The sequence below is a fragment of the Lygodium microphyllum genome, chromosome 22 (assembly GCF_053477565.2).
Source record: "Lygodium microphyllum isolate KBCC chromosome 22, Lygodium_microphyllum_v1.1.10, whole genome shotgun sequence".
NCBI classification, from domain to species: domain Eukaryota; kingdom Viridiplantae; phylum Streptophyta; class Polypodiopsida; order Schizaeales; family Lygodiaceae; genus Lygodium; species Lygodium microphyllum.
Genome location: NC_141156.1, coordinates 80,300,834 through 80,372,922, shown reverse-complemented (window position 1 = coordinate 80,372,922; position 72,089 = coordinate 80,300,834). Strand labels below are relative to the sequence as shown.

General features: G+C 40.5%; 1 protein-coding gene across 2 annotated transcripts; it reads left to right on the top strand.

The window, feature by feature from the left end:
• The first annotated feature begins 24,484 nt into the window (after positions 1 to 24,484).
• LOC148017335 (Transport protein particle (TRAPP) component) lies at positions 24,485 to 65,279 on the top strand. Of its 2 annotated transcripts, XR_015687902.1 has the most exons (9): positions 24,575 to 24,640; positions 31,043 to 31,131; positions 31,339 to 31,402; positions 31,498 to 31,575; positions 31,676 to 31,752; positions 32,904 to 32,970; positions 33,109 to 33,216; positions 51,559 to 51,709; positions 64,515 to 65,279. XR_015687902.1 is itself a non-coding variant. In XM_087663224.1 (8 exons), exons 1-8 carry the CDS (start codon positions 24,575 to 24,577, stop codon positions 64,545 to 64,547), a joined length of 582 nt encoding a protein of 193 aa, XP_087519350.1. In that variant the 5' UTR covers positions 24,485 to 24,574; the 3' UTR covers positions 64,548 to 65,234. The 2 variants fall into 2 exon arrangements, 1 of the variants encoding a protein (XP_087519350.1); XM_087663224.1 differs by lacking the exon at positions 51,559 to 51,709 and having other exon boundaries at positions 24,485 to 24,640; positions 64,515 to 65,234.
• Positions 65,280 to 72,089: the final 6,810 nt, after the last annotated feature.

Sequence of the window (72,089 nt, the reverse complement as noted above, 5' to 3'; positions counted from 1 at the left end):
TGTCTAATTTTCCAAATTCTAATGACAAAATATTCTACAATAGATTTCATATCTGAGACAACATGTATTTGTATGCTTATGGCTTATGTGATGCTTCTACTGATGTCTATTGATACCAGATCACTTGTGGATGTTATGCCTCTTATGTGAGATGAATTTGGAGCTGATTTAGCTCAGCCATTGACTATTTTGAATAGTCCCAGATCTGGCCAAAACAGAGCAACACTTATCTCTTGAAGTCTATGCTTATCGGGATTACTTGATGCATATTGATGTCTAGATGATGTCTACATGTATGGAGATGCTATGTTAATGAATTGCCATCATTTTGGTACTGATTTGAGGCCTAAAATACTCAATTTGAAGCAATGAATGTTTGCTATAAACAGTTGGGCTGAAGCTATTCTACTCATGTATGCTTATGCTATGCTATTTGGGTCATGTCTTGGAGATGTACATTGATGTATTGACCATCGAGGATTGGAAAATAGTTCGACATTGCTTCTTAATCATTGGTTGAGCTTGAGCTCTACTTTCCATAGCATTTGGATATTTATCTTGGATGTATCTTGGCACTTATCAGTCTATGCTTGACCGCTTTGGACATGCACTTATGCTCATGTCACCTACCTATGTCTGTTATATCGTTTGAGCTTGGATGCTATTGGAGCTTTACTTGGGCTTGACATTCGATTGTAAGGAGCATATTTTGGAGAATTATTGGCTTGCTAGAGTTTATTTTGGGATATACTTGATGTCTATGGATGTCACACAGTCTCCATGTCCGGGATATCTCATTGATGCTTGATCTTGGATACTTGTCACTAATGCTTGTATATGCTTTGTTCGAGCTTTATTGCTTGATATTTACGGCCTTTGTGCCAGTGGGAGAGTCTTTGGATGCTTGATAGACATTGAGCAGATGGTTTATGCTATTTGAGCTTTTGAGACTATTTGGGATTTCTTACCCTTTGGGATGATGCATGGTTCATAAGTCTTGGGTCCCTTTTCTTATGAGCTGACACCTACTTGTGTCAAGTCTTAGTAGTGGCAGGCACACTTTGCTCCATTGACTGGGGGTGTGCCTACTCACTGGCAGATATTTCATGACATGTTTGGGTGTTGGATTCATGCTTGTCGACTATCATATTCCTATGTTATGCCCACATGATGCTAGTTATGGTCTTGGCAGTATATGATTGACTTGGGATCTGCTTCTGGCACATTTAGCTCTCATTTATTGAAATCTGTCATTTATTACAACAAATTGAAATTTGTAGGTTTTGAGCACTTCTCTGAGAGTAATGCTTACTATTTGATGTTATCTTGGTCATATTTGGTGGACAGGTGCTTCTCTTGGTAAAATTTACTCTTTTAGCCAGTTTAGCAATGGTTTTGCTGCATTTTTTGCTAATTACAACAACTTGCAATTTTGGATTCACGTGGTTGTAGTAAGTCCCGTGGACGAAAGTCTGATCTTACATGTCATTATTGTGGGAAAGCAGGGCATATTAGGCCGTAGTGCCATAAAATGGGCGATGATAAGTGCAAGGAAAAGGGAAAAGATAAAGTGCAGGAAAAGACTTCTGAGTGCATCATAGTACCTACAAAGTCTAGTGTGAAGATAGAAGAGGTTAATGTCACGCAGGCCAATGATTCAGATGATGATTACATACTTGTAGTTTCTTCATGCAATGTCTTATAGACTTTTGAGATACATTCTATGTATGCGCAGTGCTGGCTCTTGGATTCGAATGCATCCTTTCATGTGACACACTTTCGAGATTGGTTTCATACCTATCGTACCATGTCTGGTTCTATGCGTCTTGGTGATGATAGGTCTCTTGACGTTGTGGGTATTGGAGATGTTAGGCTGCAGTTTCCTTCTAGCAACTCTTTTGTTTTGCATGATGTATGACATGTACCTGCATTGACTCGCAGCCTTATGTCAACTGTGGATAGCTTGATGATGCATGGTATTTTGTGTCTTTTGGAGACTCTGCATGGAAGATTACTTGTCGCATACTTGTACTTGCAAGAGATGCCAAGTCTGGCAGCCTCTATCCCTTGTATCAGGAGCTACATTGGATCATGTTTTGTCTATGGGTTCTATTCTCCATGTATCCCTTTGGCATGCTCGTTTGGGGTATATGTCTCTTAAAGGAATGAAAATGCTGTGTGCTTTGCAGTATCTTCTGCCTTTTGGCTCTTCGCATTTTGACTCTTATGATCATTGTTTGTATGGCAGGCAGACTAGAAATATGCATAAAAAGTCTAGTAAGAAACGCATGGGTGAGCCCTTGGCTCTTGCGCACTCAGATGTATGTGGGCCCATGCCCTGTACATCACGTGGTGGGGCAAACTACTTTGTTACTTTCATAGATGATTATCATGTAAGGTTTGGACTTATCCCATAAAGAGAAAATACAATGCCTTAGATACATTTTAGCATTGGCTTGCATTGGCAAAAAACCAGTCTGGAAAAATGCTAAAATGCCAAAGATCATATAATGGGGGTGAGTATGTATCACATGCTTTTGAGCAGTTTGCGATGAGCGGGGTATTAAGCGTCAGTTGACCACCCCTTACACCCCACCCTAAAATGGTATGGCTGAACGCATGACTAGGAACATTCAAGAAAGGGTCCATATCATGCTTAGCCAGGCTGGCTTACCGCAACACTTTTGGGCTGAGGCAGTTACTACTGCAGTGCATCTCATTAACAGGGGCGCCTAGCAGTGGCATTGACTTTTAGGTTGCAGAGCAGGTATGGTCAGGCAAACCCCCCTCTTATGATCATTTGCGTGTCTTTGGCTGTGTAAGGCATTCTGCCATGTGCCCAAGGACAAATGCAATAAGCTGGATCCTAAAAGTGTCAAATGCATTTTCATTGGCTATGGAGATGCAGGAGAGATGGGTTACTAACTATGGGATCTGTAGGCACAAAAAGTGATCCGTAGCCATGATGTCATCTTTCATGAGAATAAAATGCATATGTAGCCTGAAAAAATGGTTGAGGTACGCAGAGTTATCTTTTAGGAGGAGCCACCTGCTCTCGTTCAGCCCGCTCCACGGCCATCTAGACAACGTGCAACATCACCTTAAACTCATGGCCCAAATGTTAGACATGCTGATGTTAGACAGAATATCGGTCAAGCAGTAAAGCCTAGGTTGAGGTGTTCTACTAGTGATAGACGACCTCCTGATCGTTTTGTGCCCTAGTTACAAATGCAGAAGAGCCTCTTACTTATGATGAGGCTATGCGCAAGGGTGATTGTCACTCTTGGGAGAGGGCTATGCAGTCCGAGCTTGACTCATTACATAAGTGTTAGGGGCCCTTGGGCCTACCCGTGTATAGTGACCGCCCATATTCTTTGTTCATATATATATGAAAGTACAATAAGGCTGTCATAACATTGTTAACAGCACCTACATTGTGTGCGCTCTTCTCTCCTGCGTCTCCTGCATCCCTTTCAACAACTGGTATCAGAGCCACTCCTTCACAAGTGCTTCCCGACCTTCCCCGGCATCTACACGAGGTATGAGAGTTTTCTTCTCACTTAGTTCCCAGCCATTCTTTGATATGAACAGCAGGGTTTCATGAAGAGGCAGCCATAACTTCCATCATTGAAGCTTGTTCTCTTCACCTCTTGCTTGGACTTGTCCTAGGCTTGTATAGGCCTATTGTAGGCCTTCATTGGGCTCTTACTTATCCCCTACCCACCCTAATTTGGCCCCTCAAGTACAGCAGCATGCTCATGTTTTATTTGCGCATGTTTGTAAAAATGGCTCAAAAATCACTATTTTTGTCATATCTCGGGCATTCGGAACCCGATTTAGGCAAGGTAAGAGTCTAAGTTGGGGCTTTTGCACAATTTGAACGCAATGGTGATGTTGAATTTGCCAAATTCTGATGGCAAAATATTCTACAATATATTTTAAGTATGAGACAACATGTATTTATATGCCTATGGCTTATGTAATACTTCTACTGATGTCTATTGATACCACTTGTGGATGTTATGCCTCTTATGTGAGATGCATTTGGAGCTGATTTAGCTCAGCCATTGATTGTTTTGAACAATCCCAGATCCGGTCAAAACAGGGCAACCACCTGTTACTTCAATTTTATGCATACATGTCTTGGCATTTGATGCCCGATTATACCTCGTTGGTGCCTATACATACGAGAATGCATGCCTATGGTTTGCCTATGTATTTGAGCTTGGATTGAGCACTGATTTGCTTAGTTTATAGAGGTTATATGCTACTGGAAACTTTAGGGCTAAAGCTATTTAATGATTTGCCAAGTTATACCTATTGCGTACAAGGTACTCCTCGCTACTTGGGTTGATGTATTCACACATTTGGATGATTCCACATGGTTCTTCTATGCTCCGAAATTGTTTTGAGCTAAGATAAGAGCTCAATTTTATGGTTCACTATCACTTCCTTGCAGTAGACATTTCACTGTCATGACATGGTTTATGCCTAGGCTACCCAGTGCGGGTTATGATGTCTTGGTGAATGCTTTTGGTTGGTTGTGGATGGCACTTGTTTGAGCCTCATCTAGACACTCATTTGAGTATCCCCTTGAGTAGTTGGACATTGACTCGACTTTTTCCATTACGACTTGGCTTTTTCCACTACCACCTTGGATGCTATATGGGATTTAATGCTCCGATTATGGATCTTGGCTATTACTTGGATGCACTTACAGGTATTGAGCAGTGACTGCTCCCTTGTTTTGGCAATTACCTATTGAGCTGTGATTGCTCGTTTGCATTTGATATGCGGGACACTTACTGATCAGTGGACTTGGATAATGCTTGGGATTTACAGTTATGGCCGTCCTGCTTCTTTCTGTATGGCATCTATGCTATTTGGGTTGCTATTGCCCGTGTATATCAAGGAGCAGTTGATCTTTATGGCCACCCGTGTATGCACTTGGTCTGCTACTATGTATTTTACAGAGCCTCTTACCTAGATGCTTTTACACAGATATTTGGGCTTTTATTGGAGCTTGATTCTTGCAGGTTTATTTGCCACTTGTCGTTCTTGGCTGGACATGTATGTCAGTACATGGTATGAGACACTGCAAAGCTATGTATACTCCTATGTTTCGGGGATGCTTATGCATTTATGGCTCCGAGGCATGCTTATGCTTTTATGGCTCTACGAGCTACAATGGTTGGATATGTCATGCTTTTGTCTACTAGACTTGTCCGTGTGGGAGCTTTTGCATCCGTGCTTGATACCTTTGTGTTCTTCCCTTCTAGTTTGGATGAGTCCCCTTTGCAGTATGCTATGATGACTTCCAGCTCTTCTAGTCATGCAGACAGTCCTCTTGATGAGCCTGTTCTCTCTTATGAGAGTTCCCCTGATTCTTTGAGCTTCTTAGATGTATTGGACAACCCTACTAATGCTATTATAGAGTAGTTGTCCTCTTCTACAGGTTTTACAGGTTCTCTTTGCTTTCATTGTGGAAAGACAGGGCATGTGAAGTGTAAATGCTTCAAGTGGATTAGAGAGAAGAAAAGATTGCATCGCACTAGACATGAGAGCAGAGTCAGTGACACAGTAGGTGAGATCACTGTTGATAGTGGTATGGTGCATGTAGTTACCCATGATGATGCAACTGAGCCTAGACTCTTGGCATCATGTTACCCTGCAGATTGCTTGCTCAATGATGCGACCTATACCTTTGATTGGCTTTTAGATAGTATGGAATCTTGTCATGTTACTCCGCATAGAGCTTGGTTCTCTTCTTACAGGGAGGTTGACGGATATAGGAGAGAACAAGAAAAAAGTGACAAAGTACAAATGTACATAGAATATAGTAGGATGAGAAAAGACATAATCTCATTCCACACCCATCATCTTCCTTAGAAAGGCAAAATGTTTTGTTGAGAGACTTTTAATGAGAAAATTTGCATGATTTTGATCAATTGAGATCTTGACTCAATGGACTTGTTCTCAGTGACCTCTTTGATAAAGTGGTAATGCACCTCAATTTGCTTTGTCTTTACATGGAAGACTAAATGCTTTGGCCAACTAAAATAGCACTCATAGAATCCAAATGTAGTATAGGAACCACATCAGGAATACCAAGATTTGCCACCAAAGAGCCTCCTTACAAGCCTTAATGGCATGCAACATACTTTGCCTCAATAGCGAATAGGGCCATGCATTTCTGCACCTAAGGCATCCTAGAAATAATACTTTTAGCAAAGGTGAAGACATAGCCAGAGGTGGACTTCCTATTGTTTGCATGTCCTATATAATCAGAGTCAATATATCCCACAACTCTTATATCCTAGCCACCATATCATATGTACATATTTGCAATGCCCTTAAGGTACCATATGATATCCTTCATAACATCCCAATGTTGCTTGCCATGTGTAGCCACATAGCATGCCATAACTCCCACTACAAATGCCATAACTCCCACTACAAATGCCATGTCATGATGAGTGGCTATCATGGTATACATCAAAATGTCCACCACTATAGATGTATAAGGGATATTGGCCATATCGACCTTCTACTCGTCAGATTGCAGACAATCAACCTCTATGATAAAGCGATAATGCATCTCAATGTGTTTTATCTCCGCATGGAAGCACAGATACTCAACCAACTGAATAGCACTCATAAAATCCAAATGCAATGCAGGGACCACATCAAGGATACCACCTCAATGTGAGTTGTCTTCTCACAGAAGATCAAATGCTTGGCCAACTAAATAGCACTCATAGAATCTGAATGCAGTGTAGGGACCATATCACAAATACCAAGGTTTTCCACCAAAGAGCCTCATTTCAAGTCTTAGTAGCTATAACATACTCTATCTCTATAGTAGATAGGGCCATGTATTTCTATATCCTAGACATCCTAAAAGTAGCACCTCCAATAAAGGTGAAGACATAGCCATAGGTGGACTTCCTACTATCTATATGTCTTGCATAATTAGAGTTAGTATACCCCATAACTCTTATACCCTGGCCACTATAACATATGCGCATATTTGCAGTGCACTTAAGGTAATCTCATGATACCCTTCACAGCATCTCAATGCTACCTGCTAGGTGTAGTTATATAGCATGCAACAAAACTTCCACTGTAAAATACTATGCCAAGATAAGTGGCTATCATGGCAAGCATCAAACTGTCTAGTATGGATACATAAGGGATCTTGGCCATCTCAACCTTCTACTCATCAAACTATGAACAATTGCCTTGACTAACCTTCACATGAGAAAAGGTAAAGGAGAGCTAATATGCTCAATATCTTGCATATGAAACTACTTAAGGACCTACTAGATGTACTCCTTTTGTGACAAGCAAATGAGTCCCTTAGAGCAATCATGTGTGATGTGTATCCCAGGATTATGTGAGGAATGTTACATGTCCTTCATCTCAAATCTCTTCTAGAGCTAACTTTTCAAGGCATCTAGCTCATCATGAGCACTCCTAGTAATCAACATATCATCCACATGGAGTACCAAAATCATAAGGTTACCATCATAGGCCTTTTTTGTGTATAAAAACAGATCCATATCACTATGGATATATTCATATGAATGCATAAAAGCATCAAACTTGTGGTACCATTCCCTAAGTACTTGCTTAAGGTCATAAATGCTATTTCTCAACTTGCACACTAGTTGTTCCATACATTTTTCCTAAAAGCCCTTAAGTTGTTGCAAATAAATCTTATCATGCAAGTTTCCATGTAAGAAAGCCGTCTTTACATCTATTTGATAAAGGTCTAGATCTAATTGTGCAACCAAGGCCAAAACCAATCACAAGGTAGTCATCTTGACTACAAGAGAGAAGACTTTATCAAAGTTGACACCATGATTCTACTTAAGACCCTTAGCAACCAATTTAGCCTTATATACTAGCTTGGGACATCTAGGGGTCCCTTTCAACTTGTATACCCACTTGTGTGGCAAAGCACACTTTCCATTAGGCAAAGGAACCAAATCCCAAGTATGTTTTTTTTTTTTCAATGAGCCATGCTTTGAATGCATGGCTCTCTCCCAAGAGTGTCTATCATCTTTGCATGGCCTCATCAAAGTAATAGCCTCATCAACATCTATCACCATAACATAATCCACAGAGGGTGCAAACCAATCAAATTGACATCTATCTCTAGTAGATCTGCAAAACTAGTTGTGAGGCTTGTACATCATGTCTAACATCATGATCATGGGTCAATGGAGCATCAATTGTTGTAGGCTATCTAGCTAGATGTATAGTAACAAGAGGCTCCTTCTGCAATATCACCATGTGTACCTCAACTAAATGCTCATGATGTTTATGCATTTTCTCTTCATGGATAACAACATCATGGCTACGATGAATGACCTTCCGAGCTTGGGATCCCATAGGTGATAGTCTATCTTACTTGTATCTCCATAATTAAGAAAGATGAATTTCAAACAATGAGTTAAAATCTAGCTTATTACGCTTGTTCTTAGGAACATAGCAGAAAGCCTCACAACCAAATATATGCAAATGAGTATATGATGGAGATTTTTCAAACCATACCTTCTACAACCTAATAATAGTCAAGAGCAGTGCATGGGGATCAATTAATCAAATGTGTTGTAGTAGTAATTGCCTCAACCTAAAAGTGTTGTGATAAGCTTGTCTAGCTAAGCATACTATGAATTCTCTCTTAAATTGTCTTGTTCATACACTCAACCATACCATTCCGGGGTGAGGTGTATGAGACGATCAACCGATGCTTGTAATACTCTTCTCATCACAAAATTTCTCAAAGGCTTTAGATACGTAAATGTCCCCATTGTCAAGTTATAGGTATCTCAACCTATATCTAAATTGGTTGTAGATGCGAGCTCATGCTCAACCACTAAGACCCACAGACCGCTTATTGTTCAAGTGTTTCAAGCCAAGCACTAATGGCTACCTCTCACATAGCCGATGCACTATCTCTCTACAAGTGTAGTGAGCTTACCTCCATACTGATTAAGTTGCCTCCTCTCCCGAGAACTCTGGTAGCTCTACGATCCAAGTGCAAGCTTCAAGCAAACTCAATCATCAAGCTCCATTACCACAAGCAAGAGAAGAGAAGAGAAGAAAAGAAGAGAGGAGAAGATGGAGAGCTTCTCCACCACGGGCCCTCACCCTCAAATACTTACTTCCTCACACTCTCACACTTCCTCTCTCAAAGCACAAGCTCAAGCAAGCAAGAAGAAGAAGAAGAATAGGAGAGCTGCTTTTGGCCACACACCAAAATGATAAGCTCATTCACTTTTCAACTTTATATACAAAACCTTAAATCCCTTTTGGGCAGTCATCCCCTTATCCCCTTTTTTACATGGGCAGTCGTGGCCTAGGCCCTTTTTCCCATTGTCCTCCGATCTTTCTAGCTTCCTTCCTACCGCCCATCTACCTTTATAATTTGCATGGGTGAGAGGCCCGGCGCTCTTAAAATAAATCATGGCGTGCCTTGCGCTCTTTTGCAAAAGTATTGACTTGCACTTTTTCTTGTGCGCCTTTCTCCTTGATTTAGGACTTGTCTGTACTTCTTGTGTTTCCATATTTTTATTGACGCACCTTCGTCTTTCGTTTCACTTTTGCCTTGGCCTTGTCTTCTGCTTTAGATTTTTCGGATTTTCCACCTTGTTCGTTTGAGGGTTAACATTGGTTCCCAACAAGAGCAAGTTAAAACATATCCAATACTTTCTATTTTTACTTTATGGAGTATTCCCACACCTTATGTGAGTAATCTTCAATGAAAGTAATGAGATACTTTGTGTCACCCAACACAACTAATAGGGCATAAGTCTACAAATATCAGAATGAACAAGAGCCAAAGGCCCACCCATGCACATAATGCTAGACTTCTTATGCAAACTATGTGTGTACCTTCCATAAAGACAATGATCACAAGAATCAATACATTTATATTCAAGGTGTAAAAGATATTGCAAATGGGTAAGCATTTTCATTCCCTTTAATGACATGTATCCAAGGTGATGATGCCATGACAATACATGTGGTACTACAATCATTGCCGAAAACATGGTTTAATAAACCTAATTACAAGTAAGAGATAATGAGTGCTAGACTTTGCACCTCATGCCAAGACGAGTGTGATTTTTTTTTTCAGAGGTATTCTTTAAAAAAAGAATTTCACAAGTCTCCCCAAAGAAATAATGGAGAAGATTTGTGAAAAAAAAATTCCTCTCGAGAAGGGATTGCTAACAATCCCCTTCTCAATGGAAAAAAAATCAAAATAAGTCACATAATCTCTCTCTCTCTCTCTCTCTCTATATATATATATATATGTATATATATAGAGAGAGAGATTATATATATATATATATAATCTCTCTCTCTCTATATATATACATTATTTCCATGTAGGAAATAATGGAGAAGATTTGTGAAAAAAAAATTCCTCTCGAGAAGGGATTGCTAACAATCCCCTTCTCAATGGAAAAAAAATCAAAATAAGTCACATAATCTCTCTCTCTCTCTCTCTCTATATATATATATATATATATATATATATATATATATATATATATATATATATAATATTTAGTAAATAACTAAAAAATGATTAGTAATTAGGTTACTAAAAAATAAATTAAGTAGTGCTTGTGTGTATGCATCTCTATGTATATGTATGCGTGTGTATGTGTTTGTGCATGGCTCTTATCTTTGTTTCTCACTATATGTATCTCTAGCAACTCTATGTCCATGCGTATGCGTATGTGCATGTGCGTGTGCGTGTGTGTATGTGTGTGTGCCTCTCTAGAACCATTAGGGCTTAATAAAGTCAAGAGGGAAAAATAGAAGAGAGAGATTTATATATGAAAAAATTTGATGAGAGAGAAGAGGAGAGAGAAAAGTTTTAAAATAATGCTTGATGAGAGAGAAGAGATAAAAAATAAGCACTAGCTAAGAATATCATATTATATGTGTATTTATAATATGTTTTAATATGAGACATAGTAGATTGAACTTTGTGAATAAACTGTATCAAAATGTTTGGGCCTTATGAACAAAAAGTAGTCATCTTTTTTGGGAAATTTTTTCTTTCTAACATAGAAAACTAACAATTAATATAACGTATAATGGCTATTGCCATTGCATTGCGTATTTGGAAAAATAAAGACCTTATCAAAGATTTCAAAAAGTTTTATACTATTGAAATTGTAATCAAAATGTGACTTTTTAGTCTAATTGTACTTAGGCCAAAAACTTTTAAATAGAGGAACTTGATCATGAGAGAGAGAGAGAGAGAGAGAGAGAGAGAGAGAGAGAGAGTGTGTGTGTGTGTGTGTGTGTGTGTTTTGATAAAGGTCCAAAGCTATTAATGTGGCAGAAACCCTAAGATAGTATTGTAGTATTATAGGAGAGAGTTGCTATAATTGTTTTAAGTCACAGAGAGAGAGAGAGAGAGAGAGAGAGTGTGTGTGTGTGTGTGTGTGTGTGTTTTGATAAAGGTCCAAAGCCCTAAGGTAGTATAATGGAATTATAGGAGAGAGTTGCTAGAATTTTTTAGAGAGAGAGAGAGAGAGAGAGAGAGAGAGAGAGAGAGAGGGAGTATGTGTGCGTGTATGGTGATAAAGATCAAAGGGTATTAATGTAGGAGAGAATCTAAGGTAGTATTATAGGAGAGAGAGTGCTACAAATTTTTAAAGCCAAAGAAGGGAGCACTCCAAACTACTTTTCACATTTCTTTCTATTCTCTTATTAATGATTTTTAAAAAGACCTCTCTCTTGTCTCTCATTAATAGTTGTTTTTATCTCCTCTCTATCTTTCTCATCCAAAAGTTATTTTTATCTCTCTCCTCACTCTCTTCTCCATTGATGTAATATTTCCACACAATAAAAGAATTTTGAGAGTCGTAAATTCGATATTTTTATCGAATTGACAAGGACCGTAGTCACCCTTCACGTAAGTTACAACGTGAACGAGACTTAGGAGCTATATTAATCACTAATATTAATGTGTATAGCTTTGATGGTCCAAAAATATTAGATTTTGGGCAAAACTAGTATATTTTAGATATTTTAGATATTATTCTAAAAAGATATGGAGATTTCTAAAACTAGATGTCATTAAAAAAAAAGGCAAGTGATATTTTAGTTAGTTTGGGATATTTTATAAAAATAAAAAATAAAGAGAGGGATTTGCAAAATTGCACATGTCGTGATCGCAGAAAATAGCACTTTGAACAAAGAAAAGAAGAAGGAGTGAACTAAGAGCTTTCTAATCAAGTGTCTTGGGATTTTACCCCCTTTCGGAGCTAGTGGAACCATCAGATTTATGATCTGAGCATCAAATCCCTAATCTTTCCAAGATTCCCCTCCATAAAGAGCTCCACCTCTCAATCACAAGCCCTCTTCTCTAAGTCACTATAAATATGAGGCATGGGGAGCCACAAAGGGAGCATAAGGAGACCTTGAGAGGCTATGAGAGAGAGGTAGAGAGAAGGATACCCTCCAAGAGATTGTGAGAGAGAGCTTGAGAGAGAGAGAGAAGAGTTACCCTGAGAGGCTGAACAATCTCCTCTATGTCGATCCTTGACTTAACCATCTTCTCTTGCACTCTCCCATCTCAAATCTATTCTGCCTTCTTAATCTCTTGAGTCTACTTGCGGATGATGGCCTCCAATTGAAGAATGTTGTATGTGGATGGCAATCCCATAACCAGAAATGAAGCTTCGGGCAAAGGCATCATTGTCAATCCAACTACGATTCCGGTCGTAAGTAATGTATTTTCAAATTGATAGATGCTTGTTTTGATTCTCGTATGAGATACGTTAGGCCCATACTATGATACACTAGTATAGATAATTTCATCTCACATATTCATAAGATGGAGCTTGTGAAGTGCATATATCAAGGAAATTTAATTGCACCTAGTTGCATGTGGCTTATTCGTTGATAGAGCAATTACAAGGAAGAATTGGTCAAGGGTTATGAATGGCATAATCATGATATTAAAAATTGTGCATACAAGTATTAAGTAAATTTTATATAGAATCGCTTGTTGATCCCAAGGGGGAGAGTAGATACGCAATGGAAATGTTATCATGACTATTCTTGCATTGTTTGAGAAGAATGCAATTGGTTTTATTGGTTGATCGAACAACATCCTAAATACTTTTACATTCAACTGTTGTTAGTCGTTGTTTGGATGATTACTACAAGTGTCTTGGAAAATGATATTAGGGTTGAATGCCTTGTTTGTGCTTGATTCTTAAAGGATTTAATTAATGAAATATATTTTGCACGAGTGGATCCCCTCCATGATCGCACCGCGGATTAACCCAAAGAGGGCATTGCTCGATTCATGGACCGAAGGTCGAGTGGTGAAAAGGCCAACCACGGGAATGATGTTTCACTTCTAAACAGCTTGTGGGTCAGGTGGAGCTCTGGACGCCCATTGCTAGGTCTAAAATGAAGTTGAAGACCTCCATGGCCCCCAACGTCTGGGTATGTTGGGAGATCCTATTCTAGATAAATGATTGAGTCTGTGGTGCCATGAGATTTGGACCAGTTACTTCTGCAGGGCAAAAGGGATACTTCTGTTGGACAGAAGGGTTACATAATTTATCCTATATAGGCGGGAGACAAAGATTAACTTGAAGATAATTTAAGAAACTTGTTTGCCAATAGATTGCTTGCTTTGTTTTCGTGTCTGTGCTATACGTTATGCGAACGAACCATGTTCCCTAAAAGGCTTAATTAATGAAGCTGACTTTAAGTGTCACACATAAATGTGGTAGGACCTAATTAGAAAACTAAAGCTATTAAGGAAAGCGGGTGGGCAGAACCCCCGATAAGTCTGTCCTACAACAGGATGGTCCCAGAGAACTGGGAGGCTTCTCACAAGGTTTATCATCTTCAACCTTAGAAATTGTTAGGATAGAACCTCGATTCATGCCGTTTTAGGAGATTGGAATGGGACTATGCCCTATGGGCAGAGAGGTCGAGCAGTGCATCCCTCTCGTTTTCCATTCTCTTTGAACCAAGTGTGGTATGGGTCTACTTTGGCTTGGGTATCTCTCCTTAAAGTAGGATGTACAGGATCCAACGCTAGAATATTGTTAGGAGACCTTCGCCACTAGGAGCCTAAATTTCAGGTCGATCCTAGTGGGTTTGGCCGTGAACGTTCCGTTGGGAGGTGGATTCGAGAAACCCTAGGTGACAAAACTCGAAACATTCCATGGGAGTGTCGGGCAATGATGCTTAGATTCATTTCTCAATAGACAGCTAAACGCATGTCTGGACAGCCAATGGCCGGGCACCTTACAATTGAGCCCTAGGCAAATACCTTCTAATTGAAATTCATTACATTCAAAATATCTAGAATATATTTTTTATTTTAAAAACTAGGCAAACCATTGATGAATTACTTATTGAAGGTAGATTAGAGTTTTTATGAGTAATAATCTTTAAAGCTATGCTCTTAGTTCGTTAGTATACACTAGACAAACCTACCTTAATTGTTATCTTCATGTGTATGTGTGTGTGCATATATGCACATGTGTGTGTGTCTCATCAAGAACTTGTTTCTATCTCTTGCTCTTATTCAAAAACTTTCGTCACTAAAAATCTATCCCTTTCTCATCCTCTCTCTCATTAATATATACTAGTGCGTGCTTCAAAACGCTAGGCCGTTTCACAGCCACGAAGCGGTAAGCGAAGTTGTGTGCTATCGCACGGTAACTTTGCTCAACAATCCATTTCTCATCTTTCTCTCTCCTCTTTTCCCTCTTTGTTTTTGAATTTTTTATTTACTCTCTCTCTCTTCCCCCCAAATTCCATATGTATAATTTTCTCTCTCCTTTTTTCTCCTTGCTTTTCTTCTATCTCTCTGTCTCTGTCTCTCTCATTCTCTCCGTCTCTCTCTCTCCTTTTATTCTCCCCCCTCTCTCCTCTCTTTTCCTTCTCTCTCCCTCTCCTCTTTTTTCATTATGTATTCTTATTATCTCTCTCTTTTCATTCTCTTTTTAATTTTTTTCTCTCTCATCTTCTTCTCTTTGCACTCTTTTCTCTCTCTCTCTCTCTCCTCTATTTTTTATTCACTCTCTTTTTAAATTTTATCTTTTCTCTCTATAATTCTCTCTACATGTTCCCTCCCTCCCTCTTCCTCTCTCTCTCTCTCTCTCTCTCTCTCTCGTCTCTCTTAAAGTATGTAAATTTTTTCTTTTTCTCATCTTTTTTCTATAGATAATTCTCTCACTTCTTCTTCTTCTTCTTCTCTCTCTCTCTCTCTCTCTCTCCGCCCCCTTTTCTTCTCCTCCCCTTTTTCCTAAATTTCCTTTTTTTCTTCTCTCCCTCTCTCTCTTTTAAATTATATATGTATATATCTCTCTCTTCTCCTCTCTCTTCTTCTCTCTCCCCTCCTTTCTCTCTCTAAATATATTTAAATTTAAAAAAGACTTTTCTCTTTTTTTCCATCTCTCTTCCTCTTTTTCTCTTTCTTCTTCCTCTTATTATTTTTCTCTCTCTCTCTTTGCTCTTCTTCCCTCTCCCCCTCTCATGTCTTTTCCTTCTCTCTCCTCTTTTTTTATTTTTTTATTATTCTCTCTTTAAATAATTTTCTTTTCTCTTTCTTTTAAAAATTATATTTCCTCTCTCTATAATTATTTCTTTGTGTTCAAATTCTCTCTTCTTTTTCTTCTCTTCTCTCTCTCAGTTTCTTCTCTCTATTTCTCTTTCCCTTCTCGTCACTTTTCCTCTCTCTCTCTCCCTCTCTCTCTCTCTCTCAAATTTTATATTTCATCTCTTTATAATTCTCTTTCTGTTTCTCCCCCCCCCCTCTCTCTCTCTCTCTCTCTCTCTCTCTCTCCTTATTTTTCTTTTCCTCTCTCTTGCTCTTTCAAGTTTTTTTCTCTCGCTTTCTTTTCTCTTTATATATTTTTTCTTCTCTCTCTTTCCCTTTCTCTGCCCCTATTTTCTCTCTTTCAAATTATATATTTCCTCTCTCTCTCTCTCTCTCTCTCTCTCTCTCTCTCTCTCTCTCTCTAAGTCAAAAATATATATATAAATATTGAATTTAAAAAAGACTATTCTCTTTTCTCTTTCCCCCCTCTCTCAATATTTTTCACTTTCTTCTTCTTTTTCTTTTTTATTATTATTCTTCTTCTTCTTCTATCTCCCTCTCAAAGCGTGTGAAAACTATGTTTAAAAAATTTTAACTTTAAAAATGTTTTTAAAATATTTAATTAAAAATTTTAATGTAATTGAGAGAGAGAGAGAGAGAGAGAGAGAGAGAGAGAGAAATAACCTAGACCCTACACATGAGAGATAGGGGGGAGGGGGAGAAGAAAAATGTTTAATTTAAAAAATACTATTCTCTTTCCTCTTTCCCCTCTCCTTTTTGCATCTTCTTCTTTTTATTCATCTCTCTCTTTCTTTTTCTATCTCCCTCTCAAAATGTGTGAAAAACTATGCTATTTTTTTAATTTTAATTTTTAAAAATATTTAATTAAAAATTTAAATTTAAAAGATTAATCTAATTGTGAGAGAGAGAAACTTTTGATTTAAAAAGAAGATTGATTTAATGAGAGAGAGAGAGAGAGAGAGAGAGAGAGAGAGAGAGAGAGAGAGAGAGAGAGAGAGAGAGAGAACCTAGGCCCTACACATGAGGGAGGGAGAGAGAGAGAGAGAGAGAGAGGACAAAGGGGGGAGGAATTTAATTTAAAATGGGAGGGGAAAAATAAAGAGAGAGGTTATAAGTGTGAGAGAGGGGAGGGGTTTTTAATTTAAAAAGGGAGGTGGGGGTTTTTAATTAAAAAAGAGAGGGATAAGAGAAAATGAGAGATTACACGTGAGAAAGAGGGGTTGGAAAAATGGGATAGGTTCACGAAGCCCTCTAGAGGTTCAGGGCTTTCCAAACCTACAATGAAAATAATATAGTGGTAAGATACATATGTATATGTGCATGTACTTGTGTATGCATATTGAGAGTCCTTACACACACACACACACACACACACACACATAATTAGCTTAATGAAGTATAACTATATTTTATAACCTATGAATATTAATATTACAACAACATGATGTCAAGTTAGCAAAGGCATGCACAATGAGAGATCAAGATGATGTGCGCTCTCTCTCTCTCTCATTAAGCATATTGATTGAGCATCGAATTTATACTTGTTTTTACCAATCAATATCCCTTTTTGCCACCACAATAAATAATCCACAAATGTGCAAGCTTTAATAATGAGTTTTTATTTTTTAACCAATGTTTAATGGGGTTGCTAAAGTTATGCATAACAAAATATTTAGTGAGTGTTATGGAATAGATGCAAATGTAAACATGTTTATATACCAATCCGTGCTTATTGAAGAGAACTTGCATCTCATATTTGAATGTAAAAGAACTTTTCTAATGTCACCCATAGTGTGACCAACAGAGTGAAGACTATGCAAATTCTTAGAGCAAATGCATTTTCTTTTGTTTAGAAAATACTAACATATCTCGCTTGGTTAGCTATGATCATATTTTACTATTATTGTCTTTTAGTTTGTGGAATAATAGTACACTTGCCAAATGTCAATTTAATACAAATCTAAATCCAAATTACTTGCAACAATAGTTTTATATTGTAAATGAGAGAGAGAGAGAGAGAGAGAGAGAGAGAGAGAGAGAGAGAGAGAGAGAGAGAGAGAGAGAGAGAGAGAGAGAGAATTGTTTACGCAATAGAGAGAATTGTTCATATGTAGAGTGAGAGAGAGAGAACTATTTGTTACAACACCTTTCATAATACAATATATTATAGATTATATCAATCCAAAGTGCTAGCATGAATTATTTTTGGGTTAATATGAGAGAGAGAGAGAGAGAGAGAGAGAGAGAGAGAGAGAGAGAGAGAGAGAGAGAGAGAGAGAGAGAGAGAATTGTTTACGCAATAGAGAGAATTGTTCATATGTAGAGTGAGAGAGAGAGAACTATTTGTTACAACACCTTTCATAATACAATATATTATAGATTATATCAATCCAAAGTGCTAGCATGAATTATTTTTGGGTTAACGAGAGAGAGAGAGAGAGAGAGAGAGAGAGAGAGAGAGAGAGAGAGAGAGAGAGAGAGAGAGAGAGAGAGATGTTTACGCAATAGAGAGAAATGTTCATATATAGAGCAAGAGAGAGAACTATTTGTTACAGCACCTTTCATAATACAATATATTATAGATTATATCAATCCAAAGTGCTAGCATGAATTATTTTTTGATTAATGAGAGAGAGAGAGAGAGAGAGAGAGAGAGAGAGAGAGAGAGAGAGAGAGAGAGAGAGTGTGTGTGTGTGTGTGTGTGTGTGTGTGTGTGTGTGAAGGTGGTGGAAGTGGAGCTGGTACATCTAAGGATGGAACAAGCAAACTACGTGGAACAAGAATAGAGGGGTTGCCAAAAAAAACACACTTCTTGCCCTTTCCCAAGTACCTGAATGGCATCAAAGAGCAAAAGACATATTTTTATTGTGTAAATACTTGCTACCCAATTTATTACAACAATGAAAATGACTTTGTAAATTGAGCAATGGAAGCTCAAAGCAACCCACAAGACATCTCAAAATATTACCCAAGTATGTACCGAAGATCCATCATCAAATGAGTGTTAATAGGCATAGTGGTACAAGCTTCAAAACTCTAAGATATGTTATCCTAGACATGTGAACAACAGGTTTCTTGTATATCACATAGTAATAGTGAGCAGGGAAATGGTGCCAAATGTGAAACACTAATGTTGGATAGGGTCCACAATGATTTCCAAGTGGTTAATGAGTGTCAAGAATCACGAAGGTTGCCTACATGTGCTGTAGACCATGTTTAGATGTTTGCTAGGTGCAAATCATGCTAAGCTAAATTGAGCTCCTACTAGTATTGCTTGGAAGCCAAAGCCACGGCTGCCATTGATGAAGTGTTGTAGGTATCAAGTCTAGGCTAAAGTAATGTTGGGTAAATCTCCTCGATCAAGGATTTGATACTAGTTGAAGAAAGAAGCCTCAGTGGAAGTAAGAGCAAGTTGAAGTAAGGGAGGTGTAAGTTATAGAGGATGGAGCAAGAGAGCAAGAGAGAGAGACATAGGATGTGTGTGGAAGAAAATTCTGCAAATTTTTATTTTGAAAGGCCTCCCAAGTAGTAGGACAATCAATACTCTTGCGGATAACGATCCACCGTAACGATGCTCTGTCCCCACTAGATGGTTAGTGACACATTTGAGTTTATCTTTCTCAGCATATTGCTCTTCATGGAAATAATCATTAAACTAACTGATAAAAGCAATAACAATTTTTCCATCATGTTGCCCATTAAAAGTACAAAATTTGAAATTTCTTTTACTTATCTTGGCTTCTTTCTTTAGAGATTGTGCTTCGAGTGTCGCGTCAATTATATGTCGTATAACATCTTCGGGTTGCAGTTCATTTTGATCGACAGTGGATTGTTGAAGTATTGCCAGTTGTGCTTGCAAAGTTTGACGTGCTCTTCGTTCCTCTTGAAGTTGCATCATGATTAGGTCCAATTTTTGCTCCATCGTTGGTTCAGGTCAATCACCTTCAACCATAAAATCTTCTATAGTTTGATTGGACATCTAGCAAAATCTCAAATAGCCTTACACACTCAAAATCTTGTTAGAGGGATGAGTGTAGCTCTAGTTTGGGTTTACAATGCTTGTTTTTTAAAAAAAATATGTATGACTTTTTGCAATCTTGCTTCTTTGCAGTTACAGTAATTGATATCGGTCTTCTTTCATATAGTCTGCGTATGACAATCTACTCGCTAGAAATTGTCTCTGTCAGGGTGCAGGTACGAATAGAGGCTTACTGAAGGTGCAAAGCGGGTTCAAGATTGGTTCAGTGTGAATAGCCACTATGGAGAAAGAGATTTAGATTGAAACTTTTAAGCTTTAGGAAGCTTAATAAGTTTAAGCTTTATTAAAAGCTTAATAATTTCAAGAAAAATGAATCAAGACGACAACAGCTTGACGTCAGATTCGGCGACGATTAGTACATCCTGCCGCTGCGCTGACAATGAAAATTGAGAACTTAAGCTTTTTATAAAGCTTATTAAGCTTTATAATCCCAATTAACTAATCTTTCTTCTTTGTTCTCTATTAACGTTGAAAAAAAAAAATGTATTGATAAAGGAGCTTGGAAAGTGGTCCTTTATCGCCAAAGAGTGGTCCTTCACGATCCAATAGCACAGCAGGGGGTTCTTCACCGCCAGGAACACATTGGTATTGACAGTTCGTCGTGAGACAGCTTGTAGAGCCTGTTCGTTCTAGGAGCTTTGCCTTCACACGAGATGGTAAGCGATTGGAAGCCCTTGATCTCAGCTTCACTTTGATATCACTGGTGTGCAAATTGGATATTGTATGTACACGTAGTGAACGCTGGAAGGTCCCCAAGAACAAAGAACTCTACTAAACTTCATAAAAGCAAGAAGAGAGTTTACAGACATGAAGCAAAAAGACGAATTGGGTACAATATCCCCCCATGCCTTGTGTGAGCGCTCCACAAGGCATGCATTTATAAATTTTTTAATCTCCAAGCACAAAAATAGCCCAATTTTACAATTAACATGCTTTGGCTTTTGTGTTTGCTTTTGTCCAAATAAAGAATAAAGCGGTTGGGCACCCCAAAAGTCGAGCTGTGTCCAAATACAAGTCCAATTATGAAATATTAAAACCGAGTGCCTATGCGCATACAAAATAATAAATATTTGTCAACCGCTTCAATAAATAAGCATACCTAAATAAATATTAGCGCCACACCTTTAATGATAAGACGTGCATCCATAAAAAATAATAAAATTTTCTAGGTAATTTGAATGCATGCCATCGCCTCGTGCTTTCCAACGCCACCGTTGCTTACTCTATACATTAACTGAAGCATCCACAATTGTTAGAAAATAATAAAATTAAATCGACAAAAGTGAATACCTAGCAGTCTTCAGCTATAAAATAAATAAATAGGTTGGAACTCTGTCCTAACCTTAATTTAATACGAGTGCACTCTAAACTCATAAACATCCATTAATTTACATATGTATTTTTGCGAAATCACCCGCTACGGAATTACCCACGTGCACATTAAATTAATTTGACGCCTGAAAAGGACAGGTATCCTCGTCAACTTCTCGCACAAGGAATCCACCTTGTATACGAGCCGCAACAAATAAATATAGTTTTACGGAATCCACCGCAAAACCTCACGAAATCCACCGTGGAATATGCCTCCTAGAATCAATGTCTCCAAAAATAGATATGTCAAAGACAAATATCTTTCCTCATTTTTTTGTATCATTCATAAAAAGAATGAAACATGTTAACACAACCATGGTGAAAACTAGATGCGACAAAGTAGATTATCACAAGATTATGGTTAACTAAACTTATATAAGTATTTGATATATTCTTCAAGCTCTTAGCTATGGATCAAGGACATTTGTTTTATATTTAGGTTTGTTCCTCTTTTGAGCACTCGAGTCCCTATCCTTAAGTACTAAGCAAGGAAAAATAGAGTCAGTATAGCTATCCAATGGTACACATGATTTTTTTCTAGATCCTATAGCATCAATACCTTTCCACTTACATCCAACAAGTCATGCAAGTTGAGGAAGAATTAAGACATGCCATTGCTTCTAACCGTAGAACAATGTACTAAATTGTCACACCTTATCTCCTTGCACACAATCATGCATTTATTGCTTTAACTCTAACATCTAAGAGAGTTCTTTTATTTCAAGCCATGTAATACAAATTTTGGACTCTAAAATAACACATTGCCACCCATGTCATTACCCATAGGATATGGATTTGGAGAAAACATGAATAAGCTTCTACTCATTCATATAAAGGAGAGAACATGTTAATACTTAGATAGGGTCAAAACTAGATCTCACAAAGTAGATGAGCATGAGATTATCCTTAATTGAATTCATATAGCTATTTTATATATAATGTGTTCTTTAAAGTAGCTAACAATGGATCAATGACATTTTGAGAGAGAGAGAGAGAGAGAGAGAGAGAGAGAGAGAGAGAGAGAGAGAGAGAGGTTGAATGCAAGGACTATTTATGTAAATACCACACACACACGCACACGCACACGCATGTGCACACACACACACACACACACACACACACACACACACACACACACACACACACACACACACACACACACACACACACACACACACACACACACACGTGCACGTTCGCTCGAATGGGAATGCCTATTTATATTGGTTCAAATGTATAAATATAAAGCCAAAACCACATGTGCACGCATGTGTGTACGCGTGTGCGTGCATACACACGCACATTGTGCTAAATGCAATGAAAGTTATATAGTTCAAATGTATAAAAAATAAATACCAAAATATACACATTAAAGAGAAAACTTCATGATTGCACAAACATGTGCACATTTACTTGCATTGGAGTGTGACTCTTTTTGCTTAAGAAAAAAGAGACCCACATTTGGAAGGCTTTGATTGGGAATGTCTTTACTCATAGTTGGGATTTGTAACCATTTTTCTCTATAATAAAGTCTACTTGGTCACAAGCTTAGACCTCTAAAAAAGACATTAGATTTGTAAAACATCTTGTCAGTGTGGATTGATAGTAGAAAGCATTTAGGTTGGTTACATACGGTGGACATCCACTTTGAAGTTGCTAACCAACCAAAGTGTCTATCCTAGGGTTGGCTATTCGCTCTCCTTTGTGCACTAGAGAGGACACACACACACACCCACCAAAGTGTCTATCCTAGGGTTGGCTATTCTCTCTCCTTTGTGCACTAGAGAGGACACACGCACACACACACACACACATCCTATGTCCTTCTTCAAAAATTACATGCCTTGGATGGGCTAGGATCATGAAGAAGAGGAATTTGTTTCCTTTAGCAAATTTAGAATCCATGAAGAGCACTGATCTTAGATGGAAAGGCGTAAGACTTTCTTCATTGAGCGCTAAAATTGCCCTCTTGGCTCTCTCAACAATGGAGCCTATCTACTTAATAAATAATCCAACGACTCCTGTTATGTTTATACCCAACATGCTTTTGTAATTGTATTGAGTCTAAGATAAAATCAACTTAGTTAATACGCCCCAATTTGCCCCTTGTTGAATTTTACGTTATCGTATCGCTATGTAGACACAATGTGAAAAACCCTCGAGTGCATCATCATCCGGCTTTCTTATTAATCTAGAGAGGCAATGTTATATTAGTCATTAGCGTTAGTGTCCATAATATGGATTGTTAAAAAAAACACGATTTTTGGATAAATTTAGTCTATGTTTATACCCAACATACTTGTAATTGTCTTGAGTCCACTACAAAATTGGCTTAATTACCATGCCCTAATTTGCCCCTTGTTGAATTTTATGTTATCGTGGTGCTATGCGGATACAGTGTGAAAAACCCTTGAGTGCATCATCATCCAGCTTTCTTGTTAATCTAGAGAGTCAATGTCATATTAGTCATTAGTGTTAGTGTCCATAATATGGATGGTTCAAAATTATGAGATTTTTAAACAATTTTAGTCTATTTTTTATATTTTGGATATCATTTATTGTAAATATCCTCAAAAGGTATAGTAAACTTCTAGAATAGGATGTCATGCATAAAGTAAGTTGCTTTTCAGCTAGTTTTGGAGAACTCATTAAAAAAAAGGGCTCCTAAATTCGTGTCACGTGTGATCGCAGTTTAAAGATAAGAAACAATACTCCAAATATGGAAAGTGGAGAAGCAACGATTTGGGAGAGTTCTAAATAGGTGTCATGCAATATCACCCCCCTTTTAGAGCCAATAGAACCATTAAATTTGCTATCTGAGTAGCAGAGTAGAAGCTACTATTTGGTGAGAGTTTTTGTGTATAAAAGAGTTAAAAAGGACATGGCGAAGGGGAGACTCATTGTAAGCTGGTTTTCTTAATCAAGGATTGGTTTTGGGATACTTTGAGCCTCCAATCTTTTACACGTGTATTGTTTCATCTCTCGTTGATCTCTACTCTATGTAATCTCTATCATCATCTCTATTCTCATACAAGAATCTATCTAATCTCTTACTATTGTTAATCCTCGCTTAAGAATCTCTCTAACATCATATACATCTATCGATCCATTACTACTCCTATTCACTCTTACAGCTAGAGATTTGGTGTCTTCCTGGCAAATGTGTAGATTATTTTGACAACATACAATTACTCCACTTCCACTGGAAATCTCCATTAATTAAATACAAGTTAATGCTTTCTCCGTCAAAAAAATAAATTACATGTCCACAGCCTGGGCAAGGGTTTGGCATTCTAACTTTGTGGATAGCCACTACATGTACGTTCATAAGTGAAATAAAGTGACAAAGTAGAAATACAAATTCAGTATTTTTATGCCTCAAATAAACACACACACACACACACACACACACACACACACACACACACATATATATATGTAGCATACTAGTATTCTCAGCTCCTTCTTTACAGGCTACGACATAGCCAATCTTTTACAGAAGCAGCAGCTAGAGGTTCTCGTAGCGGCAGCTGAAGATGATCGGGCGGACGAAGCAGTATGTGAACGTCGTCGACAAGCCCCTTGGCAAAGGCAAGCAAGAGGTTAGGAAACAGATCCGTGTCTGATCTCAGCTCAACCTTTCAATTGATTAGATCTCTTGTTTAGACTGATAATTTTTAGACATTGCAATCTGTCAAAGGCCAAAAGCATGTTTGTGCGTCCATTAGTGTGTGCATGTATGAGAGAGAGAGAGAGAGAGAGAGAGAGAGAGAGAGAGAGAGAGAGAGAGAGAGAGAGAGAGAAAGAGTGTGTGTGTGTGTGTGTGTGTTTTTTGTCGGATCCATTACCTCTGTTTCCTGTTTCAAAGTATGTTTGGACGATACAAACGACTAATGCTGAACCACTGCATCTGTTGCTCATTCAATGCTCTTGCTTTTGAATACATATCATACCAGGTCTTCTAAAGGCTATCTTGCTTTTTACATAATAACTAAAAGACATGAACTATTGAGTTCATTTTTCTCAATTAACACATAAAAGGATTTAGTTTGTCATCCAATTGCATTCATGCACATTCTTACTAACATACTCGATCTTACTAACACACTCCACATTTTTGATGGTATTCTATGTACATGTAAAAGGCTAATAGATTGTCGTTGAATTGCATTTATCACATGATGGGCAAGCTAGGTTGTAGAAATTTTAGTATGATCTATATCTGTAGCAAAGAAGATTGAGTGCATAAAGTGTCGAGCAAGTGAAATTAAGGCCTGAATCAGATCTTAAATTTTTGTAATTTTCTGGCCTAATTATTTTAAAAAGAAAAGATATTTTAATGTGGTTAGGAAAGATGGCCCCTAAAAGCAGTGGTGGACAGCCACTTGTCATTCCTAGTGCCAGCCTTATCATCATCATCATTGGCTTGCCTTTCCCCCACCAACCTCATCCTTGCTTGGAGGGCCCGTTGCTGTTTAGAGCTGTTGTTGGTCATGATGCTGCTGTGTTGGCTTCCTCCTGCGTTTTGTAGTCTACAATCTGTTGCTGCCCCTCCAAAGGCCTTGCATCCTTGCATTTGCACTCTAGGAGGAGTGTTGCCATTGTTTTCGGCCTTGTTAGACTGCCATGTCTTGGTTAGTGGACTGTCAATGCTATGTTTGGAACCCATCTTGGGTACAATACACTCCTGGAGCTGTTGTCGGAGTCTCCAACTTCAATTGTTCTCACAATAGATACTTCTCACTCTCAGTCCATGGGAGACAAAGATGCCCTCAAGCGGTGATATGTAATGCATGGCTACATTGTCCACTATCCATGTTGCTAGATGGCTAGATGTGTGCGCTGGGTCTCTCACGATCTCCAAAGCATTTGATGACGAAGGTTTGAGAGGCTACCTTTGGGAGCTATTTGGCTTCTCTTACATTGCGGCTCCAGATATCTCCTTCAGATCACCAATGGCATTTTCTTCATCATTAGATGCTTTGGAGATTGTGATCCATGAGTTTTTAGATTCCCTATCTCTATTAGAGGGGGATCCCATTTCTCCATCATGAGAGGGGATATGTAGTCATCGTGTGGTCCTTCACACACCTTGGGGAAAACCTTTTTTCTTCTTTATCTTTCCTTGGATGGGGTGGCTGACATTGAGCTGCCATCTCACCTATTGATACCTAGGATCTACAGGTTCTACCTAGTTTGGGGCCTTGGATGTTTCAACTTTGACTTAGTGGCTAGGCCTTCACATCCTTACTAGCATGGCATAGTTACTTGGAACACATTTTGAAAACGTGGAATGGGCATGGAATGGAGCAAGAACCACCATTTTGTGTTTACATGAGAGGGAGTTGAAACAAGGGAACGGAATGGGAATATGAGGGAAACCAACGGGATTGGAACAGGAAGCCAAAAAATGGCCTTTCCTTGTCATACTCATTGTGTAGCATGGAGACATAGAACTAGTGGCTTCTGTCTTGAGGTCAAGTTTCATGCATTGTTAGCACATCCAGTTTATTGTTCTTTCTTATAGGTTTCCTTTTAGGTGGAATTCTTGGATTATAGGATGAAAGTTGAAACATCTCTCTCTTCCTTTCACTCCTCCTAGGGCACATTTTTGGGACTGAGAGGTGGTGTTGAGAAACCCATTTGGTTTCACACTTATAGTCCCAAAAAGGTTGGGCGCCCATATTTTGGGGTGCCATCCTAGATTGATTAGTGCCTATAAATAGGGCATAGACTTCATTCATCTACACATACACTTTCATTCATATTCTCCCTCCATCAGATCCACTCTTCTCCATCTCTCCCATGCATGGAGGATGCTTCTTGTGGGAGTGGTTCGAGTGCTACTGATTGAAGCTCTCTGGCTGCTGCCCGCTGCCATTTGGAGCTGTCACCATTGTCAACTGCCTGCTGCATCATGTATTGGCTGTCGCCCAGCCTGCCACATTGACCGGGACTGCTGCCACTAGTGTTTGCATCATCTGCTGCAGTCTTCATCTGTGTTTGCTGTCTGGACTGGCTGCCCTGCTCCTGGAGCTGCTGTTTTCATCAGCAGCAGGTGCATTTTTCTGTGAGCAGGTTTTCTTCATCAGCCACATCAATGGTTTGCATCTTAGCAGGCTGCCCTGTTTTATGGTTATTCAGACCTGATTCGGGTTGCTGATCATCACCTTCTTCACTGAGACAGCCCCTAAGGACTGTGTTCACTCCCTCTATAGCTGTCCTTCATCTTCCAGAGATTAGTTCAATACCCTATTGCCTAGAGGACTATGTTTTGCTCCCTTCACAGTGAAGATTCCCTTAGGTGCTATTGCTTGATCAACCAAGATAGTACATTCATCTGAAAGCTTTGCTCCATTGTGTTAGCATGATTTATTCGGTATGATTCAACGTTCACCATTCTTCATTCATCTTCTTCTTTCGAGTTCCCAAGTTTTCTTTTCTTAGTGTTTGTTGCACACTCTCAATGTTTGCTATCATCTCTTGACTTGGTATCAATGCATGCCTTTCCATCTTTTTACACAAAGGTCTTGTGAATCCAACACATGCCACATTAGATTTGACCAAGTAGTGAAGTGAGAGTTGAGACCCTTTTAATCGCAAAATGCATTCTTGGGGGTTGTGGATGGATAGAAAGAACCGCGAGGTGTCACACGAGGGGGATGTGGTGGAAAGGGCAGGCATGGGACTTGATGCTACATTTGGCACCAAAGTGTTTAGCATGGTGACTAGTGGCCCTTGCCTAGTTGAAGGGAGTGTTGCCTAATAGAAGATAGATGGCCCATTAGGCATCTTCATGTGTGCAAATTGTGTGGCTATTTGGGTGACACTTGGGGCTTGATAGGCATGGAGGGCCCAAGGGATACCTGTGCATGTAGGTGTCCATAGGTGCCCTTTTATCCCTTTTGGAGATACAGGGGTTTGCAAAAGAAAAGTGCATATGACCATGATTGGAACACGGTGAACAGAGACACTAACACAAAAAGCTAAAGTGAAAAACAAAGATAGAACTAAATGAAGAGTGCTGAATAATGAATAAATGAATGAATGAAAGTATGGACACAATGCTCAGAGGTAGAGCACTCCCAACAGTTGATGTCCCTCATGGAGAGTGGGCTGAGGGAGGAGTGTCGGAGAGTGTCATCCTTAGGTGATGAATCCCAAGTGCAGCAACCATTGTGTTGATGCAGAAGACGGTGAGGATTCAATAGACTAGAGATGGGGGTGATGAAACACAATAGCTGGCCCGGGCCAGTTGATGCAGTAGACCGATGTAGAAGGCTGTGAACGGAAGGGCAGCAGGCTGGAAACCAAATCATAGCAGATCTTTGAGGATGGAAAAGATAGACACAGCAATGTACAGCTTGGCCACATTCTCTGGAAGACAAATGGTGACGTTGAAGATGAAATGCAGCAGTATGATGAACCTCCAGGTGCTGTACAGCAACAGGAACAAATGGTGATACTGGAGATGAAATGCAGCAGTATGATGAACCTCCAGGTGCTGTACAGCAACAGGGCAGCTTGCTAGAACAAAACGCAGTTGTACAGATTTCCTCTAGTCCAGGAACAGTAGCAGGGTGGCGTGCTCGGGAGAAAACACAGCCATTTCTGAGGCTGAACTGATTAGGGCAGCAGCTGGATACTGATTGGTAGGGGCTGGAGAAATTGCAAATAGCTGATTTGATGTGGCAATAGAAGGCCGGAACCAATGTTGATAATGGCAGACACTAGATGATCAGGGTGGCAGCAGCAGATGGTCATGGCAGGAGCAAATGGTTACAGCAGGAGCTGTAGTGATGGGCAGACTAGATGTCAAAGGGATCAAAGTGACCTAGCGCACTTTTTGTTTGTAGAGATGGAACCAACCAAAGTGTGTGGGTTTCCTTATAGGACATTGAAGCACACTAAGTGCATTCCACTTTTGGGGCTGTTTAATGAGCTAAGGAAGGTTTAATGTGTAATGCATCTTTTTAGCTTAACAAAATAGGAACTAAGAGGGACTGCCAAGCAAAGCTCACCCCTTTTTACCTCAAGAGGTCCCACCCCAAAGCATCCAAGTCATCTGCCAATGGGTACTTGTTGGCTACCCAAGAACCTATCAAGGTTACAAACTTGATGGTTATCTTTCCTCAAGAGTTTGAAGGGCCACCCAAAAGAGACCAAGGCATTGGACAAAGGGTGCATGTTCGCTGGTCCATGGCCTACTAGAACCTACGAAGGCAATGTATTAACCACTTTGAACTTTTTTTTTTGGGAGTTTGTACCGATTGGGAGAAAGGGATGGTTAACTTGCAAATCATGAAACACAGAGCATTTACTCGGCCACTTGCAAGGGTGACAATCATAAAGTAAAGGTGAAGAGGTATATAGTAGTTGGAAATTGCTTGGGGTTTGAAGTGAGTAGGGTGCTCATGGGTGTGCTTTACACAAGGAGATGCCTAAAGTAATGCTACATAATGAGAACACACATGCAATAAGGTGCCACTTGGACAGCGTCCCTTATGGAGAAATTATTCACTTGTGCCCTTTTACAAAGATGAAGGTGCAACACAAAGTGTAGGTACAACAGGGAAGGGATGCCAATGTGGAGGACAAGAAGAGGATTTCAAAACTTGAAGAACAAAATGAAGAGTGGGGATCCCCTCTCAATCATGGATGTTGATACGGAAGGAGGAGCTTGATCATGATCTTTGGGTGGTGTTGAGAACCATGATGAAATAATGAAGCCTAATGTAGTCTAATGAGGAAGGTAGACCTAACGTCCCTTAATTGGAAGATCTAGAAGGAGAATTAGCCATCGGGGCACTCAAAAGATGCCCATGCCCTCAGCCAGTCTCAGAAGGGGGCAAGTACTTGATACTTGCTGATTGTACTTGGTTGGGTCATGGAAGCGAGGCCATGGTGAAGCTGGCCAAGAACTTGTAGGTTGGGTAGATGGTGGTGATCGAGGTTGTGGACAACAAGAATTTGAAGATGTTGAACAACTAACAGTGTCAACAATATTGTTGGTATCACGATAGTATGTTGTTTGCAGCAGCTAGTAGTGTTCTAGATGATGATAGTAGTAGGGCAGTATTGAGAGCGCAAGAGATTAGGAGCATGCTATAATGGGAGATGCACTCCATGAGACAAATGCAAGGTGATGCAAACATGTCGTAGCTGCATGAGGTCCTAGTGAGCAAGAGTAAGGCATTTTTTGTGTTGGAATATGTTGGTAGTTGTCTGAGGATAGATGGCTGAAGGCTGAAGGCTGAAGGTGGCAATGATGAGTGATAAAAAAGAGATATAGGGATCACCAGAATTGACTCTATTTATATACGATTTTGGTGCATTTGTCATACTATTTAAAAATAAAGTATTTGTTTTAAATTATAATCAGCATTAATTTCCTTTTTGGGGCTGTTTTTAAGGAGAATAAATTTGGGAAATCTTTTTCACTGAGAGAGTGAGCGTATTGATAAGACCACTGGCACGGTGGTAGCTTGAGGCAAGGTACAACCTATGGGCCTTTATTTGATATCAATTCTTATCTTAGCCAATAGAGCTGAAGGCTTTGTGCTCATAGCGCATGGCTTGGGTTCTCTGACCCATACCTTTTACAACTTCTAATTATTCTTGTAAATATAAAATGAGGAAGAGCACATGGAATTTGGCAAACTCTTGAAGAGAGAGCCTCCAAAAGATTGTCATTCATAGGCCAAACAGATGGAAGCTATGTCACTTGATCCAATCTGACACTAGAAACAATATCCAGAGAGCTTGGAGGCTTAGTAGGAAAAGTCCATCTGTACATTGAAGGACAGAGGTCCATGAATAACAAATGCTATTAATTCTTGAAGGTCAGTCTCTAGAGGTCTGCTTAGAAGACTTGGGATCGGTATTGTTCACATCTATGTATCTCTCAGCGAAACTTATCACAATGGTATGCAGGGCAGTTTGAATGCCTTTGCATTTTTATTTTCTGCAATGATGCATAATTGTTTCTGGTTAATTGAATGCAGGTCAGTCTGAATGCCTTTGCATTTTTATTTTCTGAAATGGTGCAATATAATCAAATACGGGTAGACAACATTGCTGAACTTGAGCACAGGTCAGCTATGTTTTTTTTGCTGGCAATTTTATCAGGTACAATTTGTTTTACGTTCTTTTAGAAAGAAGTGCTTGCTTCAATCAACAAAATCTCTGTAACATATATGATTTAACACGCTGTGCATCAGTATTAGCCCACAAGTTCCTGATGAGCTTGAGAAGATGTTAGGTTCTTTAAGCTGCAAACTTGATGTAATGGTGCAAACAGGTTAGAAGATGCTGGTTATGGTGTGGGTCTGAGAATGTTAGAATTACTTTGCCATAGGGAGAAGGTGGGACCTTCTAACCAATTCATTTGTTTGCAAAAAGTTATGGTCAATGCATTTTGTCGATATTGTATTTAACTTGTCAAAATATGACCTGACAGAACAACAGGAGGGAAGTAAAACTGCTAGGAATCCTTTCATTTGTACATAGTACACTGTGGAAGTCACTTTTTGGAAAGGTACCAATCCCCTCTCAACCTATCTCTGAGAATTTTTTGTCATTGCTTTTGGAAGAAGATGAAAAGATTGGCTAGCTGATCTGATCAGTGCTGTTAAAAGACTGCAGATTCTCTGGAAAGAGGAACAGAACATGATGATGAATATATGATCAGTGAAAATGAGCTTCTTGTTAACAGGTAAGCTGCAGGTTGCTACAAAATATTGTTTATTTGCTGATTCGTCTCTCTTTGGGTTACTCCTGATTACATTGAAAGTGCACGGGTCTTATGCATGCACATTACATGTCTCTTTTAGTGGAGTTGGGGGGAAATTTATATGCATTGTTTAAATGCCAAAAGTAGTTGTGCTTTACAAAATTCAAGCATTGTGACAGATGCTGGAGCTTGAAGTTGGTTTTATTTACCAACTTCTGAGCATTTCTTATGAAAGGGATCAGTAGAAAAAGCTCAAGGTCAGGTACAGGATCTCCCAACTGTGAAAAGAGGTCAAGTGTTTACTGCACCCTGAATGCATAGCTGTCTTCCTGGGAAATGTCTATTTTGGGATATTAGGAAATTATGTAAAACTCTTGAGTTTGGCATTTTTGTACATGTCTGGACCTCAGCGTTCATTCTTTCTCAGTCTTTAACAATGGTAGTAGTGTCTTCTTTCTTAGAACCCCTCCCAGATCTGTAGCCTAAGGTTGTGGCCCTGCTTCCTAGACCAGTCAGAAAGGTCATTTCTATGATTTCAGGGACTTCACTTAACTTCTTGGGATTTCTGGTGACTGTTTATCAATTATTAAAAGTGATAAGTTACCAAAAATCTCCCAAATATCCTGCTGTCCTGCAAATTTTCACATTACCACCTATTTTTCTGAAACTCGGGCAAAAAATATGTGGCTTGGTAGAGAGACAGCAGCTAAATGTCATTTGGAAACTTAAACTTGCAAAGGTTACAAGCTAGATTCATGCCCCTTTCAATGCAATACTTCTCAAAGGAAATGAACTAACAGTTTATTGAGAAAGTTCTCCCAATGGTTTACAAATCAATCTTCTCTGGCCAAACTGTTCAGAGTAAATAAACTGTAGTTTCATCTAATCTTTATGTTATGATTTGTGTTTGGACGATGCAAGTACATTTTGTGTCATCAATGCATTTATGCCAAGGTTTTGGGCTGGAACTCATTCCATCAATATAGTTGGTTATGTATTCTGTTTGCAAGAGGACAGGTCTTTCATACCCAACAGGACTCTGTATGTTTGATTTGAGAATTAGGTTGGAACTGACTGTAGTTTTGGTGATGTACTCTGTTTGCAATTATGTTACTGTTTATCTTGTTTGGCAGATTCATTTCAGTTCCCAAGGACATGGGAGCATTTAACTGCGGTGCATTTGTGGCAGGCATAGTTAAGGTATTGCATCATTGTGCTTCAAGTTCAATATCGGCAGGAAGAATCAAACTGTTTGATCCATTGCGACCATTACAACAGATTTTTGACTCTGAGGCTTTTGCAGCATGTTTTAACTATAGTGCGTGTGAATATATGTAGGGTGTGCTTGATGGTTCAGGTTTTCCTGCAAGGGTAACAGCACACTTTGTACCAGTTGAAGGGCAACAACGGCCTCGCACAACAATATTGATAAAGTTTGCAAAAGAGGTCTGGTTTCGCACTATCCTCCTGAAAGACATATGGATACATGCAAGCACATATTCAAATCTGAAAAGCATTGACAACTGCCCACTGCCATTTTTCATTCTTGTTTCCGTGAGCTCTTCACAAAAGGGTATTTCATAACAGTGCTTAATGTATGTTCACCCAAGCAATCACATATTGTGGCTTGAGCTTGCAAAAGAGATCTGGTTTTGTACTCTCCCCCTGAAAGACATATGCATGCATGCAAACACAGCAATATCTATAAAGTTGGCAAATAAATTTTATTAGCACTATCCTCATGAAAGATATGCATGCATGTAAGAACAGATGCAAATCCAAAAAACAATGACAACTGCCCAGTGTCCCTTTTCATCCTTGTTTGCACAAGCTTTACAAAAGCTTCACACCCATGCTTAATTATTGTCTATCTTACAATCACATAGTATAGCTTGAGTGCAGGGATTAATTGTTGTGATTCATTTTGTTTGCTACTGAGGGAAGAGTGATGTGGATGAGGGTGAGCTAACAGTAGTGATAGAGTAATGTAAATATTATTTTTCCAAGTAGCTGAGAATGTTTTAATATTCACCTTGCCTTCACTTCAAACAAAAGTAAGAGTAAAACAGAGAAACGTAAATATTATTTCTCCAAGTGGCTGAGAACATCACAATGTTTACCTTGCCTTGGGTTCAAACAAAAGTAAGAGTAAAATTTTCCTTTCATCAACTTTTCAATGGCTGAAAGTGTTGTACTAACAGCTTCTATAGGATTGTCAATCTTTACCTCTGCTATCACTCATTGAATTTATGGGAAGATGCTAAGTAACATGTGATTGCATGACAATAAATTGGCTTTTTACACTTCTTGGATATACATGTGTGAATAAATGGATGTTGTAAATGAAGGAAAGAGTGTACAACATGCTCAAGGGCAGAGCTGTCCAACAGCCGATGGCTCTCATGGGAGTGGGCTGAGGGATGGTCGGAGTGTGACATCCATTGAAGACAGATCCTGAGTGCTGTAACCACCAGTTGGAATTGAGATGATGTTGAAATTGGAAGGGCAGCAGACTGGAAACAAAACACACTAGCCTTTGGTGCTGGAATTGGTAAACAAAGCAATCTAACCGCTTGAAGATGATAGCAATTGATCACCGGAGGCTGTAGGAAGTTGGGCAAGAGTAGAGGAAGGTGAAGATGATGTTGATTGTGCCTGCACTGGAAATGATAGCAGAGGAAGGTGAAGATGACGTTGATTGTGCTTGCATTGCAGTAAATGCAAGTTGCAGCATGCATTGGAAATGGCTGGAATAGTAGGGTGGCCTGGTCAAACTATAAATGCAGCTGTTAGGAGGGGCAAAAATTGGTCACCGGCTTATGGAGTCGGTAGTAGGTGGTGGCAATGGATAGGGCGCTAGGGGCTGTTGATGACATGGCAACAACCTTGATGGGCTGGACAGCCACTAGAGGGAGGGTTGATGGCTAAAACTTGGAAGACAATGGATAAGGCTTGAGTGGTGGGCAGCCTGCCTATTTTTAGATGAGTGGATCCTCCCAAATCGGGGTTTGGCTTACGGGGCACAAATACTCTCTAGGACTGCACACCATTTAATGAAACTTTGGGTAATTTACATATTTTGGGATTGTTTTAAAGAGCTATTTAGTTTGTAACACATTTTTAGCTCAACATTGCCCTCTGTTGTGTGCCCAATTTTGTGTTGTCTCTACCATTAAAAAGGTCTCTTCCTACTAAGCGGGCTATTTTCAATCTGCATGCACTTGTGCAAAAGATTACAATTGAGGCTCATTCAAAGTTTTCCAGTAGCATTAATTTATCAGTGTCTACAGCCTTGATTCATAGCCATGCATGTGATGTGGAATTGATTGTGGTCATCTTTGAGTTTAACTTGTATATATTGGCATACTCTCTCGTCCTGGCTTAAGATACCTTTTCGGTACTTACCACTCTGGTTACATTATAGTCACAGACTAATGTTGCAGGGTTTCACTAATTCTGATTGGGCTAGTGACTTGTCCCAAGGTTAGTATTGAGTGGGGACATGGATTGGTAGGCCGTGGACGGCATGTTCTGCATCTCTTGGTGGCCTTGTTTAAACTTTAAGGTTGACTCCATGTGGTACCATTGGTTGGTTTGGGGAATACTCTAAGGTGTCAGGTGTAGCTGTATCTGTGGAAAAGTTAGTAAGGGTGTGTTGTCATTTCCCCAAGATACCTCCCTCTGGACTGTAAGAGGTGATCTCTATGCTGACACAGCTCCACAAGGAAGAGTCCAAGGCACCATGATCTAGGAAATTCATCACCAATTACAAAGTGGTGTTCAACCACACTTAGCTGCAACTACTAAATGTGGAGTAGTGAAGCAACACGTTTGAAGTGCTAAAGCACCACTTACGAAGTGGTCAAGCACCTCCAGTGAACTTTGAAGTGCTTCATCACATTCTAACAGTGGTTGGGCACTAGTTTGGTATGGTTCTCCATCACTTTAAGTCGTGGAGCACTTTCAATTGGTGCAGCACCACTACAAAGTGATATTGCACTACTAGCAAGAGATATGCAATTGTGCAAAGTGGCACGTGGATCTAGGCATACAAACAGGTGCGCAAACAGGCATGTAGACCCAGTTGTGCAAGCATACAGTCGGTAGACGTGCAAACAAGGCAAATGTGTGGAGAAAGAGGTTCTTGGTTTGATAGATGCTGAAGTAGTGGCTTGTAGACCTGATTGGTTTGTAGACAGATTTGCACTTTTAGATCTATGGGCAGCAATAAATGTTTTTCTATGGCAGATCAGGACACATCTTCTATTGATCAAGCAAAGGCAGCTTCGGGACCTGACATGGATAAAGAGATGACACAATATTATTGATTCTAGCTGGTAGTCAAACGCAACGAATATGTTGAGGGTGATGCTCCTATGTGTGAATTTGATGAATTGACTTCGTAGATGCCTCAAATGTTATTTAATGCCCAAGTTGCTAGTCCATTGGATGGTTTGTTGGAGTTAGATTAGGAAAATTTTCTAGAATGTGGAAACACTTTGATTGGGGAATATGTGAAACACAATCAAAATAATCTTTTGGAGTTAAATGAAGTAGATGTTCTTGACACGTGTGTCATCGTGAAGAGGTATTGAGATTTGTTTCTTCTTTCATGAAAGAGGTGGTTATCTTGTTTTCCATCATTGGAATTCCCATGTTGTCATTGATTAGGTAGTGGTTGCTGTTGAGCTAAAACACGCTTTTCAGCTGATTAGCATTCTTAAACAGCCCCCAAAACATAGTTAATAAAAAACCCTAAAAAGGGGATCGGTCCAAGAGAGTTTCAGTGTTCCCCCCAAAACCCTAATTCTTTGGGGCACCCTTCAACATCTATAAATAGACAGGTTTCCCCCATTCAACCTATTTCCATCTATGCAGGTTTCTTACCCTTGAGTGCAGATTTCAGCCTTTAGTCCACACACACGTGGTTGTCCAGTCCTAGTGATTGCTGCCATACCTTTTGCTGCTACATTTGCTCCTCCAGTGTGTAGGCGACAGTTGGCAGCCCATCTTCCTCATTAGGTGACCTTCTGCTGCTGCGTTTGGATCTCTTCAACACTTGGCAACAGCTGGCGACTGCATCTACAACTTGTGTTTGGTGTCATCTTTCCAGGCGGAAACTCCTCCACATCAGGTGACAACTGCCAGCCCTCTTTGACACTTGTCCAGCTTGCGTTTGTGCTCCAGGTCCTCCTGAAATCTACGTTTGTTTCATCCTCTCCATTCTACACTCCGACTGGTGGTCATAAACCTGGGATCCGTCTTCGGTGGACGTCACTTTCCGACACTTTGCTTTGCTCTTGAGTATCTGTACACTCTTACATTCATTTACAATATTCATTCACTTCAGAGTTGTGTTCTTCTCTTCCTTCTTTTGTTTGTGTTTGAGTTTTGAGTTTTGCGTTTCGGGTTTGAGTTTTGCTTTTCGTGTCTATGTCTGTCTCTCTTTGTGTCTCTATCGTGGTTGTACATTGTGTTTCCTCAGTACAAATCCTAGTAGTCTTCTTCACATGGTATTAGAGCCAATGCTCTTGTAAAGAGTATCTTGCGGATATTATGGAGAGTTTGTTTTTGGGCGAGACACACAATACGACTTGTAACCGAATCACAATGTCACGGACATCTTCTTCTCCAGTTCCTATGATGTCCTATCAAGCTTCTCCATTACTCGAGGCCCTGAGATGGCATTATGGACTCAGTGATGTGGACGACAGTCCACGTTCACCGTCACCTTCTTTTCCTACTCCTATTCCATATTTCACCTACATGATAGAGAAGGACTTTGAGGAATACTATCGCAACAAGTACGGTGATGTTTACACCCCTCCTACTAGTTTTACTACCACATTCGGACCGGTTGGTGAGGTTGGCTACCTCTTCAATCATGGAGGATATACAACATTTGGAATGTCTGGCGATCGATCTTTATCATCTCAACCAGGTCCAGTGTTAGGTTTGTACAATCCTTTTGAGTTGCACGAATCAAAACCCTCGCCTGTTTCTTCTTTTGAGGTACAGGATTCAGATGGCTTTGCGTATGTGAACTTCAATAGAGGGGACTCTCGAAGCAGACGTAATTTAGGTACATCTATAGCTTTTGTTTCATTTAAGCATGTAACATATACTTCTCAATTCCCTCCTATTCCACCACTTCTACATCATACCTTGATTACCTCTCATCATCTTTTCAAAACCTTGGGTTACACTACACATCTGTATCACACACACTAGGGATTGGATCTTCCATCTCTGCTCCTAATACTCTCATTTTCTACCCCATTCTTTGCCTCTTTGCACCTTGGTACTTTGTTAGCAAGAATGTCACCCTTTAACACAGTGCCTCTCACCTTTTAGCAAATGAGCACACCCATAGCACTTGGGACGACTGTGATGGGCATTTCCCTCACTACCCCCAGATTCACATCTCATACGACCACTTAGATGCAGGGGTTTCCATCCTCAGCTTATGGTGCGTCTTTACACTCCTTGGGTTATACCTACTTAGGGATTCCCATCTTTTGCTCCACGTGTTCCCATCCCACCTCCTTGGGTTCCTCATGTGGCTATCATGCCCATGTCTAGTCAATCCATCCTTACCTATGGATCCACCTTGCACACTCATCATATGCCTGGTGGGCACTCTGGGACCCATTTCCAAGTGTACTCCACTCCCCCATCCTACCCACATGACACATTCCCCCATTATCCATCACCTAGCACTACCACTCTTGTTGCAACGGCAAAAAATACCTTCACGGATAAGACTCATTTTAATGCGTCGAATTTTACCACTTGATCAAGTTTCATGCAACAAGTGCTTGAGTCTCAGGGTCTTTGGGATCTAGTCGTTGGTTTAGAGTCCATGTTGGACCCTCGACTAGCTCACCCTGACTACATCTGTCAATGGAGAGCCGGCAATGCCACAGCCAATGTTGAGTTGATGCAGGGATTGCTTCCTGAGTTTCACTCTTAGTTACATCACTTCTCGCTCGCATCAGAGTGTTGGAGTCACCTTCTTGGTTGCTATGCCGCCAAAGATCGTACTCGGTGCATAAATCTCGACTTTGAGCTTCAAGAGTTCTCTATTAAGGAAGGGGATGATTTGAAAGTCGAGTTGACTGAATATAGGCGGTTACTCACCGAGCTCGCCACTACTGGCTCTCCGAAGTCAAACGATGATCAGGTTACATTCTTCTTGAATAAGTTGCTCGAAAAATACTTCAATTTCATTCAACACATCATCTCATAGCCAAGGCTACCGACCTACGAGTTTGAGTGTCAGTTCTTGTGTTATATGAGGCTGCACGATCAAGTCCACAAGAAATTCTTATCACAGCCTTATTTAAAGTAGAGGGGGTTGGTTGCCTCTTCTTTGGGAGGGAAAACCAACAGTGGCAAGAACTCACAAGATGCGAAGGCTAGCCAATTCAAGGTGACACATCTTCCTCAGATGGAACCAAAGAAACAAGACCTATCTGGAAGCAACTCCCTAAGAAAAACAGGTTTTGTATACATTGCCAGTGATCCAGCCATGTGGACAAGGAGTGTCGCTCGAGGGGCCAAGGTCTTCCAGCTAAAAAGCCTCAGTTGACCGTTGCGATTGCACAGTCCAGTGGGGCTATGCCTCTTGCTTTTGCTTCATCCGTTGCCTCAGCACCAATGTTGCTGTTGGACGTATGGCATGCGGACAGCCTTAGAAGACGGTCTCTTTTACTAACCCTAAGGGATTGTTTGATTGGTTTGCAGGTTCCCATCCCATTGTACTTCATGCATCCATCTCACCTCCCTCTCCACCTCGTTAGGTGTTTCATTGAGACAGAGATCTACTATTGGGCGTACGTGATGTTGACCACACTCTTAGACTAGCATGTCTCTAGGTTTTGTACTCTTAGAGTCCGGCCTATAGGATTTGTTGTCCTTAGCTTTTCCATTCTTGTGTCTTTCGTTGCATTTAATCACACATATACAGATTCATTGCATTGTACTTTTGGTTAGCTTTTTCTTTCTGTTATGTATTGCTTTGGAGCATCTCACTACTAACCTTTGTGCTTGTAGATTCTTCTTTCTTTTGCAGGGTTTTGTATTTTACTCGGGCTATTTTGCAGGTTTGCTTTGGTTCTTCCTAGGCTGGAGACATGGGGATGTCCACCGTTTCTTTCATGGTTTCATCATTCTAGGAGTGTTTGCTCTTCTTCCAGCATGGAGGCTTCCCCTCCCGAGACAGATCATACAACATTTCTCTTGATGCTATCATGGCGGTGACTTCTACCTTGCTCTTTTAGCGGGGTGCTTCATCCTTTTCATCATCATCTTCTTCAATTCATCATGGTTCTCGATACCACATGTAGACTGACATTAGGCTCCTCTTCCTCCTTTGGCATCTACATCCAGGTTGAGAGGGGGTCCCTTCCGTTCTTGGTATTCTAAAGGCTTCAACACTTTGTCTTCGACATCAGCTTCTCCCCCCTGTTGTACCTTTTCCCTTTGCATTGCATGATTTCATCATCTTTGTACTAGGGCGCTTGGGCAAGTGAATAATTTCCCCACAAGGGACATGGTCCAAATGGCACCTTCTGCATGAACATTCTTCAGCATGTAGCATACTTTGTATCTCATTGTGCAGAGCACCACTTGAGCTGATCCTATGCTGTTTCCACTGGCGGTTGTTGTTACCACATCACCATACTCCTGCATTACATGGATACCTCATCACCTTTTTTCCCCTCGTCATCGACATCCTCGAGTGGATAAGTAAGCTTGTAGTGTTTTGTGATGTGTTGGGTGTATTCTCCCTACTCTCGACTTCTAGGTCATTGTTACTCAATCGGCTGCATCCCATAAAATTTAACAATCACTTAAAAAGTTCAATGTGGTTCCATCCGCCTTTGTAGGGCTTGGTAGGCCATTGGGCAGCCGCCGTGCACCCTTTGTTTGATGCCTTGTCCTCTCTGGGGTGACTACTTGAGAGGAAACATGGATAGAGAATTATAGAGAGAGGAAAGATATTATTTGAGAGAGAGAGAGAGAGAGAGAGAGAGAGAGAGAGAGAGAGGAGCTGGCATTTGACTTTTGTTGGAGTGGGAGCCAGTACTTGTCACTTGGATATTACATTGAGCATTTGGTTATGCAATTGAGCTTGAGGGTCTTATAGTGAGACCGTGGGACTTGGTGACATATACATACTCTTGTCATGCCTTATATATACAATTAATGCTTAGTGGGCTGATTTGACATTCCTTTTGGGCCGGCACTGTTAGCAGATTAGTCGGCTCAGGTGTGAGTTTGTGCTGCAAAGACTACAGCATTTTATGTAGTATTTAACTGGCATTTTCTGGTGCCCTTTTTAGGGCTAGGGAGCATTTAATGCTGGCCGACCAGCATTAAATGCTGACCGACTGCATTTATTGCTCCCCCCATTTTATGCCTACATATTGTTGGGGCTCCTTCTTATGTACTTCAGCCATCATTTGTTGATTTTTCTGAGGAGAGAGGAGCCAGTGCTAGGGTGCCCACACAGCTAGTGACTCACTGTTGTATGCTGTTGTCTTGTGTTCGATATGGATTCCGTTTCCCAAGCATACATCTGAGTTCTCATTTGTATTTGTGTTTATTCTTTCTCGTCTTGTGTTTCAACAGTTTATTTCAGCATGTTGTTTATGCTTCCATTGCTGCACCACTTTTGACATGGTATCAGATTTCAGGATTTGTGTTTCTACTGCCTTTTATTGCTGATTTCAGGACTATTTTTACTCTTGCTGATCAGGTAGCTACTGCTCCAATCAGGCAACCAGTTTTGCTTGCGTTTTTTGCTGACGTTAGTATCCGTACAGCCTGGCATCCATTTCAGCCTGCATTTTGGTGTTTCTACACCTCCTCTTGGCTGGGCGCTTATATCATAAGGCCGTTTTTGCTGTTTTTGCCAGTTTTTGACTGATTTTTTAGCTTTTGGGTTATACTGCATGTGAACTCTTGCTTTTTGTAGTCTGTGCTCATGGTTTGGCTATGTTCCCTCTCCCAATCCCTTCTTTTCTCTACTTCTTTTCTAAATCCTCTCTAGATGGCTTCTCCATGCACATCCATTGATGACAAGCTCCATGGACTTGGTTATTACACGTGGAGTGCAGTGATGAAGGCTCGGTTTATTCAAAAGCAGTTATGGTACGTGGTTGGCAGAGCTATGGCACGTCCTCGACAACCTTCTCCTGTTCCATCTGATTTTGATGAAGACAACCATGAGGAGGCTATGCCTACATGGGATTCGGATGATGCCCATGCTTATTCGGCATTACTTTGGTGTATTTCCAAAGAAGTCCTACTGGCGGTCACCTCTTGTATGACAGCTTCAGATGTATGGTCGAAGTTACAGTTGATGTATGAGGCTCCTTCCACCATGAGGGCCGTTACTCTCTATGGCCAGCTCCAGCAACTGAAGTTTGAATCCAAAGATACGATTCAATCCTTCCTACTTCGTGTTACCCAACTCCAGAACCAGTTTTGCACTATGCAGTCTGCCCTATCAGAGGCACATCTTGTTGGTATGGTACTCTACAAGCTTCCTCGGGAGTTTGATAGAGTGACGAATGCTTTACGGGCTCAGACATCTACGACTCTTGTCAGTTTTCTTCACATGTCCTCTATGCTACTTGAGCATGAGGGTACTTTGCGACTACAGGGGAGGCTTCCGTCACATTATGGAGGTTCAGGTGAGGCTCTTGCAGCTTTAGAGAGGGGTTCAAAGATGAAGAAGTCGAAGGCCAATGTTATCACTGTGGCAAGAAAGGTCATTTAAGGAAGGACTGCAAAGAGTTAGCGGCTTTGTGGAAGAAAAAGGAGCAGAAGAAGCGGGATGCAGATTCCTCCGATGAGTCATCATCTGCCTCAGATTCCAATTCTGATCCTCCAGCCAAGGCAAAGTCCAAGGCGCGGAAGGGATCCTCTTTTCGGATCGTGGGAAGGGCTTAGTGGCTCCTTCCTCAGCTGCTTTCTATTGGTGGTGATGCGGACATCCCTCATGACTCTCCTGTGCCAGAGAGGGAGTGTGAGAGGGTGGTGAGACGGGGCAGCCGTGACTCATCTATGTTTATACAGATGCATAGGATCTAGAGAGGGACATCTCTGATGCATCGCGCGAAGTCTGGCAGGTACAAATCCTAGAGCTAGGATTGACATCTAGGTTCATGATGGGATGGTTACTTGATAGAGAGTAGGAGGCTTTCGTCTGAAATTCACATGAGGGGACACTTTGGCAATTCTGGCCGAAGGCGGGAATTCCACGGTCACATGTTCAAAGACATGTTTGGTAGATTGGTCTTGTATGTCCTGGGTGACATAGGTGGCATTATACAGAGAGCTGCTATGATTCTTCTCTATTTTTAGGTGGTGTTGTTATGCTTGACATCGATATCAGATACTCTCCGAGGCATCTTGGTGGTGGGCTTGCCACTCATTGCTTGGATATCCATGGTTCTTCTGGTGGTTCTATGTTGTATAGTTTATGATACCTCATCATTGTACTATTGTATTGTATCAGATCACCCTTGATCTGAGAGAGGGTGTTAGCAGATTAGTTAGCTCAGATGTGAGACTGTGTTGTATAGGCTACAACATTTTATGTAGTATTTATCTGGCATTTTTTGGTGCCCTTTTTAGGGCTATGGAGCATTTAATGTTGGCCGATTGCATTTATTGCTCCCCCCATTTTAGGCCTATATATTGTTGGGGCTCCTCTTCCTCTTATAGCCATCGTTTGTGGATTCTTCTAAGGAGAGAGGAGCCGGTGCTAGGGTGCCCACACAGCCAGTGACTCACTGTTGTATGCTGCTGTCGTGTGTTCGATATGGATTCCGTTTCTCGGGCATAGATCTGAGTTCTCATATGTATTTGTGTTTATTCTTTCTCGTCTTGTGTTTCAGCAGTTTATTTCAGCATGTTGTTTATGCTTCCATTGCTGCACCACTTCTGATAGGCACTTGTCTTTGTCACAATGTTGTCAATGATGTATGCATCTTGGTTAGTTATGTATTGAGCTTCTGTTACATTGCTCAATTCGTTGTGCCTTTGGTTGGTCTCTTATGTCTATGGGGTGTATCTCAGTTTGACACTGATTTCCTGTCTATGTAGGTTTCTTACCCTTGAGTGCAGATTTCAGCCATGCTACACATACGTGGCATTCCAGCCCCAGCAATTGTTGCCACATTTTCTATTGCTTCGTTTGCTCCTCCAGTGTGTAGGTGACAACTAGCAGCTCATCTCCCTCATCGGGTGACCTTCTTCTACTGCGTTTGGACCTCTTCAACACTTGGCGGTAGTGTAAAGAAATACCCTAACACAAAAACACAAACAGAAACCGTACGACAAAGCACAGACTGATAAAAGAACTCAGTTAGGGTTAGGGTAACTCAAAGACAATGAACACAGAAAATAAATGAAATGATATGACTATTGAATATACAATGCTCATGTAGTAAACACACTATATAGTGAATGAATACTGAATCTCGAACTCCTGTATCAGCCAAGGAAGGTTGGATTTGATGTAGACGACAATGTAAGAAAGAGAAAGGCTAACAACGCAGGTGAGGAGAGAGAAATACTAAAAAAGCAGGTTGCAGGAGAGAGAGACTAAAAACGCAGGAAAAACCAACAATAGCAGTCAGCATGCTGAAATTAGCTCTGAACAGTGTGTGGTAGGCTGGAAATAGGCGCTAGACTGTTGTAGACAGTAATGGCTAGCTTGGACCGCGATGTTCTCCGCGTTTGGGGCGTGGGCAGCAAGCTGAAATACTTGAAATCTGTAAAAATATTTTTTGAATGAAGAGTGATCAGCAACAATCGCTCTGCTGTAAACAGTTGCAAACTGTGGGTGGAAAGCTGAAAATAGGTGTCAAACTGTAGATGACAACAAGGGACAGCTGAGATTGCGATGTCCTTTGTGAAAGGGGTGTGGGCAGCAAGCTGAAAACACCTAAAACTTGTAAAAACGAGTTTGAGGGCTGAATGGAGGGCAACATACTTATTTATAGAAAGTTTGGGCCCTTCCAAGTGGGTTTGTGCTTATGGGACACAGATACTCTCTAGGAATGCATTTCTTTTAAATAAACAAGGTTACTTTATTAATTAAGCATGTTTTGGGACTGTTTAAGTGAAGCTAATGCATTTTTAGCTCAACACCCCCTCCAGTGCCACGAGAATGAAGGCCAGCCAAGCCCTTTTTCTTTTCTTTTACCCGAAGGCATCCCATCCCAAAGTAGCCAGAGCATTGGACAAAGGGTGCGCGTTGGTTGCCTAGTGGCCTACCAAGACTACAGAGGCGATGGTTATCTTACCAAGGGAGCCCAAGTGATCAGTCTAGAGAGGATAGGGCATTGGACAAAGGGTGCTCGTTGGCTGCCCAGTGGGTTACCAAGCCCTACAAAGGTGGATGGAATTAGCTATGGACTTTTTTTGTTTTTTGAGGGCTTTTTAGATTTGATAGATTTAGCATTAAATGAGGGTTGCAAATCTGTTTTCGTCCTATTGAGTATCTGTGCCCCAATACGGGAGAGTGATAAGGGATGGTCAGATCCAAGACCTTCACAAAACAAGCATACTATCCCTACTATTACTGGGTGTCGATGAAGAAGGAAAATGGCTAAGGTGTGGATATAGCAAATATGTGAAGCAAGCAAGACAAGCAAAGTAAGCAAGCAAGCTAGGGAAAAACTGCCTAAGAGACTGCCATGTGCAATGCCACGAATATGGTGGATCTAGAGTTAACCACTTCAAAAGACCAAAAAGGGATAAATGCGTATAGATGCATGTTTACATGAACAGAATGCCAATTCATGGGGTAATGCAATGGGAGATACAAGATGTCATGCTTATGCAAAATGCTATGCAACGGTGCCACTTGGACAGTGTCCTCGCAAGGGAATTGTTCACTTGTCCAAGTGCCCTTTTACAATCATATTATCTTGAAAGTACGGATGAAGTCACAAATGTTCATAATACAATACAAAAGAATAAATGAATGTCTAAAAACTGTAAGCATCATCACTGTCACTATTAAGAGAAGAAGTTCCCTCGTCTCAAATTGGAAGGAAAAGCAAGAGGAAAGTACCTTCTTCCAGTCAATCTGAAGAAGTAGAAGAGGGTGTACCTAAGCCGATCTTGGGTAGTAGGTATTGAAGAACCAGCCGGTTGACCGCTTTGGTCAAGATGTCTGTAAAATTATTTAATGAAGGCACAAACTCTAGGCGGATAGTGCCTAGCTGAACTTGCTCTCTGGAAAAATGGAAGCGGACTCCCACATGCCATGTTTGTGGTGTGATGATCGGATTGCTGCAAGGGCAATGACACTTTGGTTGTCATAGTAGACAACAGTGGGAGAGTCGCAAGAAAAATGAAGTGCCACCAGTAAACTCCTTAGGTAGATGGCCTTAGTGGTGCCATTGAAGAGAGCCCTATACTCAACCTCGGTTGTGGAAGCCGTTACTGTCTCCTGTTTATGGCTAGACCAAGAAATGGGAGCCGTACCTAAGGTAAAGAGGTAGCCGCCATGGGAACGCTGTGTGTCAGGATCTCCTGTCCAATCAGAATGAGCGTATCCCTGTAAACATAAATCAGAACCGTATGTCAGGCCACAAGAATAAGTACACCGTAAGTAACGCAACACACGAAGACATGCAATCCAATGTAACATTCTAGGTGCTGTGAAATATCGACTGAGTAAGCTAAATCTGGCCTAGTATCAATCAACCAAAGAAGTTTCCCTACAACAGATCGATAGGTGTGTACATCGAAGAGCTACAATGCCTTATATGGGGTCTTTTGATTAAGAGTTGCAAGCGCACACCAGTTGAGGATATACACCGCAGTGTTAACAACCTCGACCCAAAGGCGCTTAGGGAGCTTTTTTGGGAACAACATAGAGGGTGCCATTTCCATGACAGTCCGGTTTTTACTCTCTACGACTCCATTTTGAGAGGGGGAGTTGGTAGTGGTGAGTTGGCAAGAGATGCCATGCTGCTGTAGAAACGCAGAAAACTCGTGGGAGATAAACTCACTACTGCTATTACTACTCACACAACCAATACGACGTCAAGTCTGGTTATGAACTAACAGTTTCCAAGCGGAAAAATATGTGAAAGCATTTGACTTATGCTTGAGAAAGTACACCCATAAAGATCAACATGAATCAATCTAAGAGGTGCCTCATCACGATGTGTGGACTCTGAGGGAATGGGATACGATGCTGCTTCTTGAGCTGACATGCTTTACAGACATCTCGAGCTAGCTTCAGGTGTGGAAGGCCCTCAAGCAGCGCACGGTGTAACAACCAGCGCACGATGCGACAACTCATAAAGAGAGTCATAACCAAGATGCCCTAAGCGAAAATGCCAAAGACGCTCATTGTTTGTAGACTTTCGAGATGTAGCTAATGCCTAGAACCTATGCACGGAGCCCTCGGCTGTCGGCTCGGTCAGAAAGTGTGTCATGTGGTATAGGCCATTAGGTTGTGCCTCACTGCGAGCAATCACTAAGCCATTTTGAGAGTCAAGGACCTCGACTGTGGTTGTAAAGAAAAGTGCTAATCCCAATTGGCAAAGCTATTGAACAGATAACAAGTTCACCCCAAGCTGAGGAACATGGTATACATTGTCCAGTGAAGCAAGGTCTGGATTCTTGTCAGTGGCCAAACTGACGCAACCTTGAGCCTGAATCTTGACCGAGGAGTTGTTTCCTAGGCGAACCTGCTCAGTTGCAGGGGCTTAGGTACGGAAGATGTCCTCTATAAGAGTCATATGATGGGTAGCTCCATTGTCCACAATCCAAACTGGAGCTGAAGTGCTCGATTGTGACGAGTGGGCCTCTACGGTAACCTCGTCGAGAGGCAACTCACAGATATGAACGAGACTTGGATCTGATGTCTCTACGGAGACGATGCGGACCTCCGCAGACCAGTCAAAAAAGCCCTCTGGAGTTGAGAACATTGTGACTGAGATGGCTGAGCGGTGGCAGTACGAGTTTGACCTTTAAATTGCCCCTTGCCATCACCCTGCCCCCTTGTTGGGGGTTGCCCGACTGAGGGGCAGGGGTCTGAGACTAAGATTTTGGCGCTATGTCTCTTGCCTTTCAGCTACACTCGTCATAAAAATGGCTAGCCTTTTGACAATGTTGACGACACCTATTCTTTTGAGGGACATTCTGCCACCCGAGTTTGAGTTGTGACTGGGAGTTTCCTTGTGAATCCTTGAACTGATTTTGTTTTTGAGTGGAAGTTTGATTTTTTTTACCCTTTCGTTGCTACCCCTTTTGAGAATGAGCAACAAGAGCCCCCTCTAAGGGATTATTTATATGAAATTGATTGAACAACCGTGCATAAGCAACAACTGACACTCAAATTCATAGAAAGTAGACATGGTAGGCTTTGAAACTACACCTTCCATAAAATTGAAGTATTTCCTGGGGAGTTTGTTTAGAAATAGTGTTACTTGATCGTAGTCCTCATAGTGGAGAATTCCGCTAGAAGATGCCGATACTCAACCAACTTGACTTTAAAGTCATCCGATTAGAGATTTTGAAATTTTGAAGCTCATGGTTAAGATTTACACGACGAGTCCTATCCGAGCCGCATAGCGGTCAGTCAAGTGTGTCCATCGCTTTGACGCTAGGTCAAAATGCTAAAGCTGAGAATGAAACTCAGGCAATAAGCCCTACATCAGCTTGACAATAGCAAAGGCATTCCTAGCCTTCCATGAGCGGACGATCTCATATGGAACAAGTGCGGGATTGGGTTGGGGTTCCAACCCTTGTACAAGATCCCATATGTTCTATGAGTCAAGGACATGTCTCGACCAAGTAGTAAAGTTTGACCCGTTGAAATGAGTCTTGTCATTGAATGCATGCTTGGCTGAAGATGAGGTAGAACCATGAGGTACCGAGAAAGCGGAGTAAGATGGATGGGGAGGGTAAGAGAGTGGTAGTGGAGTTGGCTGATAGGAAGGAGGAAGGGGAAGAGGTAGGTAGGCAAAATTAGACTGTGAGTATCCAATGAGTGCCGATTGAGGCGGAGGCACTAGAACATGAATGTTTCCATAAGGTGCCGATGGAGGTGAGGCACTGGGACATGGAAGCCTTGGTTGGGGCACAACTGAATGACCTAAAGGTCCACTAGGTAATGCCATGGAGGCAAGTTGTGGTACCACTGATCCACACTCGGGAGAGAGTGGGAAGGATACCCAGGCTGCAATGATACTGAAAGTGTGTGAGAAGAATGTGGGACACTACCCTGTTGAGGAAAGGATGAGGTCCTAAAGGCGGTGCCTATGTTTCTATAACCCCCTAGTGTGGTGTGATGTGTAACATAAGGTGTGTGAAGGGAATGTAAATGGTGTAAATGGAAGTACAGAAGGAGCGAAGAATGTGGTGGGATGAGTGGGTTTTGAATTTGTGGTGTGAAAGGTGTAGATGCATTTTGTTCATTTTTACCATTTAATGATTGAAAATGATGATGATGATGCACCATGCAATGTAGAAATAGGAACACCAAATTTATTCTAGTTTCGAGAAGTAAACCGAAAAGAAAAAAGGGTAGAAGAAGAGGTACTTGGCTTTTTCTTATAATCCCCACGACGTGTGTTAACATACAAGAATTGGTCCTTAAGAGAACCGTTTCCGTAGTCAACTGACTGTATTGTCTTTCTCATGATTTCTACCAATATATTGCAAAATAGAAGAAATAAAAGAAGAATGAACAAAAGACGAATCTAAAGTACCTTGCATCAGAGTGGATGGAAGAGTATGAAAGAATGGAACATACTCTCGATCTCTTTCTCCAACAGGGGGGCCTATCCTTGATGGAGGTCTTGACGGCCATGCAATATCATCAGATTTATGCGCAACATCTGAAGAGAGAAATTCATGCATACCTTCATTGAGTAGCTTCTCTTAAAGGGCAATCCTTCGATCGAGCTCCTTAATCTTCTTTCGTCTATAAGCCATGATCACATGATATTTTTCAGTGGACAGCTTGTATAGCTTTTCTTTTGTGTGTCAGAAGTGTCTTTCACCATGTCGGAACTTTGTGAAGCAAGTTGATCTGCCCACTCTGGCTCGGTTCTCGGTATAATTGGTTATGGAGACTGAATTGGTGTTGTGTTCGAAGTCATTTGAACCTACTGTTGTTCTTGCTTTTGCAAAGAGCTTTTAGATCAAAGGTCTAGGTTTCTCTTAGAGAACCTTGCTCTAATACCATGTAAAGAAATACCCTAACACTGAAACACAAATAGAAACCGTATGACAAAGCACAGACTGATAAAAGAATGCAATTAGGGTTAGGGTAACTCAAAGGCAATGAACACAGAAAATAAATGAAATGATATGACTACTGAATATACAATGCTCATGCAGTAAACACACTATGCAGTGAATGCATACTGAATCTCGAACTCCTGTATCTTAAGGATCAGGGTAGGGGTAATGAGCTGGAGAGTGTGTCGTACTCTGAACAGATCCCGAATCGTAGCAGGGCAGTCTTCGGATGTTGAACACTAGCAAATGCAGCCAAGGAAGGCTGGATTTGACGCAGACGACTGCATGAAAGAGAAAGACTAAAAACGTAGGTGAGGAGAGAGAAATACTAAAAACGCAGGCTGCAGGAGAGAGAGAGACTAAAAAAACGCAGGAAAAACTAGTAGCACCAGTCAACATGCTGAAATCAGCTCCGAACAGTGTGTGATAGGTTGGAAATAGGCGCCAAACTGTTGTAGACAGCAATGGCTAGCTTGGACCGCGATGTCCTCCATGTCCGGGGTGTGGGCAACAAGCTGAAATACCTGAAATCTGCAAAAACGAGATTGTTTTTTGAATGGAGAGTGATCAACAATAGTCGCTGTGCTGTAAACATCTACAAACTGTGGGTGGAAGGCTGGAAATAGGTGCTAGATTGTAGATGACAGCAAGGGATAGCTGAGACTGCAATGTCACATGTCCTCTGTGAAAGGGGTGTGGGCAGCAAGCTGAAAAATGAGGGCTGAATGGAGGGCAACATACTTCTTTATAGAAAGTTTGGGCCCTCCCAAGTGGGTCTGTGCTTATGGGACACAGACACTCTCTAGGAACGCATTTCTTTTAAATAAACAAGGTTACTTCATTAATTAAGCATGTTTTGGGGCTGTTTAAGTGAAGCTAATGCATTTTTAGCTCAATAGGCAGCTGGCGACAGCATCTACAGCTTGCGCTTGGTGTCATCTTTCTAGTTGACAGCTTCCTCCATCAAGCAACAACTCCTCCACATCAGGCGATAGCTACCAGTCCTCTTCAACACGTGTCCAACTTGCGGTTGTGCTCCATGTCCTCCTGACACCTATGTTTGCTGCATCCTCTCCATCCTACACTCCGATTGGTGGAGACAAACTTGGGATTTGTCTCTGGTGGGACGTCACTCTTCGGCACTTTGCTCTGCCCTTGAGTATCTGTACACTCTTATATTCATTTACAATATTCATTTACTTCAGAGTTGTATTCTTCTCTTCCTTCTTCTGTTTGTGTTTGAGTTTTGAGTTTTGCGTTTAGGGTTTGAGTTTTACTTTCTGTGTCTATGTCTATCTCTTTGTGTTTCTATGGTGGTCGTATACTTTGTGTTTCCTCAGTACAAACCCTAGCAATTTTCTTCATAGTTGCATATCTTTTTGCAAGAGGAATGTGTGCAGGAAATCTTGTGGGTCCTAGAGGATTCTATGATGTCATGTTAAAATCAACTCATTGCTGTCTCAGGCTTTTGAGCAAGCTCTCCTTGTTTTTTGATAGGTAGTTGGTCCATGTTGTTCCTTGGCAGCCTATGGCCAACTTTCAACAATTACTTCAGCAAGAATGTGCCATTTTGGTGGAGATTGAGGGTTGCCTAACTATGTATTGGCTGCGTGTTCTTGAATGGAATACAAACCTTTTTATTCAATTTGTAAGTAACCTTTTTATATAATACCCTTTTGTATGTAAAACATATATAAAAATGGTGTTTTTAAAACCCCTTATTTTGAACTCATGTGATACATACATATATTCATGAGCGACCCTCCGAGACTAAGAAGGACATGGTGACAAAATGAGATTGCACGCTTCTGCACACTCAACAATGATAATTAATATTCCACACCATACAATGCTACAATACAAGGCTTCTTTTATAGATAGCATTTTCTCTTGAAACCGATTCTTTATTGCAAGATAAGGAATCATAACACTATACTTCTTGATACAATATTGATATAATGGTGTTTACAAACAAGGCTAGATCCTTGATACAAGACAAACAACTTGATACAAGACTAGATCAAATACAAGATGAGACAAGACAAGGCAAGATCTGGAGATATATGGCTTGACCTAGAGAGGACTTGTCTTGTAGGAGCCTCACAATTGGCATTATCAAGGCTGAAGGGTTTGTAGCCCAAGATCCCTATTTATATTAGAGTTGTGGGGGTCAAGGGAAAGCTTCTAGATAATGACTTCATTGATGAGATAAGGATAATTGACATATGTGATGACATAAGTAATGTTGATGTAAGCAGTTTTCTAAAACCTTTGTAAGAATGTTCTAGAATCTTCTAGAACTTTCTTGAACTTTCTAGAAAAGATTTTTTTAAAGTCTTCATCGAATCTTCTAGAAGTCTCTAAAAGATACTTGCCATTCATGACATTATGCCCTCCTTTAGTAACGAGTTTCACGAGGAGCAGTGGGATTTCTTGGTAAGGCTCTTGACTTTAATGGATATTGTTGATGAAACTCTTTACTTTAGTAGGTACTTAGTGAAGATGGGAGGTTAGTTTGCATGTTCTCTCACTAGCAGTATAGCCCTTCAAATGAACAAGATGTTCAAGCCTTGTACGAGAGATTTTGGAATCAAGGATAGTCTCGACTTCGTACTGTGGGTGACCTTTGATTTTAATAGGTGGTGGTGGTTGTAAGTTTCTCCCTCTTATTGAGGATGTATGGCAAGGCTCCAAGACTGAGACATGAAATATGGGGTGAATGCTCATTGATTATGGTAATTGGAGACAATAAGTGAGTGGACTCACTTGGCCAATGATCTTGAATAACCCAAGACTTTGATAATCCAACTTGTGGGAAGAATGAGAATAACATAAATCTTGTCATAAAGGCCAAACTTGATTTTTGATGTTGTAAGTTGGATGTCGCATCCATTGTCGATCGGCATTGTCTTTATATCTTTCTTGGGCTTGTCGGATACGTGACTTTAACTCCTTATGGATCTTTGACAAGTGTTTAACTAGATTCATAGTTGGATATTTCCATAGTTGACAAAGAATGGAGTTTGCGTAGTAGAGGTATAACTAGCATTATTGTAGATAAATTCAATCAAGCGAAGTAAATCCACCCAATTATCTTGATGATATTTGATTGTACATCAGAGATATTATTCCAAGACTTGATTTACTTTCTCTGTGTTGTCTAATACTTTGAGGGTGGTTGGCCAAAGAGAGATTGATTGGATGCTTAGGAGCTTTGTACTTGTAGCCTCTTGCTAGGACAACATTGAGCAATATGCTTAAGTCCTCCACAACACAAACATAATCCTTGAGAGCATTGTCATTGCTTTTCTTAAGCTGATAATGACTTGAATCAAGCTGAATCAATATGCACAAGCTTGATATTGGTTTCTTGTCTTCCTTGGAAGGTCATTGTTGTCGTGGCATCTAGACTAAATAAAGCCCCACGATATGTCTCTTGATGTCTCTGAAATAGCCAATTATCACATTCTATTGCTTGAGAAATGAAGTCACTTAAATGCATGAGCCTTTGGCATTGCCAATAAAAGATCTTTTACATCATCGTTGAGTTCTCAATGAAATTGACCAATAAAGTAATCCTCAGGCTAAGTCAAATCACAAGTGAGTTGTCAGAATTTAGATGCATAAACTGATGTTGGTCTAGATTTTTGACGTCGACTTCTTGTTTTGGTCTTAGTAACTCTAGCTTTATTAGTGTTTACGAAGGTAGTTGCGAATTCTTGGACGAAATCTTTGCAATCATAAAGTAGAGGAAATTTCTTCTCAAGTAAGTGTGTGAATCAAGAGAGGACCATACTGATAAGCCCCACTTCAGAAGCATCAAGAGGATAGTGCTCAAGCTACATGTGGCTGAGCAATTGCACTTGCTGCAAAAAATCTCTAAACTTTGATTTTGTTCCATTGAACTTTTCAAGTAGGCTAACCTTTGGCTCCTTCCTGTAATTAGAAGGGTGGCTACAAGATGTTGAAATACCTTCTTGATATAGACTTGCCTCTTGAGTTCTTGAAGTTGATTTTGAAGCTCTTGGATGGCTAAATCCAAAGCTTGGGGTTTGTATACTTGTAATCATGCATTACTCTCATGAAATTGTTGAATTTGTTCTTGAATATTTTGTAAAGTGGCAATGACATGATACTTTTCATCACCGTATCTATTACAACTAGGCAAGATCAAGTATGGAGTCTTGCCAAATTGCTATGAGGGTTATAAGAACTTGGCAAGGATAAGGATTGTCACCTCATAACTTACAACCAATTAATGTGAAGAAGAAGAATAAGAAGAACTTGATCTTTTATTGCAAGATAAAAAATTACAACAATATACTTCTTGATACAAGATTGATGCAATGGTGTTTACAACAAGGCTAGATTCTCAATACAAGACTAGATCAAGAACAAGACAAGACAAGAACTGGAGATACATGACTTGAGCTGAAACTAGAGAGAACTTACCTTGTAGAAGCTTGACAATTGGCATTGGGAAGTTTGAAGTGTTTGTAGCCCAGAACCCCTATTTACATTGGAGTTGATGGGGTTAAGGGGAAGTTTCTAGATGATGACATGATTGATGACAAAATCATTGAGACAAGCAATGACATAAACAAGGCTGATGTAAGTGTTGATGCAAGTGGTATTCTAGGATCTTCTGAACTTTTTAGAATCTTCTAGAACTTTCTTGGACCTTCTATTTAAAAAAAGAAAACTTTTAGCACCTTCTTAGAATCTTCTAGAAGTTTCTAGAAGATAGTTTTTTGATATGCATCACATTAGCATTGGTAAGACTAAAGGGCTTGTAGCCCAACATACTAGAGTTGGGGGGGGCGGGGTTTAAGGGGGTTGCTCCTTGATGATGACATCATTGATGACATAAGCAATGACATAAACAATCTTGATGTAAGCATTGATGCAAGTACAGTTTTAGAACCTTCTAAAGAATCTTCTAAAATCTCTTTGAATCTTCTAGAACTTTCTTGAACCTTCTAGCAAATCTTCTAGAATCTGCTTGGAATCTTCTATAAATTTGTGGAAGATACTAGGTTTCTTAATGTCCATGACACCTTTTCTTTGATATCATGCCAAAAGGTGGAATGGTATGCTTTGATACCATATCAAGAGACGTTAGGGTTCATGGGGATGGCAACACTTGGAGGGAATCTACACTATTATGGGAGTGAAACATAGTCCTTTGGGTAGAGGTGTTGATGTCTAGGAAAAGTGTTGCTCTATGGAGGGGGCAAAACACAGTGCTCCCGGTAGTGGAATGTTGAAGTAGACGTTGGAAGATGAAGGGCAATAATAGAGGGAGCGAAACATAGTCCTCAAGAGCTATCGGGGATGAAGGATATGCTGAAACCCTCTAGGATGATGGTTGTGTTGAGCTAAAAATGCATTAGCTTCACTTAAACAGCCCCTAAACTGGTATGTTGCCCTCCATTCAGCCTTAATCTCATTTTTGCAGGTTTCAAGCGTTTTCAACTTGCTGCCTACATCTTGTTTGCGGAAGACATCGCAGTCCAAGCTGTTCATTGTAGTCTTCACTCATTTGGCGCCTGTTTCTAGCCCTTCGTCATGAGTTTGCTGCTGTTTTTAGCTAGGCGATTGCTGCTATCTGTCAAAATGCAGCAATGTGGAAGCTTGGGATCAAGACTGAGAGAATAGGGTGAATACAGAGAGAAAAGAGAGAGGGAATAGGGTAAACACAGAGAGAAGAGAGAGAGAGAAAGAGACAGAAGAACAAGATCTGCTGTATAAAGTATGTTGAATACAAAGGAACGTAGATATGCACACGGGCGCAATCTGTATGTTTGCGTATCTCGACCTCAACAATGTCTCCTTGCTGGACACCACAAAGTCTGCTGCAATCTACTCGATCTCTGCCTTGAAATCTACAATTGCAAGAGTGTGTGTGTGTGTTGGTGTTAGGCTTTTTATAGAGTGAAGAAAAAACAAAAAAATTATCAGGTTGGTTGCATTAAATGCAGCCGATTGTACTGCAGTTCAATTGGACTGCCATGTGGCAGTCCGCCCGACCGCAACCTGCTAATCTGGTTGCTGACGTGGCAGTGACAGATAATAAATTTATTCCGCACACCGAAACTCTCTCAAATGACTGCTCGGTTGGAAAAATGCATATGTACACAGCCTAACTAAGGAAAACGCCTGTCGAGGGGATGACAATCTATAACACCTCCTCTCAGATCCTGGATGAGGCATAAGGTTGAGGGATTTGGAATGTGTCGAAGTAGAGCCTAGGGAAGCGCTTTTGTAAATAGATCTACAAGATTGTCCTCCGTCTTGTAATACTCCACATCTATGGTTGCATCCAAAAGCTTCTCCCTGATGAAGTGGTACTGGATCTCTATGTGCTTCGTCCGGGCATGGAATACGGGATTATGTGCCAAGGCAAGCCGGCACATAAAGTACCTTAGATGTATGGGCACCACCACATCCATCTTGAATAAGATGCGTGTTGCCCTGTCCCTGTATAGGAATAGACGAATTGTCACCAATGAGAATCTGGCCATGCGAAGGCCACAAATGAGCAACACTTGTTGAAGGAGTCGTGTTCTGAGAGGCACCATTGTCAACAATCCACTCCTGAGTATATGGGGTCGTCAACGTAGCACCGGAAGCTGTCAGGGGCGAATTCTCAACCACCTCCAAATGGAGGAAAGCAGTGGATGAGGGAGTAGCCACCGCTCCGGAATCCTTTGAAGATTTCTCATTTTTGTCCTTGTCAGGGCAATCCTTCTTCCAGTGGCCTGTTTTACCACAAATGTGACAAGTAGACTCCTTATCTTTGTCCTTCTTAGATTTGTCTTCCTTTTTCTTCTTTTGGTCCTTTCCCTTCTTTTGAGAGGATTGACCAACCAAGGCCTCTAATTTCAAAGCATTGGTTCCTTTCAATTGCTCCTCTTGGTCCAAGACCATAGGAACCAACTCTTTCCACCGAAGAATCTTAGACCACCTTGAAGCAATCAAGGCGGAATAAAAACCTCTGAACTAGGACGGTAACTGTGAAAGGAGAGTTATTGCCATGTCTTCAAAAGTGATCACCTTCCTTGCATATTGAACGTGTATCTGAAGCTGCCTCAGCTTGTTGATATGCTATTGTATGAAAGATGACTTATTGACACTCATGGTCCGTATTTGCACTTCCAAAGAAACTCGCTTCATGACGGTCATTTGATTGTACATCCGATCCAACTCTAACCATATCTCCCGAGCCATCGTCAAATGCTCAATATGAGAGATAACAGCTGTAGTACATGAGAGAACTAAAAATGAGCGAATGCGAGCATTGAGTTTATCCCAATGTGCCTGAGGCTTTTCCAACTCCACCTTATCACTGGAAGAGAGTTTGGACTTGTCTCGCGAAGAAGGACGATGGATAGCCTTCGTAACAAGCTCTGCCAAATCATAGGGCTCTAGAATGACAAGCATTATGACCCGCCAAATGTGGTAGTTTTCGCCATTGAGCTTTTGATCTGATGGAAGAGTTGATAGGACGGGCACCTTCGAGTCCATGCTCGCGTGAAATTTTGTCTCGGCCTCAAAAGACGTCTTCACCTACAATGCCTACACAAAACACAAAGAGCAGCCCCCTCTGACTGTGAAAATACAGCATGCCAGGACTATGGTTCGCTTGTCTCGCTCCTTCACCCGCCGGAGGCAATGAAAATGTAAAATCTGCACTTGAAGGCCAAAAACTCAGCCTTCCTCCTCTTGGAACAGCAGCAAACAGCAACTTCACCAACTTTGGTCCTTTCTTGCACGCCCACGCTCACTTCAGCCTTGTTCTGATGTATAGCCCTCCTGCTCGCTCTTGAATGCTGGAAATGCAGCCTTGTGTCGTGCTGAAATCTCCTCTTCAGAAGGGTTCTTCACTTAGCCAGTCCGTCTTCACTGCTCTGATACCATGTCAGAGTGTAGCGATGTGGAAGCGTGGGTCCAAGACTCAGAGAATAGGGTGAACACAAAGAGAAGAGAGAGAGAGAAAGAGACAGAATGTAAACTCCCCGAACAACGTAGTATGCTTAACAATTATGATATTTGCTTGTTTTCGAGATTTAATATAAAAGAGAATGAACACTTAAAGCTGAAAATGAAAATTACTCACAAAATTACAGCCATGAAAATGTAAAAGTAACGGAGACAAGATTGAGGGTTGAAAAAGGGCAACCCTCCCCTCCTCCCGAAGGAATGTATTTCTGCTCAACCCAAGTCCCTTAGGGAAGAGCTCAGTTACAATCAACCTAAGAGTGAGGAGAAGTAATTCTCACTCTCATAAGATCATGCAAAGATGTACAAACACACATGCATTATCTATTATGCAATGAATAAAATGATGCTGAATGAATAAAAACGAGCTCTTATTTATAGGAGAGGGAAGAGCTAGTACAAAAGGGGAAAGTGGAGTAGCACAAGACAAGTGTCCAGCCACATGTCATGAGATGTGACAAGTGGTGGGACTCTTGGAAACTTATGTGACAAGTGTCTTGATATTTGTCTCTTCTCTATGGCCTTCCTTTTTGGGCTGAATACTGTCAAGAATAGAAACAACCAAATTTAGTAAGCACAGTCAGAGTACAGAATTTACTATTTTTAGAATGACATCCCTATTTTTTAGGACTAGCATTTTTAGGCTAATTCGAGGCTCCTAAAATTTAGGGACCCCTCAATATGGGTGTCATATGAAAGCTTTTTCCGTATACATCGCAAAAATGGTATCAGAATCTTCATGTGACTTTCCTATGCAAAGAAATGTGCATTTCAAGCTTTCAGCCCACGCATGCACATTGTACAAGCATTTCATGATCATGCCATCTTGTTGATTGTAACTGTCTTTTCTGGCGGATCTAGCCCACACTTCAAGGCATCAATCCTTTCTGTGTGCCAGTCTAACCCTGATTTGTGTGAGTTCTAGTCACAGGCGCCCAATCGGGCCATGTAGGTGGAAGTGGGAACTATCTTTTCTCTAACCCACCGCGTGGGTCCACCATAACCTGTGACCACTCATCAGTGGCCAGCTCCAATGCACTTTTCTTTATATCTAATTAGTGCAAAGGAAACAAATTTAATAAATAATTATATAGATAAAAAAAAGAATACAAATTGTGTTTCTATAGAGTTGTGACAGCCCTCTGGCTTTTATTCAGTTGTCCTCAGCTGAAAAAGCTTCTTGATATGATTGAAGAATGTCTAGGTAAACCTTGCATAAGGGGGTTCATGACTTTCTTTAAGCACCTTTTGTCGAATAGGAAGAGTGACACAAAGGCGGTTGTTCATGAGAATGTAATCGTCTTTGATGGAATAATCTAGATGAGAACCTCCTTGTTGTAAATTTGACCAAATTGCTGCAAAATTAGTATCTTCATCATAAGTATTCTTCATCGTTGAAGAATACTTATGATGAAGATACTAATTTTGCAGCAATTTGGTCAAATTTACAACAAGGAGGTTCTCATCTAGATTATTCCATCAAAGACGATTACATTCTCATGAACAACCGCCTTTGTGTCACTCTTCCTATTCGACAAAAGGTGCTTAAAGAAAGTCATGAACCCCCTTATGCAGGGAAAAAAGAATACAAATTCTGTTTCTATAGAGTTGTGACATAGAAGAACAAGATTTGATGTATACAGTATGCTGAATACAAAGGAATGCAGATATATATATGGGTGCATTCCGTATATTTGCGTATCTCGACCTCAACTATGTCTCCCTGTTGGACACCTCGAAGTCAGCTGCAATTTGCCCGATCTTTGCCTTGAAATCTGCAATTGCAAGTGTGTGCGAGTGTGCTGGTGTCAGGCTATTTATAACTTGAAGAAAAAGCAAAAAAAACTGTCAGGTTGGCTGTATTAAATGGTGCATTGCTGACGTTGCACTGACAGATAATAAATTTGCTCCGCACACCGAAACACTCTCAAATGATTGCTTGGTTGGAAAAATGCATATGTACACCGCGATTCGGGATCCATTCAGAGTACAACGCACTCTCTAGCTCATTATTGCTGCCTTGATCCTTGAGATACAGGAGTTTGAGGTACAGTATTCATTCACTGCATAGTGTGTTTGCTGTATGAGCATTGTATATTCAATAATCATATCACTTCATTCATTCTCTATGTTCATTGTCTCTGAGTTACCCTAACCCTAATTGTGTTCTTCTATTAGTCTGTGCTTTGTTGTACGGTGTTATTTGTGTTTTTGTGTTAGGGTATTTTCTTCACAGGTGCTATCAAGGTGATTGATGGGTAGTGCTTGAAGAGTGAACAAAACACAAAAACGTAGGTATTTGATGTAGGGCTGATAAAAAGGGCATAACTTGTTGTAGACGGCTTGAATTTGTTGCAAATGAAGCTTGCGTAAAGTGGCAGAAGTTGGAAATTGTTGCTTGGGTGATGGGGTGGCAGTAGGAGTTGGAAACACACAATAATGATGAAGATGGTTTGCTGTACCGGTCCAAGGAGGAGTGAAACCTACAAATGCAATAGTGGAAATGATGAAGAACATGTGAGTGCGCAGTGGAAGAAGGAACACGAACATAGAGAGAAGGAGACAACAGAAAGAAGAAGGAAGAAAGACATTTGCATTGACTGAAATAAATGTTGAATACAAACAAGAGTGATCAGTCCCTGCACGCAGCCTAAGGTGTTAGTGAGGGCACCAAATAAGATTGGAAATGATGACAGCAACAGCAGCACCAGAGATAGAGGAGAATACCCAAGGTCGGAGGAGCAACTTGCAAAAGATCATTTGCCCTAGCCAAAGCATCTACTATAAATAGCAGAAAACATGCCAAATTGGCCGACTTGAAGCTGGCCAACCAGCTGCTGCTTGGCTGAATGCATTTAATGCAATTGGGAGCTTTTAAAAATGGCAAAAAATGCAGCTGATGTGGCAAGAAAATCTAGGGAGGTAGGACAATGTCCGACAAGGTGGCACAGGTTAGGAAATGTAGAAAATGTTTAAGAAACTCGAGAAATGGGCACTAAACTTTGAGAGCTCCCATGTCTTCGGACTTTGAAAGAAGCTCACAACTAGGAGATGAGAGATTGATAATACTAAAAGTGGCAGGCTAACATCCCCTCTCAGATCTTGGGAGTGTCTAAAGATCCAACAAACCTATGTGATAAAGCATAGAATCCTTGGACAAAGGCATTGTGAAGAGATCCGCTACGTTGTCCTCAGTAGGACAATATACCACTGCTAACTTGGAATCCACGATTTGCTCTCAAACATAGTGGTATTGAACGTCGATGTGCTTCGTGTGAGCATGAAACACTAGGTTCTTTGCCAGAGTGAGGACACTCTGGTTGTCCACTTGTAGCTCCGTAGGTCATGTGTGTGGAAAGCTAATCTCTGCCAACAAACAACAGAGCCAAACTGCCTTCATAGTTGTAGAACAAAGGGCATGATACTTGGCCTCTGTAGAAGAAAGAGCCGCAATAGGCTCTTTTTTACTACTCCAAGAGATGGATCCCAATCCAGGGGAGAAGACATAACTTGTAGTGGACTGTCTCGAATCCACATCACTTGCCCAATCGGAGTCACTCCATTTAAAAAGAGTGGCCCCCTCTCCATATACAATCCCATAGGATCAAGTCCCCTATAGATAGCGCAGAACGTGCAAAGCGGCTTGCTAGTGAGCATGAATAGGAGTTTTTCATGAAAGAAGACAACAAAGCCACCACAAAAGAGATGTTCGGATCAACCATATCAAAGAGCCAACAAGGCACCTGTAATGGGTGGCATCTCTAAGGGGATCTCTTGTTGCCATAAGCTTGGACTCTGGGTTCATGGGGCAAGAAATAGACCGACACTCCCCCATACCAAACTTTGAAAGAAGCTCAGAGATGTATCTGTGTTGGGACATAAAAATGCCTTGTGTCATTTGATAGATCTCCAATCCAAGAAAGAAGCAGAGAATCCCAAGATCTCTCATGTCGAACTCTTGGCCCAATATCTGCTTCTTGTGTGTTGCTCCTTGTGATAATGAAGTCATCAATATACAAAATGACTAAGATGCACTTGTCCTCCACAACCTTGTAATACAGGTTGGGGTCATGATCTGATGGAGGGAAGCCACTATCCAAGAAGAATAGATCAATTTGTTGATACCAAGCCCTAGAAGCTTGCTTCAAGCCATAGAGGGCCTTTCGTAACCTATAAATATGGTCCTTTATTTGCACAAGAAAACTAGGAGGCTGTGAGACAATCTCCTCATCCAAGACACCATTTGGAAAGGCCGGCTTCACGTTCATCTAAAAGGCCGACTTCACGTTCATCTAAAAGGCTGACTTCACGTCAATTTGATAAACCGGCCAATGGTGATGGGTGGCTAAAGCCAAGATAGCTCGAATAGTGGATATCCAAGCTGCCAGTGTAAAAGTCTCAAAGTAATCCAAACTTGCTAGTTGAGAGAATCCCTTGGCAACAAGCTGTGCCTTATGCTTGTCCAAGGTCCCATTAGCAAGATACTTGGTCTTATAGACCAATCACCTTCTGCTACTTCAGATGAGGGACCAACTCCCAAGTGTGGTTCCACTCCATGGAATTGAGCTCAACTTGCATAGCACTGTGCTAAATATCCTGTGCAAGAGCCTCATTAATTGTAATAGTAGGCTCATGGTCTTGAAGAATTTGTGACTTAAGGACATCACTCCACTGCGATTGTCTGGTCCAATATCTTCTCCCGGATGTAATGATACTGGACTTCTATATGCTTGTTTGTGTGTGACACACTCGATTCCTAGCAATAGCTCTACAAGTTTGAGTTCTGTATACAATGGTTGATGGGCTCCAACCGGGGGAATATTGATGTGCCTTGTACATTGAGTTCTCATCTGTTACAGGGGTCTGGGCCTTCTATTGTGTAGCAAAACCAGCCACCAGCAGTGTATGCAGTCCTCATACTGAAGACCAACATGGCCGCCATGGAAGCTTAAACCTAAATCTCTGATACCAGAAAGGAAACTTGAGGACCTATAAGGCACACCAAAACTGAGAAGAAAGGAAACTTGAGGACCAATAAAGCACACCGAAACTGAGAATAGAAGCACACTAGTATAGTGCACAAGAGAACAAAGCAGCAATAAAGGAAGTGAAGGAAGAAAAAGAGAGAGCGCACTATTTCAGAGCCTTAGCTTAGTTACTAGAGAGACGAGAAGAATTCAGTAGAGCATTTTTGGCTGGGCTATGTAGTTTTGAATCATCGTAATACTTAACTCTCATTGGTATTTTTACCTTATGCAGACATTGGAGGGAGCTTTCATGTCTATGGATGAGCATGTCAAGGATGATTGCAATGGCAATAGGGGTCTGTTCAGCCTAGACGGATTTGTAAGCATTTGCCAGGCAGTGGAAATCTCCCAGGGCACATAGACCAGGAATCACTAGTCAATTATTAGTTAGTGGACACAATTTGGAGTGGGGATGGGGCTGTTCCAACTCAAGCATACAAAATGGATGTTATATATTGATATCCTAAACAAAGTGGGTTGGAAGCCTGGATGAGAGGAAAGAAGCACTCTTTTAGTAGATAAGCTGAATATAAACAACCCATTAAATGCAAGGAAGCTATTTAAGAATAAAGACAGAAAATTTGTGCCTTGCTCAAGTCATTTGGAGAGATGTAAGACACTTGTGAGGCAATGGGTAGGAAGTAACCCTATATGATCAGAGCTTTAATCAATGAGAAATTTGCCATGCTGATCTTACGGGTTGTAAGACAAGTTGAATTTCTTGGAATTTTAAAGAATTGCCATGATGATTGTGTGGGTGGTCCGATCAGTTGAATTGTGTAGATTCTAGAGTGGTACCTCAATCAATAAGGCATCAAAGATCTATGTAAGGGTCAGATTCTTCAAAGGGATTGTAGGTGCACAAATTCATAAGGTGGCTAAGTAGGCAGTAACAAATAAAGCTCCAAACAAATTTATTGTTAAGAACTTATCTTTTGTAGAAGAAAAGCATCCTTTGGACCAAATTAGTCCCTGATTGTATCCATGTTTGTGAAACTTGTTGTAATCAAGCTTAGACCCTGCTTTAGTGGAGTTATCAATGTCACTGGTTCTATTATCTTGGTGGCATGGGGCTGGTTACCTCCATGCTTGTGTTCTGGCTTTATGAAGCTAGCTAGCTTATAAAATTCTTCTGATCGTTATACGTCTCTTGCTTGTTGTGTCCTAGTGTGCAGTGGCAATGCAGAGCTGAAAGTCCATTTCTGTTTGAAATGTTAATGTTTTCTAACCATTCAGTGAAGTTCTCTGGCATATTACTATATTAGCATAGGTTTTTCAGTTTAAAGTATTGGAAAGTAGGTTTTTCTCTGGTTTTGTGGTTGATAAATTGTGTGTGGACAGGATTAGAAGTACATCTGCTGGAGAAACGTTTCATTGTTAATTTCATATGTTGGAGTATAATGACTTTGACTGTTTCTTCTGTAGGTTCTTGAACGGGAGGCACGACTAGGATTGTGAGAAGTTGACACCTAAATTTGGCATGGAATGCACTCTCTTCCTTGTTTGTGCTGAATTGATGTTGGAATCAAAAGAAGACATAAAATGTGATGGAGCTACTTGAAACTGGAGTTAAAGGTTCTGCTAGCAGAGCTGCGCTGAGTAATGTGAAGAACTCGGTGAGAGAGGAACAGTTTACATGGTCTTTGATCAAGAGCAATACTTCAATGAAATTAATTCTATTTGTTTTGCAGTATGCTGACTCCATATCAACGAGAATTTTTAACTTCAGATGTGAACTCACAGAGTTGTTGAATTGAAAACGACTTGTACCAGTTTGGAAGTAAATTGTGAATGACTTGTACTACAGTAGAAGTGCATAATGCATACACAATAAATGTGCTTGTGATCAGCCTAAGAAAAGACTTTAAGAGACACCTGCAGTGTCATCCATGATTAGCTGAATAAGATTTTAGGACGTTTATGTTCATGATGAAATGTTGTATTTTAGTTGGCAATGTGTACAGGTGGCTGTTACCTCAGAAAGTTGAACAAAGAGTTCAATGTGCTATGACTTGGGAATTACTTGCGGCCCTCTAGTTTTCTCTCCCGATGGTGTCCAGTGGCATCGTTGTGTCTTGGGATTGGGTCTCTCACAATGGTGCCCATGTATATAGTTTTTTCCACTCCTATGCACATGATCATTGCATTGCCAGGTGTCCTTGGAGAGGGAGATTGGAGGCACTATTACTGATCATCAAAGTGCTGGCTACCTTGTTGGTATTGTACTCATTCTCGTGCTTTCCGTTATGGATTGCATTGCCCATTTATGAGTTCTCAGTTCATGGTTCTTTTCTTTTTTTCATTGTGTTGTGTTTTATGCATCGCGTTCTTTCCCCCCGTAATGAGTAGTTATACTATATCAAATCACAAAAGAAATACAGAAGTCAGGGCAAAGAAATACAAGAAATTGTTGTATACCAAGGAACCAAATCCTCCCTTGGATAAAGACTAGCATGTTGAATGAGATCTAATTGCCAATGTAGAAGATCCTTGAACTTAGCAATATACACTTACACACTAGAAGTGGAGTCGGAAAAAAAAAAGCATTCCTAGCAACAGTTCCAAAATCTGAGAAAGTGGAACAATATCTTCATATGTGGTTGTGCTAGAGTGGGATATTTTGCCTCAGCAAAGACCTCGGTTAGAGGGGCACGACGATGGGCCAACCATAACTCTCCAAATATCAGATAAGAGGATCCAAATGTTTTTAGCCAAAGGGTAGGAAATAAGTATGTGATGAGAGAATCTCTTACTAGTATGCAAAAGCAAAAAATGCCATTGAAGATTCGGTGCTTTGAAAGAATAGAGGCAAGAGGAAGTTCGCCAATCAATACTTTTCACAGAAGGACGTTACATTTGAATGGAGTCTTATTTAGCTAACCTTCGATCATATTCATTTCCCACCAAGCCTTAGATCTACGCAAGTCTTAAACAACATTGGCTTTGGTGACTAGCTAGTGACGATATTTGATCAAGAGATGATACACGTGACTAGCCCAAGCATTTTCAAGTTTGAGTTGGCTTGTAAGATTGCAATCCTACAAAGTATGATTAGAATCAAGGGTGAAAAAAGGTTGCCAATGTTGCAATACTATCGGAAATTTGCTCCATAAGTAATAACATCCGCAAGGGATGTGAAAAAGTTTCTTGGCTATACAGAAAGACATCAACACATTGTGGCTCGTCAGAGTAGCATCAACAATAGAATACAAGCCCATACGTCATACAGTCAAATTTGAATTAGTCCTTGTGTTTTCCATCCCAAGAGGGGCTTTGATACAACCAACAATTTCATTTGAAAAGAGTTAGCCACTAAGCAATCCTCCATTGACTGCTAGTGCATCTTTTGAAGAATTAGCTCTCATGAGCATACTATACGAGTCACTAAAAAAGATGTTGAGAAATGGGTATCAGTGTTTAGATGCACCACCATGAGTCCCGAATATTGGTATTACCATGCATGAGGCCTCGATTTTGTAAGAAAAAATAGACAATGAAAATCCAGGGTTGTTGATTAATACACATACTATAAAAAGTGTCGAATGAAGAGCCACCATATGAGTCAATATCCAAAATAGCCCCACCACCTATGTTTTTTGGGATGTAAACATTGCTCCAAGAAATCCAAGAGATACATGTATGTAAGTGTTCTTTTTCCATAATATGAAATGGATATGCTTGGTAAGATTATTCAAGATAGTTGCAGTCTAGGGCAAAAGAGAGAAAAAATAAGTAAATTTAGTCTCCAATTTATGTGAATTCCATTCTAGTAAGTGCTTTGGTTGAACATCAACACCCAAGGGATATCTTAGATGCTTGGTGACATTGCTATGGGATATTACCACACACTACCACCCTAGGGACTCTAAATTTGATTCAATACAGTTGATAAGGGAGGATTTGGTAGTATTGATATGGAGGCTAGAAGCATATCCAAAAAGGTTCCAAACATCTAATGCCTTGTGGAGATTATTTCTTTTTGCTTTTGTGATCATGAAAGTGTCATGATTGGCCAACAAAATGCTAACCAAAAGTAAGGGATAAACCAACTATTGAGTGATCACTAGATGGGGTAACATGGTGAGTTTGGATGGGTTACTAGGGTAAAAAATAGAGGACTCAAAGGGGAGCCCTATCTAACTGAGCATACAAGGGTAAAGGGCTTGGTGATATTGCCATTCAGCTTGACCCACGAAGAAACATCAATATTGACAAAGCATATCAAATGAGACGTGTGTGCCTAACACAGATGGTGTGCATAAGCTCCACAATAAGATACCAATCCAAGCAATCAAGGGCATTTTCCAAATCCAATTGAGCTAGTACCACAAGTGCTTTGCATAGTTAATACCCATCTGCACATTCAATACACTATGCGAAATATTTTTTCCCTTGATGAATCCATACTGATGGGGATATACAATGCTAGGGAGATGCTTGTGGAGATGTTAGCCATCACTTTGGATAAAATTTTATACGTAGACTCTATCAAAGAGATTGTTCTCTAATTTTGCAACATTGACAGAGAAGGTGCTTTCAGAATCAATTTGATAACTCATGCCTTCCATGATACAGACGTAATCCTTGTCTTCCAAACCTATTGATATATGATTGTCAAGGGTTTCACAAAATAAGTAGCATAAGCCTAAAAGAATTCATTAGTGAGGCCATTTTGATTCGAACTTTTATCTATTGGCAAATGCAACAAGACATCCATAACCTCATTCTCATAAATATCACCCTCCAAGGTAGCATGGATATTAAGTGAAAAATGATCCTTGACAAAAGCATAAAAGGCCAAATGGGGATGGGAAATCTACTCATAAGGGGCTTGTGTAGAACTAAGAAATTTTAGAAAATAACTTTTGCACAAGCACAATGGTTTGTGGATTTGTAACCATTCAACTCTCTGCATATTGAAGTCTGACCATGTTCTCTCTAGCATGTGAAGCATCCAAATCCCAAGAGAAGTTATGAGATAAGTAGGAAGGATCTTGAAAATTCTTAGTTAGAGTTTTCAACTTATCTTGTTGATGAGATCTCAACTGAAACTACTGAATAAGATCAACCAACCTCTCGGCGAATGGAAGTGGAAATGCATCATCTAAGGATTCCAACAATAAGGAATGAACCAAAGCTAGTAGTTCTTTTGTAGCCTATTGAAGCTACCTACAAAGGGATGTATGACGAATGCCATATTGCTGAGCAACCCTCTACACATTACAGATCAATTGCTCAAAAGAGTGACTTCCCTAGATGGGAAGTTAAGCAATAATCTATCATATGAAGTAATTCCCTCATATAACCATTAAAAACTAGATGTTTAAAGTAAGATGAATTGAAGCATAAGGGGAGCATGCCTAGAAATTGCACAAAAGGAGCAATGGGCTGTGCAAGCATCTCAAATTGCAAGGAAAAGTGATTGGACAAGGCATATTGCTGCAGTATTTCCATCTCCAAAATCTGTGGCAAAAAAGCATAATCTTGCATAATGTATATACAATCAAATTGAGATCATGTAGCCATATGCTGTGCTGAACACAAAGTGAATCCTAAGGTTGATGGGCAAAGCCAAGACTAAAGGTCTTTCTAAGCATGATTGTTAGGTGTATCCATCACACCGAGTGCTCAAAAAGTAGATTGTGAGTGATCAACGTACATATTAAAATATCCCCATAGATGCAAACCCAGTCTACCAAGTGACAAACATGCTTTTAGTTTATCCCATGGATCTCATCTAGACAAAGGATCATTTGGGCCAAAGAGCTTAATTAGCCATAGAATCTCCCCTTCAAACAAAATTTCAATCACCAAAAGTGACCATGCACATTAGTCTTAATAAGAACCAATTGAAATTTCTCATGAATAACCATGAGCACCTTGGAGTAATGCCATGTAGAAACCTTGGTATAAAGAAGTTGAAATCCAAGGAAATCCACAAATTTTCCATGCTTCATATGACTCGTGCTCGAGAGCGCACAATACGTCCCATTTATTGTCATGCAAAATACTACTTCGTGTTTATTTCTTTTGCTTCTTTTTGTATACTCTCACATTCCTCCTCTCCAAATATGAGTGGAAACAACTTGCAAGTATCATGCTAGAATTATTGTAGTGTAGGATTGATGCAGTTGGTCCTTCATGATTGAAATGCAGGACCAAGTGTGTGTTTGAGTGGGAAGAGTCCATAGTTGTAGGAATAGGTGACGAGCCAAGTGATGCACCCAACAAAACTAGAAGAAATGTACATGCTGACATGCATGTGTTTGTGTATTTGTTGGAAATCAAACAACTCATTTGGTAGTTAGTATTGAGGAGTGCATGAATTCAAAATAATGTTCTCTAGATTGTAGAGGTAGATTTAACAATGTAGGAATAAGTACTTTGCAAATTGGTTTGTCACCTTTGGGCCTCAACATTTTTCATTGTCGCAGTGACAGTTAAGTCTAAACTTCTCTATCATCACATATAGGCAGTTTGCTTCACTGTTTGAAAACTACCTTGTCAAATTCATATATTACATTAGTAGTTTGGTAAATAGATTATACTTTTGTGTATCCTTGGTGCTCCTTATGATGCATTGCAACTGTATTAACCAATGATGATCCAATTGATCAATTAAAGCCTCAAGGTCCATATATACCATGTGAATGTAAGTTCCTATAGACTAGCTCAAGTGATTTCAAATATGTTAGTCCATAATATGACATTATATATGTTGGGGGTAAAGGTGCCTCCGTCTAGCCGCTCGTGTGTTACTATACTGACAGTTGCTGCACCTGTACAACTGCAGGTAGCGGGTGCCCATCACTATCACTTCATTCTTTATTCTTTCAATGACATTTGAATAAAGGGAAGGCTGGTCACACAAAAGTGATTGTTGGAGTTCCCACATTTGGAGTCTCTCTCTTTCTTGTTCTTGCTCCATCCACCATAGCTCTCACCTCCGTGCTCTCTTGCTCGATCCTTCTCACCTTTCAATTGGTATTAGAGCTTGGCTCTTTGAGGTCTTGAACATGGTCGGGCACTCCTTCAGCATTCATTCAAATACCTACACTCTTGTCTTCACTCTTGGCAGCCATAGCCACACCTTTTGAGCTTTCGGTCGAGCCTTCTTGGGGCAACTTCAGGGCATTCATCTACATGTATTGGAGCTCTCATTCCACTCTTTATTTCAGTCCACAGGGTTTGAAGAACAGGGCATCCATGGCTCAGCTCATGAAGGTTTGGAACCGAGCTCTCTCTTCTATACCTATTGAGGCCTCTTGGGAAGCTTCTTTGGGAGCCATAGAAGCTCCCTAACCATCAAAGTAGTGCCCAACTTCCTCAGCAACATAAAAACTGTGGTTTTAGTAGGTTGCACCATTTTTTTAGCTCGTAAAAAATGTGGCCTTCATCTCCAGCAGCCCTTCAGGCCATTGGCACTACACAAAGGTCTCATTTGAGGCATAGGAGCATGCTTCAACCATGGCAACCATGACATTGAAGTCTTGAGCTTGGCATTGAAATTCGGGCTTGACATACTTCAGTCCAAGACTGTCATAACAGTCCACAGGCAGCCCCAAACAATGCTGTATTAGTATTTGATTTTTATGCTTTCCTAGTATTAGCTATTGATGCCATTTGATACCCAAATCATGCCCGAATGTTATGGGAAGCTATGCATATAATATGCCATTGATTTGGTGCTAATTTTGGCCATGTTTATGCTTAGTTTGACAGTGAACTTACTGCTGCAATAGAGCAGGCTTGAAGCTATTTAACTCAGGTTATGTTATGTCTATTGGTCTCGGGTGCTTCCCGGATACTTGTTATGACTATTTGGATGCGAATGGAGGTTGGCAATTGTCTTGGATGGTTTCGGAATGTATTTTGAGCCTTGTTTGAGCTCTGTATTGGTTGGAACTTACTTGATATTGGACTACACTGGCATGCTTTGTGACAGAGGTTATACTATAGTCTATGCATGACCCGTTGGTACATACTTTGAAGCATATGCCAGTGATGCATGCTACCTACATTGTTTGAGCTTCTTTGCCACTTGGATCTTCAGTTGGGCTTGTACTTGGATACTTTGGAACCTCTTTTAGATGTTTCTTGGCTTGTCAGAGATTGACTTGGGTTCGTACATGATGTACTTGGATGGTGTCAGATGCTTGACCGCTTACATGCTCTTGGTACTCTCATGGTGTATGGTCTTGGCTATGAGATGTCTTATACATTTACATGCTATCTTTGAGCTTGGTTGCTCATTTACCATTGACTTTTGTGTGAGTGGAATCTTTATGCTTATGGTCTTGGATTTACCTAGAGCTTGCGGGTTATGCATTTGAGCTATTCCTTGAGATTTGAGATTGGGATATCTTACACGTCCTTGACTATGACATTTTCTTGGTAGATGCTTCCATGTCTGCTCTTGGATGTTTATGAGCTGATTTGATCCGTCTTCATTGAGCATACACCGCTTTGTCAGGTCTTGCCAGTGGTGAGTACGTCTTGCTTATTACTTAGGGAATGTATCGGTTGTACTAACAAACTCTCTTGACACATTTGGGTGTTTGGCTCATGTTCATTGGCCGTCATAGTGCCTTTGTTATGCTTGCTTGATGCATGATTGGACTTGGTAGTCATTGTTGTCATTAGATCTCTATTAGCTCACTGTTTGCTCTCATTTACTCATTGTTGTCATTAATTACAACAAGCTATTTTATGCGGGCTGTGATGTATTTATTGAGCTTAATCATGTCCTCTTGATGTACTTTTGGTACTATTTGGTGGACAACTGGTCATTTTAGCAGTTTCTCTTATTTTCAGCTTGTTTTGGTAGTGGTTTTGGCTTGTTTACTGCTAAATACAACAAGCTGTTTTCTGCATAGTCTGCATCTATTTAACTCATTATGGCTAGTCATCTCAAAGATACAACTTTGTTTAACATTACCAAGTTGGATGGCATCAAACTATGGCTATTGGAAATCTCAAATATGGTAGGTTTTGGTACAT

Coding starts and splice junctions, on each gene's coding strand:
- LOC148017335 (XM_087663224.1), top strand. CDS start 24,575: ATGATCGGGCGGACGAAGCAGTATGTGAACGTCGTCGACAAGCCCCTT. Junction 31,132..31,338: donor ATTGCTGAACTTGAGCACAG/GTCAGCTATGTT, acceptor TGGTGCAAACAG/GTTAGAAGATGCTGGTTATG. Junction 31,753..32,903: donor AATGAGCTTCTTGTTAACAG/GTAAGCTGCAGG, acceptor CTTGTTTGGCAG/ATTCATTTCAGTTCCCAAGG.